Genomic DNA, 72,089 nt, shown 5'->3' on the forward strand with positions numbered 1-72,089 from the left:
TCTTCTTTTGGATTACCAATAAACTTCTTTGTAAAATTTAGTGGTGTTTGAACTAGGGTCTATATATATATACATACATATATATATTTAAAGTTATCTAAGTGTACCTTCAAATAATACCATGCCACTTCACATGTAGTACAGGCAAATCTATAACAAAGTCTTTCCCAATTCCTCCTTCTTATCCCTTAAAAATTATTGTCATTCATTGCATATATCCATTTTCTAGAGTCACCCAAATATTGTGATTTGGCCCAAGTATTGCCTTTAACAAGCAGTTACCATACAATGATTTAAAACAACAACAATGGGGCGCCTGGGTGGCTCAGTCGGTTGGGTGTCCGACTTCGGCTCAGGTCATGATCTCGCAGTCCATGAGTTCGAGCCCCGCGTCAGGCTCTGTGCTGACAACTCAGAGCCTGGAGCCTGTTTTGGATTCTGTGTCTCCCTCTCTCTCTGACCCTCCCCCATTCATGTTCTGTCTCTCTCTGTCTCAAAAACAAATAAACGTTAAAAAATTTTTAAAAAAATAAAAAAAATAAAACAACAACAAAAACAAATTTAGCTTCATTTTTTCCTTTTATTTTTCTATGCATTTCTGTATGTAGATTCTAGTTTTTGGCCTATTTATTTTTCTTTGGCTAAAGAACTTTTTAAAACATTTCTTGTGTAGAGGTGCCTGGGTGACTCAGTCAGTTAAGCATCCCACTCTTGATTTCAGCTCAGGTCCTGATCTCACGATCATGACCTCACAGTCATGAGATCAAGCCCTGTATCAGGCTTCCCCCGCTGGGTGTGGAGTCTGCTTAAGATTCTCTCTCTCCCCATCTCTCTGCCCCTCCCCACCTCAAAAAAAAAAAAAATCATTTCTATGTAGCAGGTCTGTAGCTGATAAATTCCCTTAATTTTTGTTTGTCTGAGAAAGTCTTTATTTCCACTTAATTTATGCAGAATAATTATGTGGGATATAAAATTCTAAGGAGGTTTTTCCAAAACATTATATATTTTCCTTTATTCTATTCATATTTTCATGGTTTCTGACAAGAAGTCAGCTGTAATTCTTATCTTTGTTCTTCTATAGTAAGGTATTCCTCCTCCCCACCTGGATGTTTTAAGATTTTCTCTTTGCCTTTGTTTCCCTACAGTTTAAATGTAGTATGAGGTATTGGGTTAAATTGTGCCCCTCCCCGAATTCATATTTTGAAGTCTTAACCTATAGTAGCTCAGGATGTGACCTTATTTGGGAAAAAAAAAAATCTTTCTAGAGCTAATCAAGTTCAAATGATGTCATTAGGATAGCCCTTAATCCAATATGACAAGCGTGTTAATAAGAAGAGGGAATTTGGTTTCAGACATCAAGAAAGGGAAGATAATTTAAAGACACAAAGAGAAGACAGCCATCCAAAAGCCAAAGAGAGCTCTGAAATACATCCCTCCCTCACGGCCCTCAGAACAAAATAGCCCCTGCCAACCTCTGCCACAGTTCCTTCAGAACTGTGAGAAATAAATTTCTGTTGTTTAAGTCACCAGTTTTTGGCACTTTTTATGGCAGCTTTAGCAAACTAATGTTAGAGCAGCTTTAACAAATTCATACGTATGCTTAACCTAAATATTTGTTTAGTTTTGTTTTGTTTTGTTTTGTTTTTTCTATTCATTCTGCTTGTTTTCTAGGCTTCGTGTGTCCATTGTTAACTCTGAAAAATGTGTAGCTATTTTTGCTTCAAATGTTAGTTATGATTTGTCCTCTCTCCTTCTTCTGCCATTCCAATTACACATATGTTAGTTACATCTTCTCTAATCACCCCACAGTTTTTGGATATTCTGTGGGTTTTGTTTGTCCTCTACATTTCATTTTGGAAAGTTTCTATTTTCAAGCTCAATGATTCTCTTCTCAGCTCTGCTAATGATTATTCAAAAGTGTTGCTCAAAATTTTGATTGAGTGAATGAATCAATGATTTAATGACAAATTTCAAAAAAAAATTATTTTACAGTAAAAAAACAATGCCTAGAAAGTATTAATCCATACAGTGTTGAATATCATCTGCTTAAAGTCGAAACTCAAATAAGGCCTCTATCTATATCACAAACTCAGTACATTGCTTTTTATTAACCCAGTTTGTAGGAGGAAATATGGCAGAAATGTAAATTAAAAAAAATTTTTGTAATGTTTATTTATTTTTGAGAGAATGACAGAGAGAGAGAGAGAGAGAGAGAGAGAGCACAAGCAGACAAGCAGGAGAGGGGCAGAGAGAGAAGGATACAGAATCCGAAGCAGGCTCCAGGCTCTGAGCTGTCAGCACCAAGCCCACGCAGGGCTCAAAACCACAAACAGTGATATCATGACCTAAGCCTAAGCTGGATGCATAACCAACTGAGCCACCCAGGTGCTTCTTTTAATTTATTTTTTATTTTTTTAAATGTATAATGAATAATTTAAAGAATGACTTTTTAACAAATGCCTTCATTTAAAATTTACTAAAGCTACCCACACTCTGTCTATTAATTCTGTTCCAACTAGTTCCTGGGCTTTTAGGATTTCTCAAATCAGGGAAGACTTCTTAAGCAGTGTGACAGCCCATCATTTGAAGCCCCTACAAGGAAGACAAGAGGAATCATTTCATTTTATTTCATTTCATTTATTTATTTTGAGACAGAGGGAGAGTGAGAGAGAGATTGAGAGAGAATCCCAAGCAGTCTCTATGCTATCAGTGCAGAGCCTGCCGTGGGGCTCGATCCCATGAACCGTGAAATCATGACTGGAGCCAAAATCAAGAGTCAGACACCTAACCCACTAAGCCACCCAGGTGCCCCATATGTCCTTCATGTATTTAGACACTTAATCCATCTATGAGAAATGCTTTCTTTGTGTTGGAGTTTGGAGAAAAGGCAAAACTGTAGCTTGGTGTGCTCAGCTAATATCCTGTGTCCTTCAAACGATCCTTTGCAGTTAGGAAGGAAGATTAATTCCCGAGTCATAATTAGATTCTGCAATTCCTTCACCATTCATCTTCACTATTTTTCAAATATGACAAGGATTCTTCAGCATCAAGTCCTTGGAATTTGCTGTTTCTCCTGCTTTGTATGATATTCTCTAGATAGAAGTATGGTTCACTCCTTCACTTTCTATTTAAAAGTGACTTATGAAAGGGGCGCCTGAGTGGCACAGTCAGTGAAGCGTCCAACTTTGACTCAGATCATAATCTCACAGTTCGTGAGTTTGAGCCCCACATTGGGCTTGATGATGTCAGCACAGAGCCAGTTCCCATCCTCTATCTCCCTCTCTCCCTGCCCCTCCCCTGCTCTCTCTCTCTCTCTCAAAATAAATACTTAAAAAAAGAGTGGAACTTATCAGAAAATATGTTGTAAGTTAGTCTGCATAAACTGTATCATACTTATACAAAATGATTAAATGCCTTAAGACTCTTTTCCCTATTATATTTTTCACTCATATGTTCATATTTCATTCATATCATATTTTTCATCATCACCTGACAGTACATGTTTATTTACTCTAAGGTATACAAAAGAAGGTTTCCATTTTGGATGAAAATTAACACTACGTCTATGACAACATTGTTTGGGGTATATTCACAAGCCAAGAGTGTATTCCACTTCCTTTTGTTTTTTGTTTGTTTGTTTACCAAGACTGCTGCTTCTGGCCAGGTTTTCTGTATCCGCTAAAGAAAAACAAACAAAACAAAACAAAAACAAAAGGAGTTTTATTCTACTTGTCTCTCGTTTATAAATAACTAACTTAGTTAATCCATAATTTAGAAATATGTTTGCAGATTCTGATTTCATAAGATCCACAAAAATACATGCATGTCGATTTTGTATGTGATTTCTGTAAATATAGATGTTTTTGCTAATATTCCTTGGTGGATGTTCCTTTGGTAGAGTTCACTTATGGATTCCAAATGAGCAACAGAATATTACATTGTCTTAGTTTGTCATTACTCACTTTTTAATTTTTTTTTGATTTTTTTTCTTAAGTATGGCTAGATATTATTTCCAAAATTATTTTTAAATTCTGTGCATGTTGCTATAACTTACTTTTCCAGACTCCTCACAGTTTAGTTTTATGTGTGTGTGCTTGAATACAATGTATATTTCCCTGAAGTCAGGTATAAATCCCAGGTCTTTTGATTGTTGTACCTGAATTTAAATGAATTGAAGTAAAAAAGAAACATGACTGAGATGTATATAACTTTTCAGTATAAATTTTCCTCTTTTACTAACAAGTGCCTATTTTAATATTTGGTATTTATACCCTGTTTGGCTGTTTGGATTATACTTTTTCTAATCCCCACAAATCAGTTCTTTCGATTGCCAGAGTGACACTTATTCTCTGAACATTGTCTTCATGAAGAATAAGTGTAAACTACATAGACTGTCTTCGGTTTGTATTTTACTGTTTCCTTTTCGTCTCTGCCACTAAAGGACATACTGACCTATCGACCTCGCTTGAAAAAAAAATATGCAGAAGCACAGGGAGCAATACAGACTTTGGAGCTTGAGTCCATGTTTACTGTATATCAGGACAATCATAAGGCAGGTATCCAACGGAATGCTTTAGAGACACAGGGGAAAAAACAACTCAAGTCAGAGTGTCAGAGAGCAGAAGAAGCTTATAGTCAAAAAGTAAATTGTTTACTAAATACTCTTACCAAGGATTTTAATTTTCAACACTGTTGTCCTTGACCTACAGAGCACGTAGCTGAGAATGTATGAAAAGCTTTGCTCTGATGCCGACCAGAGCAGAATAATGCCTCTAAAGTAATTTCAAAGTGAAAAGAAGAAAGCAATAAGCACAGTGGTTGGTAGATTGGAGACTGTGGGAATAGACGCTCAAAGGAAAGTCTTCTTATCCAAATGAAGAGAAATGAGAGAACAGCACTGCAGACAGACGTGCTCTGGTGTAGCCAGATCTGTTTTGACTCAGCTTATTTTCCCCATCACTGAGAAGGGGCAGCTGTGCCATCAATCATAGTCAGATCATTTTTTCTCTGTTAAATAGACAACTTGTCAGGTAGGTAACTAAATGTATGTTATGCTCCAACAATGTCACTTAGGAACAGAATCAACACTCTGAGCGTGACTTTCACAATACAACATTTCATTATGAAGACGGTAGCGGTTCCAAATAAAGCTCCGAGGGCAATTTCCCAACAGCCATTCAGTGAAGTCAATGTCGGTTGAACTTCAGCAGAATGGAAAATGTTACTTCAACAAAAAGTCAACCTGATTGAAATAGTTTCCCTAGTAGCTCATTTATTCATGCAGAATACTTATGAGAGGGGACTCTGCATTGTTTAGAGGATCAGAATTAAATCTATACTTTAAACCTAAAACTAAGCTATTAAACAAGCAAATTATATCTTAAAAGCAAATGGATTTTCAAATTAGTATTGAGTGCAAACTGTGTCATACCAGCAACATGTTTCCAGGAAGAGGTTCACATTAAAGTAGATGCTGCTGCCTAGAAATGTCTTGAGAAATGGCAATTTGATTTTATCACCAATTTTAGAAGCAGAGTACCTTCTACACTACAGTTCTCGGTGGCGCAGTTCTAAATTTCCTCAAATAACTTTTCTTGAATTAATTGGTGGTATCCTATAGCACTTGGGTATTCTTTATAGTCTTTGGAAACTGTCAATATTTCTAAGGCCTTCTTGATATCTATGGGAAAAATGACATTGTAGTATTGAATATTTTCCTAAAACATTTTGTCCTTTTGGAAGATATTATGCAAGGAAGTTAGAATCTCTAAAGAAAACTGTATGATATGTGCAAAGCATTCACCTATGTTTCAAAAATAACGGGTTGAAAGTCCTAGCATAATCATTAAATAGTAATAATGACCTAAGATACTTACTAATTAAGTGCTCCATCACTGTCATGGCAAACTGAATCTGACAGTGTCATTCAAAATTGTTACCTAAGCATCTAAGCAGCAAATAAGATTGAAACTGACATAAGGGACCTACAGTATTTAGACCTCTTGATCTCTAGGTCATATTCTTTCTCTCGCTCTACCACTCTCTCCAAAAAGAATGGGAGAAGAGACAAGAATTTGTGGAAAGGAATGTAATTAATACATACCCCTACAAGTATTACAATGTTCTGTCTATATATCCTTTTATCTACTTACCTGTTTATCATCTATTGTCCATCTAAAACTGTATTTCCTTTCTTCTATGTCTTAATTTGTAAGGGATTTTGCCAACAAATATTTCAATTAAAAACATCTACAGTACTATTTTGGTTTACACTTACGGTACTCCTAACCCTTATTTCTCAGTAATAATAATATATATTTAATGATGAGACAAACATACTTTACTTTATGCAGAATTATATTCTTTAATGTGTTTGTGAAATTTGAATGTTATTAATTGGAGCATATGCTGGGTGCGATAAAATAGTTCTTTAAAAATGTCTGTGATTTTTTAGTAAGAAGAAAAATGGTTTAATTTTGTGATCAATCCATACTTCCATAAAACTAGAATACTTAAATCATTGGTTTTAATATAGTGAGTTACTTAATTAGCCATAATCAAAGAAAAAGTATATATTGAGCTTCTGCTGCTAAAAATATAAGACACTTGGAAGAAAAATAAATATAAAACTAGAAAATATGAATACTGTTCTCAATATTATAATCTAGCTATGAAGAAAAAAGCAAACATATGAAAATAGTAGCAAGAATTAGTATTAAACCCATTTTTATTCACATCTTTTTAATAATCATTGAGACTCCAATTCTTTCTTTCACAATCTGCCCTCTTGTTTTCTTACTGCTAAAGATAAAGCTGGCCACTGTCTAAAATAATCTGTAAACTATTTAGCCTGGCATACAAAGCCTATCATACATTTGACTTTCTTTAACTGTCCCCTTGAGTGATTTTTTAATTCCTATTTTCACTTTTTAAAAGGTGTACTAAAGCATTTTTAATTCCTGGAACATATTTTGGCTTTAAAATGTCCTTGACTTTCAATGTCTCTTTATGTACTTCCCTGCTTATCCACTTGTTAATCTCTTTGCCGGGGAAACAGCTCTCTGGCTCCTCCAGGCAAACCTAGGCAGTCCTTCCTCATGGTCTTTCTGTGTCTTTCACATACCTCCTATCAGTACATTACACTATCATGTCCTTCTCTAGATAGTAGACTGGGAGTTGTTTGCAGGCAAAGACCATGTCTAACTTGTTCACTGCTCTTACACAGACATCTCATACATGGTAGACATTTAGTAAATATTGTTGAAATAATCACTGAAAAATTCTGGTGTGGTATAATTTTAATTTAAAAAGGCAGTTACAGATTTTTTTTTTTTAATTTCAGTAATATTATGCTGAAGTGCTAAGTACAGCGCATGGCAAGGTTAGTAATGCAGAGAACTGGTACTGTGAAAAGTTCAACTGATCATATCTGAAGAGTTTTTTGCGGGGGAATTATCTCTGTGATTCTATTATTATACCCTCCTTAATGCTCAATATAATTTAGGACAGGAGAGCCCCTGTGTCTCACAAGGGTTCTCACTTTATGCAAGCTGGAATACTGAGGTATAAAATTCTCACATCAAGTTATTTCTTTGTCTTGAGAAATATAATTGTTCAACAGACCGGAACACTCAGCAGCATGATTAGCATATTCTTTTAAAGCCAGAAACTGTACGAAGTTGAATAATAAGCAGAATATGGCTTGATGAGCATAGGGCCATTACAACATTTGAATCTTGATTTCCATCAAACTAAATGATGCTATACTCATCTAGGTAATAGAATTAGGAATGCCAAGGGACGACACTACCCAGCTATTGGCTGAGATGCGCACCCTGCCTTAACCTGGCCAGTGCTTAGATGGTCAATTTTTACATTTGTCTCTCTACATTAATGTCTAGCCAACCTCTCTTCTATTTATCTAGTCTTTCTTTGGTTAATTCAAACTAGTCAGGTTTTACTTATGCACCGTTCACTAAGATTGAGATGCTTGCTAACATCAAAATTAGTTCCATTGCTCTCTCTCAAGGCATAGGCAAGCCTGGAAGTTCAAAACCTGCCTTTACTCTGTGCCTTTCCTGTATCAACATTATTTTTAATTTCTTAAAGGGAAAGGAATTTCTAATAAAGTAATGCAGAAAACAAGAAGAGTAGCAAATGATGCATATAGTTATATTAAATGCACATATTTAAAATATCACATTATATACGTGTTCTCTTCTACATAAATAGTGGTAAAATTTGAGAGCAAACATGCATGTGTTTGACATATGTTGCATTGGATTATTAGTACACAAATGCCATTACAGAAATTTTTATTACTTCATGTTTTATTAAATAATATAATTAATATGGAGCTGCTACTTCATAAATGACCACACACTCTGATATGTAAGTGATTTGGCAAACCAAGATAGAAAAAAACTCAATGTGCTGAATGAATTATGAGCAGACAGAAAGGAGAAACAGACATTGAATGAGGGTTTGCAATGGGTGGGAAGGAAGACATCCTATTCTTCAAAAGCACTATGGCACTTCAAAAGTGCAGTAAAGGAAAAATGATTTTTAAATCAATACTTTGGTTTTAAATTAAAAAATAAAACCCTAATTGTTACATTAAATATAAACAATACAAAGGTATATAAAGAAGATGTAGAGACCAAAGGCAGGCTGCCCTAAAATGAGCCATTTTGGCAGGTAGATTTTTGTGAGCTTAAGGTAATCAAGACCCTGTGGGCTCAAGAGAAACTTTTGCCCCTCCCTTAACTACAAAGAAAACTGTATTTGTGGGGCGCCTCGGTGACTCAGTCGGTTGAGCATTGGACTTCGGCTCAGGTCATGACCTCACAGTTCATGAGTTCAAGCCCCACGTCAGGCTCTGTGCTGACAGCTCAGAGCCTGGAGCCTGCTTCAGATTCTGTGTCCCCCTTTCTCTCCACCCCACCCCTGCTTGTGCTGTGTCTCTGTCTTTCAAAAATGAATAAACATTTAAAAAATTTAAAAAAAAACCCGAAAACTCTACTTGGAAGGTCTTTACAGAATAAAGGTTATTACCAGAGATCAATTTTATCTGAGTAACCCATCTAATGCGGCAAGGCGACCATCTATTCACCAAGCATTACTCTTTGCCTTTCACCTGTGAATTGCATTCCTTCCCTTTGCAGTTCCTGACCCCTATCCCCTTCTCCTTTGTTCAGAATGAGATATATAGCATATTTTGCCTGAGTGTCTCTGCAATTTCCATGTCTATGTGGAGATATATGCTACTAGATTTAATTTTCTCCTCTTATTCTGCCTCATGTTCATTTGATTCTCAATTCAGCGACAAAGACCTTCGAAGGGACAGGAATTCTTTTTGCCTAACAAAAAATATCAATATTCTCTTCCCCCAAGCCTAATCCCATCCCATCAATCAATATCAATAGCTTGGTGTATATATTTATATTATTATCTTTAACTGTATCTAAATAGATATCCATGAAATAAGAAATATATATATGAGGAGAATGTATGATATATGCCATATGAATTATGATATATAGCATAACATAAAATGTGTAATAAAAACATATATTTTACTTATTTATATATTATATAATAATGAAGTATTAACTTTATATGTATTTTTATAGCTATGATTGCTAATTTTTCATTTATTCATTTTTGAGAGAGAGAGAAAGAGATAGTGTGTGAGTGGGGAGGGGCAGAGAGAGAGGGAGACACAGAACCTGAAGCAGGCTCCAGGCTCTGAACTGTCAACACAGAGCCCGACGCAGGGCTGAACTCATGAATGGCGAGATCATGACCTGAGCCAAAGTCGTACACTTAACTGACTGAGCCACCCAGGCGCCCCTATGATTGCTAATTTTAAATAACAAAATTAGAGTGACTTTAGAGTAAGTCTTTATGAAAAATATTTTATTTCCTCATGGATGTGTTAAAATTAGATAGAAGCAATACAAAGTAGAAATAAGTTTAGTATATGGAAGATGACAAAGCTTGATCTAATTCTTAATTAGGAAGTAAGAAAAAATACTAGTAATAATATGGATCACTGATTTATGAGGAGCATGAAGTTGTATTTGACTTCATTAGAGTCCACCCCCAGTGATACCTGGCATTGATATGCAATGGAGTAATGATCTGTTGCCCCTTTCTATCAAGTGAGAAACACAATTTTATATTCTAAAATAGTAACTTGTAGTCAGTGGGGATATATGTCAATTCATATTGTTTAATTGTACATATCAACAGATATCGATTTTCTGTTGCAACAGAAGTTCTTTCAATTATTGCTGATTTTATTACATAATATAGAAAAAGATTCTAATAGCAACATGCACTTGAGTTAAAGCGTTCTAATACTTTTTCTTTTTTCTTTATTTGCTCCCGTCTTCACATATGTAACCTCGTATTCTCTCTCAAACATTCTGGACATTTTTATTCAAATTTATACATTTTTGTATTATTTGTCTATTTTCAAAATTTCCAGCTGATTTTATTTTTGTTTGGCATATATAGTTCATACCTTCCAATTTTCTGCATGTGATTTCAAATGAGTTTTGCTGACATATGTATAAGACTTCCCAATTTAAAATTTCTGTCTAAGGTTCTCTTGGCCAATAGCAGTAAGTCAGTAGTGTTAGCACCAGAATCCTGAATAAGTTCTATGGTGCAATATGTAATCACATGCAATAACTTCAGTTAACTAAATTATCTTTATATTTTAAGAACATGATCTGTGTTTAAGGGAGCCAAAGAAAATGTTAAAAACTCCCTACAGATCCTATAACATTCTATGTCAATGATATCATCATAAACAACTTTGAGATAAACACTTACCTTTATGTTTGATATAGTTATCCTTGAAGCTAGTAATTATTTAGTTAGACAATGATTATTTAGTTAGTTATCACAGTATTTGGTTAGCTTTATCATAATTATTTCAGTATACCCCATTCTGTTATGTGTTATACCAAGTGATTTAACTTAGTGATTATTACATTTTCTCAATTTATGTCATTTTATATTAAAATTAATAACTCAATTCTTTAAATTATCCTTCTCTAAGTACACAAAAGTCTAAAAAAGTAAAAATTTCCAAAACGAAGTTAGTCATTATAACTTTTTTGCAAAAGGACAAAGATTTCAAAAATATTTAACTTGTTTAAATTAAATACATAATTTTATATTAATTTCCGTGAAACTTTAAAAATACATTTCATCTATATTTGACATTTAATTTCACATACTAAACATTTCCATGATATTTAGAATGTATTTAGTCTGTTATATAAGAAAATATATCACCCAAACAAATTGTATATGCACTCAAATAGAAAGTATGTTATGCCATTTTTTTTCTGTTAGCAATTACTTTTCCTGCAATTCAATTCACAAGTTGTTCAGAGCACATTTTCATGTCTCTGCCTTTCCATAACTGCTCCTTGATTTCTTGCTTAAAAGTTACAGTTTAGATTATGAAAAATTGGATGAGATAGGAGTGCTTCGGTGTAACAAATTGGTATCTAGGGCAAATCTAAAATGAAACACTATGGATAAGAGCCACCTTTGCATTCAGAAAACTCCCAGCCTGACCCAGGAAAACACAATAATAGCACCGTCCTTAAATATAGCCACATCATTCAGTTCTTCTATTGACCTTCTGATACCTGTGATGGAAAAAATAGGATAATATTTAGAAGAATAATCTCTGTAATATTTCAGGTACAGAAATCCCAGGCTCATAATATGGCATGACTTAGTTTTTGAAAAAAGCAGGTTACAATAAAATGTTACAAATATGACTAACACCTAACACATACTGGAGCCACTATTCATACTACACATTCCTTTATTATATCATATGTATTATGATATATCACATATTATTATATCATATATATAATAACTTTTAAAAAGTTATCAGTAAGGGTCACTGTGCATTTTTTTGCTCTCTTTTAAGAAAAATGTTTCAAAATTTACCTAAGTTCTTAACAATTTTTTAAGTTTGTTTTATTTATTTATTTATTTATTTGTTTGTTTATTAGAGAGAGGGAGGGACAAAGGGAGAGGGAGAAAGAGAACCTCAAGCAGGCTTAGCGCTATCAGCATGGAGCCCAACATGTGGCTTGAAGCCACAAACCATGAAATCATGACCAGAGCTGAAATCAAAAGCTGGAGGCGTAATTGACTGAGCCACCCAGGTGCCCCCTTAAATTCTCAACTTTAATCGTAGTCACACAAAGAAAATACTTTAGAAATATTTTTAGTTTATACCTGAATTAGTCCTGCCAATTCTAATTAATCCATTTGAACTAATAAAAAATATTCATCATATTTATGGCATAAAATTATGTTTCGGGGCACCTCCATGTCTCAGTAGGTTAAGCTTCTGACTCCTGACTTCAGCTCAGGTCATGATATCAGGGTTCTTGAGATCAGGGCATGCGTTGGGCTGTGTGCTGACAGTGCTAAGCCTGTTTGGGATTCTCTTCTCTCCCTTTTTCTCCCAAAACCAAATAATTAAATAGGCTTAAAAAATTATGCTTCAACATTCATAGGATTTCCAAAAAAAAGTATAACTCTTTAAAAAATAAGGCACCCCACTGAAGAAGAAATGAATATTGTGTGCTCAAATGACTACTAGCCCCAACAAAAGTGACTACAGGTACAGACACACCCACCTCTAGCTTTCAAGTTGAATGTCACTAACCTCACTTGAAAGGAAAAGTATCCAAATAATATGTTTGCATGCAAACATCTTTATCCTGCAGCCTTAACTGCAAGGGTGCCTTTGCCAAAAGCTAATTCTGTTCTATGGAAAAGAGAACATGTCCCCTATCATATTTTTCAGTTTGTTCTAACAAATTTTAAATCAATCCTCAAAGAATCACTAAGTTTGACTTATCAGTTGTTCAAACTTATGTTGGAAAAAGCTACTCTACCTCAAAACGTTTCTCTCTAAATGTAGAATTTTGTACTTTACAGACAGGATAAAGCACTTTACAAATAATTCCAAATTATGCTGTGTTTGCATGCTATTTAAATGAGACATTTCACAAAAGTAAAATGCTGCATTTGATTAGAAACTAACCTATCTAAGCCATTTATAAAAAATATCTGAGTTGAGAGAATAATATCTTCATTTTGGAGGAATATGTTAGACACATTTATAATATTAAACACATTTTTATTTCAATGTTAATGCAAAACTCTTTTCATGTTAAGGTTGTGGTCATTATAATGTATTTGATTATTTTAAGTGTGGTTTGCTGGAAAGTTTATCTTTCCTCCAAGTTTTTGTTTGTTCATGTGAATAAAAAATGCAGTTTGGCCTGAGATTCAAGTTCATGTGATATTGCCAGCTTCCAGTTGCAACATATTTCCTCAAAGATTTAGACCTTTGAGAAATTGTTAAGCATTTATTGTTCATTAGATTTTATTGAAGACATTTGCCATTTCTTTAATACTTTATTCGGGGTTTTAGTGATTATCTGTATTTCATATATGAGACATCAATTAAAATGTTCCAATATTATGTTTATTGATTGATATAAATAAAAAATGTACTCTATTCTTATACTGTAAAGCAGGACTCTAATAGAAGCTACTATTTTAATAACAAGTTTATAGGTAAACATATATCGATTCAGAGAGGTTAGAGTCAGAGTTTTTTGAGATGAGTAAACATGGTTTGAGAAGAGATGGTTGATTTCCTAAGCCGGAGTTCTTAGCCTCTAACCTAAACAACACCTACTAAGTGACCAGGAAGCTGCCAGGATTCTAAAATGCCTTCCCTCTCTATCACTTAAACTTATTTGAGACTCAATTTCATTCTTCTGTTCCATTCTTTCTCTCTCTTTCTCTTTCTTTTTAAAATAACATCGTCTGGGGCGCCTGGGTGGCGCAGTCGATTAAGCGTCCGACTTCAGCCAGGTCACGATCTCGCGGTCCGGGAGTTCGAGCCCCGCGTCAGGCTCTGGGCTGATGGCTCAGAGCCTGGAGCCTGTTTCCGATTCTGTGTCTCCCTCTCTCTCTGCCCCTCCCCCGTTCATGCTCTGTCTCTCTCTGTCCCAAAAATAAATAAACGTTGAAAAAAAATAAAATAAAATAACATCGTCTTCTCGCCAATTCCCAAGAGAGAATATAACTACTCTCTCTTTATATCTCTCTCTATATATACTCTATATATACCATAACTAACAAGTTTCCAGGTTGCAATAATCTATTATATACAGATAAACTCAAATATTCACCCAGCTTAACTTTATATACCCAAGGGTGAGGTCTCATTGAATCATTATTGTAGCTTTGCTCCTGTCTTGTTTTTTCAGGCTGCTATAACGAAACGCCATAAACTTGGTGGCTTGTAAACATCAAATATTTCTCACAGTTCTGGAGGCTGAGATTTCCAAAATCAAGTCACAGACAGATTTGGTGTCTTTTGAGGACCTGTTCCTAGATAGATGTCTTTGGCTGTGACCCCTGTGATGGAAGGCCAAGGGAGTTGTCTTGAGCCTCTTTTATAAGTCACGAACCCCATTCATGAGGACTCCCCATACCGCCATCTTGGGGTTTACATTTCAACATATGAATTTTGGAGGGACATAAACATTCTGAACAGCATTCTGCCCTGACTCCCCAAAATTGGTGTCCTTCTAGGATCCAACATATATGAATTCCATGTCAGTGACCCTAAAAGTCATAACTGATTCCAATGTCAATTCAACAGTCTAAAGTACAAAGTCTTATCTTTTAAAAAGTCTACTCCCAAGGCTCTACAAAGTTCTGCACCCATTGCTTTGAGTGACCCTGCACTTTAAGAAGGATCTATGCATCGGCCTCATGCTTGTTGTGGTTCTCTGAGGTGATCTTACCTCTGCTGTGGTTCTGTGCCTTAGTCCAAATCTCCCTCGGTCTAAAATAGCCTGCCAGAGGCTCTACTTGTCAGAGGTCATGAGGGAAGTCCTGCCTCTAGGGCTCTCCTGAGCATTGCCATAACCGGGGGTCTCTCTGCACTAGCCCCACAGGCTTGCCAGAACTCTTACACTCTGGGTCTCTGTTGGGAAGGGCATATCCAATAATCTCCAAAATGCCTTTGGAGTCATTTTTCCATTGCTTAGATGGATAGCTTTTAGCTCCCATTGATATGGCTGGTCTGTAAAAATCTGGTCAAATTGCCATACCCTCTGTTCTCTCCTGAACAGGTTTCCTCATTTGTTCCCCAATATATATGGGCTGAGAATTTTTCAAATCTTTAACTTCTGTTTTCTTTTGATTAACAATTTCATCTTTAAATTATTTCTCTCTTCTAGTCATTTTTACAAAAGGTCAAGAGAAGCCAAGTCACACTTTCAACATTTTGCTTAGAAATTTGTTCAGCCAAATGTCCAATTTCATTGCTCACAAATTCTACCTTCCACAAAACACTAGAACATGAATGCAATTTAGCCAAGTCTTTGCCACTTTATAACAAGGATCACCTTTCCTCCAGTTTCCAATAACATGTCCCTCATTTCCAGCTGAGACCTTAACAAAATGACCTTTACTGCCTAAATTTCTAGCAGTATTCTGTTTTCGACCTCTTAGTCATTCTCTAAGAAAATTGAAGCTCTCTCTTTATAGCACTCCTCTTTTATTTCTGAGGTTTACCAGAATCTTTTTTAACAGTTTATTCACACCAGTGTAGGCCTTTCTAGGGTGCACATCTGAACTCTTCTGACCTCTATCCATTAACCACTTCCAAAGCTGCTTCTACCTTTGTACATATTGGTTCCAGCAGCAACCCCACTTGTTGGTACCAACTTTCTATCTTGGATCATTCAAACAAAACACCAGAGACTGAACAGCTTCTCAACAACAGATATTTATCTCTCACAGTTCTGGAGACTGGGAAGTCTCATAACAAAGCCCCAGCAGATTCAGTGTCTGATGAAATCCTCCTTCCTCAGACAACATACCTTCTTGCTGAGTCCTAATGGCACATGACAGAAGAGGCAAGGGAGCTCTTTTGACCTTTTATAAGGTCATTGCTCCCATTCATGAGGGCTCTAACCTCATGACCTAAGCACCTCCCAAAGGCCCCACCTCTTAATGTCCTCACTTTGGAAGTTAGTTTTCTAAATATGAATTTTGGGTAATATGAACATCCAGACTATACAGCTTCCTCGACAATACTCTAACGGGTATATTCATTTTTGTGTCTGTGTTTTTGGAGAGAGGGAGGACAATCATATTGACTTAACAAAGCTGATGATAGCTAATCCTTATTCACTTTAGTGATACTATGGTGTTAAGTTTAAATGTCAAAAATGTTTGGGGGCACCTGGGTGAATCAGTCGGTTAAGCGTCTGACTCTGGATTTTGGCTGAGGTCATGATTTCACGGTTTGTGAGTTTGAGCCCTGCATTTGGCTCATGATGAAAGTGTGGAGCCTGCTTGGGATTCTGTCTCTCCTCTCTCTACCCCTCCCTTGCTTGCTGTCTCTCAAAATAAATAAATAAACTTAAAAAAATAGTTTGTTATATTTGTAAAAAGAGGAAAGAACAAAAATGAATATAATTACAATACCACAGTTCTAAGGCTTTTTATTTTTACTGATAAATAATTTATACATAATAAAATGTAATGATCTCAGGTGTTTGGTTTGATAAGTTTTGACAATAAGATGCACCCATGTGACTGAAACTCAATTAAAAATATACATTTCCACAACCCAGAAAAATTTTATTTGTGCACTTTCCAGTCAATTTTCCCCAGTCCCTGATACAAGCATTTTCTTATTTCTATCACCATAGACTTTCTGTTTTTATACTTCATATATGTGGAACCATACATTATATATTCATGTATCTGTTTCTTTTTGTTCAACATAATATTTTTGAGATTCATTCATACTATCCCATTTATGAATAGTTCACTTGTTTTTATTTTTGCATAGTATCCAGTTATATAAATATAATGCAAATTGTTTGTTTATTGTTTGTGGACACTTGGGTTGTTTCCAGGTTTTATCTACTATGAATAAAGTTGTCACAACCAGGGGCACCTGGGTGGCGCAGTCGGTTAAGCGTCTGACTTCAGCCAGGTCACGATCTTGCAGTCCGTGAGTTCGAGCCCCGCGTCGGGCTCTGGGCTGATGGCTCAGAGCTTGGAGCCTGTTTCCGATTCTGTGTCTCCCTCTCTCTCTGCCCCTCGCCCGTTCATGCTCTGTCTCTCTCTGTCCCAAAAATAAATAAACGTTGAAAAAAAAAATTAAAAAAAAAAAGTTGTCACAACCATTTTTGTGTAATTCTTTTTGTGGGCATAGATTTTTAGTACATTTGAATCAATGATATGATTCTATAGAGATCTAAGAGACATGAGTTGAAGGGAGAGAAAGTATTCATCTAAATATAAGAACAGCTTTTGGAAATAATCTAGAGTTATAAAAGGTAATAAAATATGTTATGATTCAGATATTTATGCATCATTAAAAAAATCAAATAGAAGCTGAATAAATATCTGAGAAATTGGAATGTGGTTTTGTACTGGTAGGTATTGGGCTAGCTACCTTCTTTGTATTCTCCCAGCTCTACTACCCAAAAATGGCAAGATTATGCTATTGTAGATTTAGTAGATTTAGTTCATTCAGCTGGTGTTCTAAAACAGGTCACTTCTCTAATACAAACCATATATTTTGTAGAAAAGTAAATTGCGACATAAAAATAGTAAAAAAAATATAACTTGAGTGTTGACCATATTGAGAGGAAATTTATACTTACATCATAGAGTTTGAGGGAAATAGTGATTGCTGCATAGAAATTATCATGTATTAGACTTTACACTGAGAATAAACTTTTGCAATGTTTGAACATCTTTTTTCCATAAAGAAATGGCATGATTTTTGAATGTTAAGTGAAACTCTGTTTTAGTAAATAGTGCGGTCTCATTTTTATTTATTTTTAAATTTATTTAATTTTTTTAGAGAGAATGAGAGACAGAGGGGCAGAAGGAGAGAGAGAGAGAATCCTAAACAGACTCCATGCTCAATGCAAAGCCTGACACAGGGCTTGATCCCAGAACTCCGGGATCATGACTTGAGCTGAAATCAATACTTGGACACTGAACTGACTGAGCCACTCACGAGCCCCCGCAGTCTCATTATTAGAGATTACCACAAATTTAACCTTGAAAGACTGCATTTTACAAGGTTCACAAATATCTACAATATGCAATTCCTTAGGGCATTTTAGCACACAACTGATATGCATATACAGACATTTATCAGTGTTTCATATTAAAAAAAAGAAACAAAGTCGTTCCCAATGGATCCTATAAAACACATAAATAAAAACTGATATCTATGAAGGTATTCAATCATGATTTGCTAAATTCAAAGTTTTTATTTTTTTCCCCACAGCACCAAATTGTAGAGTGTTATTTAACAAAGTGACTTTGGTCTGTGTGAATGTCCTTTCAAAATGTTCTAGTAATGTGGCTTAGCAGCAGGACTTTTGCCACCAACTCAAACTAAAGCAAAGAACTCTAAAAAAGTGCAGTTGTTATGTGAGAGAGTCCTCTGTAGGAAGTAGAAAGGAACAATGTGTTGAAATGTAAATTTCATTCAACTTCTTACAAATTCTGCTCTACAGGGATTTCCCTTTTCAAAGGAATCTTCTGTATTTACTACTTCACTTGTTAAACTGTAACTCCCTGGGCCAAGATTTGTAAATGATCAGAGAACTGTCACCACAGGGCTAATTCAGGCATGTTTCCACCCTCCTTACATTGTACCTCTTTCCACCTAATACTAATACTGTATTTGGAAAATGCTGTGTAAGAGGCAGTAAAAACATAGTTTTCAAAATATTTCTAATAGCTTGCTAATATAAAAAGTTAAAAACCAGAAACATTCTTAAGAAAGATAGAAGCCAAGGATACATCCCATTTTATGTCATTCTTTTCAGCCTCCACAGTCCAATCCAATATATTTATAAAAATAAGCTAGAATAAACATAGGGACCAATTTTGAATTTGAAAATAATTTAAAAGGCAAATTCTTAAGAACTATAACCTGTTCTCAGCTGCAATAATGATAGGGGATAATACACAGATTGATACTATAATTTTTATGAACCTCAGATATTTCTTTTGAACATCAGACACTGTAGATAATTTTATCCCCTGCCGGATATATTCACATATATAATGTTTATTAAATGTACTTGAGATTAGTGGATTTCTAAAAGTGTTTCTCAGAGACCTAAGGGCTCCATTGAATTGTATCAGAAGCTTCTAGGGTATGAGAGGAAGGAGGACTTTCTTCCTTTCCAATTCAATTATGCCTATCAAATCTGTTTTGATCTGATTCACTTACAGTATTTCCACATAAAAAGAGACTTGTATAATGAGTATATACATAAACACTGCAGACACGTATACACTCACATATATACACACACACAACAGTTGGGTATGAGTTTATCATTCATATTGTAGGGACTGAAGACAGGCCACCCCAAGAGGAGCAACTATGGCATGAAGAGTATTTTGAGCAGAAGGCAACTGAAATCCTGTATGCTCAAGAGAAACTTGTAACTACATATAAGGATATAAATCAGGGGTCTTTCCCAGAATAAGTGTTATTAGCAGAGATAAATTTTATCTGAGTCACCCATCTGTATGGCAGGGCAAAAATCTCATTACCAAATATCTACTCTTGTTCTTATCGTCCTGTGTATTACATTCCTTCTATTTGAAGTCCCAGACCTCTAACTCCTTCTCCTTAGTTCAGGATGACATATATACATCATTTTGCCTGACTGTCTTTGGAATTTCTATGTCTGTGTGGATTCCTTGTATATACAAAAGTAAATTTGATCTTGTCCTGTTAATCTGTTTAATGCTAGTTTGGTTCTTAGACTAGCTAGAAGGACCTTGAAGGGAACAAGACATTCTGCATCCCCAAAAATATCCCAACTATGATACGTGTGTACCAGCCAGTCACTCTGATATTTCATTATAAACCTAGGAAGGTCTCTAATTATAGGGAAAAACTCTCCATCTATATCAATATCCATATCTGTGTGTCTGGCTAAAAATGTAGCTTAGACTTAGATTATTAATTACAGAGCTCTACTTCTATTGTTGCTGTTGTTGTGATGAATATGCTTCCATTACTATCTATTACTGGCTCCTGCTGTGCCTCATGTGGGAGGCCGTGGAACATGTTGAGAAGCAGTGATGATTGGATTTATGGTATAAAGGTATCATGTTTTTGCCACTGCTCTGTTAACAGAATACAGTGTCAGTTGAATTCAGAAGCATGGAAAACCACTGCCAAACTACTTCGAAACTGCAGGCAGGAGATGGAGGTTGCTGGAATAGTGTAGCTGTATTACAAGTGATGGACAGAAGTCACATTATGTACATCTTTTCATAATAGGAAAAATTGACTGGCTTGAAAAAGTTGACTGGAAGGAAAATTTGACTGGATTTTCAGGAGATTAAATATGGCGTGTGGCAGCACTGGAATTCCTGAGAGATAAAATTGTATACTGAACATAGAACAATTAGGACTTGTAGGTATGATAGATGAGGAGTAGAAGGGTGAGTCAAAGTAAAGTCAAGACTGTCTTTGTGGATGGTGGTAACATTAACAGACTATGAAAACTGGTAAAACAGCTTTACAGGGTGAAGATTGTTTGCTTGTTTGTAATTAGTTGGTAAATCTTAGCTGGTAAATCTAGTAAGTTTGCATCAGTTAGCTATAGCTGTTTTTTTCTTTTTCTTTCTTTTTTAAATCCTGAACCTAGTGGCTTAAAAACATTTTTTTTTTTTTTTAATTACTATTGTAGGCTCATAAGTCCCTAGGTAGGGATCTGGTCATACTGGCCAGGCTCAGCTGATCTCACCTGGACTCAATCTTGCATTTTATGGGTCAGTTGGTGGTAGATTTTCTTATAGCAGTAGAATTGGCCGAAGCTTTCAAAAACAGCAAGTCTGACCAAGGAAATAGCAATAAGTAAAGAAAAAAGAAAAGCTGCAGTCAGAGTGCAAGGCAATATATATTTTTTGCATACTTGCTTATATGCCAGACCTAGGTATTTGAAATATATGAGACTCCAATTTTAATAAAGATACCGTTACAGGTTATATATGTAATATTCAAGAGTAATTTTCTTATTTAAATAAAGCTTTTGGGAAATAAACTAAATAAAAGTACATTATTTGAAATCCCTGGAAGGCTAAGATTTTGTTTAATTCTTAATTCTTTCCCATGGCTATATTTATATATATATATATATATATATAAATAAAATATTTAAAAAAAAAGCCATGAACACTCTTATTTTTTTTGTCCTCTGATAGAATTTATCTGAATTTAAAAAGTATAATATATAATGAGAATAAAAAGATGTAAGGATAAAGGCTTTGAATTTTTGACCGTCTCTCAAAAAAATAGAACAGTTTTCATCATTTGTTAGTAGAAAAGCAAGTCTCCAGTGTTTTCCTCTTCAATACATCCCCTACTAATATCTTCCCCCAGACATAGTGACTTCAAACAACTATTTACTAAGCTTGTGGTTCATAGGTTCCCCCCCATGAGTTTTATTGGGATATAATTGACGTGTAACATTGTATTAATTAAAAGTATACAACATAATGATTTGATATGCTTATATATTTAAAATAATGACCACAATAAGTTTAGTTAACATCTGTCACGTCATGTAGTTGTAATTATTTTTTCTTGTGATTTGAATTTTTAAGATCTCTCTTAGCAACTTTCAAGTTAATTAATAACAAAATTATTAACTATAGTCACCATGCTGTACATTACATCCCTGGAACTTATTCAACTTATAACTGGAAATTTGTTCACCTTCACCTATTTTCCCCACCCCACATCTCCTGACTCAGGCAACCACCAGTCTGATCATTGTTCTGTGGCTTGGTTCCTTAGATTCCATATACATGTGAGATCATATAGTATTAGTCTTTCTCTGTCTAATTTATTTCACTTAGCATATTGCCCACTCTTTGTCTTTGACTTTGACCATTTAATTATAATATGTCTCAGTATAGTCCTTTTTTAGCTCAACCTATTTGGGATCTGTTGACCCCCATGAATCTAGATGCCTATTTTTCTCCCCAGGTGTGGGAAGTTTTCAGCCATTGTTGCTTTAAATATATTTTCTGCCCTTTTTCTCTTCTTCTGAGATTCCCATAATGTCTCCTGTACTTGTGTCCCATAAATCCTGTATGCATTTTTTTATTCTTTTTATTTTTTCTTTTTTGCTTCCTTGACTGATTAATTTCAAATGACTGGTATTCGATTCACTGTTTCTTCTGCTTGGTCAAGTATGTTATTGAAGTTCTCTATGGAGGTCTTCAATTCAATCATTGTATTCTTCAATTCCAGGGTTTCTGTTTGTATTCTTATCATTTCTATTTTTTTGTTAAACTTCGCATTCTGTTGATGCATTGTTTTCCAAATTTTGTTCAGTTGTTTGTGTGTTCTTGTAATTCAGTACTTCTCTAAGAAGATTATTCTGAATTCTTTGTCAATTTATGGATCTCCATTTTATTAGGGTAAGTTATTGAAGTTTAATTTCTTTTGTCACATTTACCTGATTCTTCATGATTCTTGAAGGCTACGCACTACAAGTCATGGGCACACTACCTGTTTTTATGAACAAACTTTATTGAAACACAGCCATACCCATTGATATATGTGTATTTATGGCTGTTTTTAATGGCAGAATTAAGTAGTTGCAAGTGACAGAACCCAGATACCTGAAAACCTACTATGTTTACCATCTGGTTCTTTAGGGGAAAAAAATGTTGACTCCAACCTATAGACATGCTTCCCAGCTGCCTTTCCATCTCTACAGGTATATGCTGCTTCACCTTTCAGGAAAATGAGTCTGCTTTACTTTTTCTTAAACTTAGGCTGGTATTATGATTTTTTAATAAGTGAAATATGATGGAAATTATCATTTGACAGTGGACATTAAAAAAGGCTCATAGTTTCTGCTTTTACTCTCTTAGATTTCTGTCACATAAAGAATTCTACGTTATTCTGTTTCAGAGACAATTTGGAGTATACCTTAGGTACTTCAGCTAACAGCCAAGCCTATGTGATCTTTCAGATGAATGTGAACATGTGGGTGACCCCAGCCAGCCACATGTGGAGCAGAAAAATGGCCCAACACAGATAGACCAGCCAATCCAAAGAAATGTAGAAAATAGTAAGTCATTGTTTTAAGCCACTAAATATTGTGGTGGTTTGTTATTCACCAATATTTAACTGACAAATAAATTAATTTATAGAATTGGGGTGTTCCAATAACAAAATTCTACAGCACTGACTTTAGCTTTGGGTCTTGGCAACAAGCAGAGGGTAGAAGACAGTGAGTAGACTTTGAGAAAACTGGAAAAGCAGTGAGGTAAATGTGTCTGGGGGAAAGTGACCATTTTAGTTAGTACTTCCATAGTTTTATATCTACTAAAATCGTTCTAATGTTTCCGGAGATTTCCCACTGTAAATTAGCTATTTAAATCTTTTTCTGTCCTTAGTTCTTTTGCATTTTTGGAATGTTTAATTTAAATTGGTCAAAATAAAGAGATACCAATTTGCTTCAAAATTGGTGGTAATTTTTGTTTTCCAGAATATTGTTGGTTATGTTAGATTAGTACTTTTATATTTAAAACAGAAGTCTGGCTGATAAACTTTAAAATACCAGTGCTATGGTTTTAGATCTCAGTGCTATAGAACTTTTTCTTCATAATATCTTCTGTTTAGTAAAGCAGCTCATTTCTTAATGAAATTTTTTTTGACTCTGTAGATTCGATAAGATTACAAGACAATTTCTGGTCTTATTCTGGGAGACACTGGCAAATAATGGAAGAATCCCAGTAGGTGGGGTGGAAGGGTTGTCACTCTGTTGGCTGGCTTTTTTATTCCCAAGGGTGATGGGTTGCTCTTGCCTGAAGTCCTCTAAGGTCATGATTTTCAAATTCTAGTACTCGGATGAAGGGAGACCAATGAAAATATTCCAAATATATACAACAGCTTTATGTTTATTTTTTTTAATGTTAATTTATTTATTTTGAGAGAGATAAGAGAAAGAGAGGCAGAGAGAAAAGGAGAAAGAGAATTCCAAGAAGGCCCCATGGTGTCAGTGCAGAACTGGATGCAGGACTCAACCCCCAACTGTGAGATCCTGACCTGAGCCAAAATCAAAAGTCGGTCCTTTAACCCTCTGAGCCACCCAGGCATTCCTACATTTATTTCTTTAAATTAAGTGCTATAATTTGGTTTGTTCCAAAATATGTTTTCCTTATAAGTAATAGGGTGATTTTGTATTGTTACAACTTAGCTATGATGGAATTACATTTCTCAAAAGTTCCTCTTATGCATATTCTAGGTTAGCATGGACCACAAAAAATGTTTGTATGGAATTGAAATGATAAAGGTGAAGTAGGAACCATTACCGTTTTAAGGTTGATGCTGGATGCCAGGCACTTTTGTAACTTCACGCATTATCACAGAACTGCTGGCTTATCTTGGAGGCATAGGCAGCAGCTGGCCCATCATCTTTCCTGGCTCTCACAGATCTGCTTCAGTGTCTCTAGGCCCTAAGTCAGAAGCATAAGGAGCTCCAGGTACATAGTTCCAACTCTTTCTGCTGACCTCCATGTAGTCAAGGCTGGTGGCATAGAGAGAGTCATGTGGTTCCACTGTGTTCTCATGTGTTCCAGTTTGTCCTCACACTCTCCTCCCCCACATCCAAATTTTTATCCCTTCTAAAAAGACTCTACTGACTGACAGAGACATAGAGCCCAGCATGAGACCCAAATGTGATGGTCTTCAATAGAATTATTTAAGAACTTCCACTATTACCTAAAGTGTAATCTCTCCCTACAATATGTCCCTTCTACCGTATTACTTATAACCATTCTGCTTCCTTCATCAAGGGCAATGGTTAAGAGTGAGGACTTTAGGATTCAGTTTTCTGAGTTTGCATTTAAAGCTTAGCCTCTTACTGGTCTTGTGACCATCAGCAAATTCCTTAACCTCTTTCTGCCTCAGTTTTTGCATTGGAAAAATAAGGATGACAATATTATAACAACATGAGCATGTTGCATCAGTTACTATGTTTAAGTACTTAAAATGTAATTTATATTACTTATTATTATTTACTTTCCATTAAACTATGTTGTTTGAAGAAGGAGAGATAATGAATTCACTTTGTGCCCTTCATTCAATTTGTTTAGATCCTCCTAATGTTTATGTAATTATAAATATGTTACAATCCTCATTTCCATTCCAATGAATACTATTTCCTATAGTTTCATATTTAATTGAACATTTGGAGTAAAAGGATATAACCATTTGAGCTAACATAGCTATTTATCTCCAAATTGGAAAACCTACTATTTTTTCCAGAATCTAGCACATTGTGTAGCACACAGTAGGCATTCACCATGTTTTTCAATGACTAATAGACTATTCCATTTAAATTATTATAATAATTCATTCTCATATCTCCACTTTATGTTTAAGAAAAATTGTGCAAGTACTAAAAAATTCTTGTTCGAAAATAAAGTTTAATGATCATTTATTAGTGTCTCAAGTGATTGAACAAAAATTCACTGTATTTGTTTTCATCTTTATATCATTCTACCTATACCATTCTCTGTGCCTTTGAAAATTACTTGAGGCACACTTCAAATTCTGTAGCACAAACATGAAAGGCACAGGGGTTGTTGAATTACTGCTTCTGAAATCAAGACAAAGAATAATTATATCTTTATTTCTAGGTTAAAGGTATGTCTAGAAACTCAGTTGACTAAATTAAACATAAATTTCCAAAAGCTACCTGAAGGGGTGACTATAAGCTATTCCAAGCCATCAGGTCAGTTGGATAAGATTTCAGTTCTTTTTTTACTCAGAAACATGAATTTAACTACCGATATTTATTAATGTTGAATAGGAACATCTAATATATATTGCTGCCTCTCTTAGCTGTGTATAAAATGAGTTTCTTATCAGTTTATTTAGCAGCCTTCATTCATTATTTTGAGGAATACTTGTCCTCTACTGAGATAGTAATAATGCCCTGGCTGATTAATTACCAGTGCAGATGAGACAATGACTTAATATACTACACCCCAAAAGAGGAAACTTTAAGATTAGTGGCTTTGTGATTAGTTTATGCCACCTAATGGTTGGGACCCTAGCGTCGATCTTTCCCTTCTACCAATAGCACATAGGTTTTACATTGAGCCAAATTAATCTCTTCTATATTTTGGCTGTGGTAAAGGTATGATTAACCCACCTCTGATCACAGTGGAAGCCCTAGTGACTTGAGTCAAGTTCTTATTGATCAAGGTGTTATATTCTGGTTTAGGTTTATTTCCCAATGTAACCCAAAGAGACTGAGGTGACTGGCATGGTTATGCTACATGGTTGAAAACTCATAGCATATTTGTTTTTCCCTTTGTTTGTTTTCTTTCAATGAGAGGAAGAAGGAGTGAAAATAAAGTTGTCTTACCTGGCAAAGTGGAGTGGAGAGTATCACCTCTACACCGATTTGCCACTCTGGTGACACTACTGACCTCTGAATCACTTAGTCTGGAGCCAGCCCTCCTCTGTGCTCTTTATAAGATTCAATATTTTTGTTCTCAATTTTAGTTTGAAATATTCTGTACCTGGTTTGATCTTGTTTTACCAGTTTAGGAAATTTTCTTCTCCCTTGCCGTGGTAGGCATAATAATGGCCCCACATGGATATAACTTCCCAATCTCTGGTACCTGTAAATATCACCTTATAAAGAAAAATAGGTTTTGAATAAATTAAATTAAAGATCTTGAGATGGAGAGATTATCCTAGATTATCCAGGCAGGCCCTAATTGCAATTGCAATGTCCTATGACAGGCAGAGGGACGTTAGACAGACAGAAGATGAGACGATAAGGTGAAAACAAACGGACATAAATTGGAATGGTGCAACCGGAAGCCAAGATTGCCTGTAGTCAACAGAACCCGGAAGAGTAGGGAATCAATTCTCACCTAGAGACTTCAGAAGGGGTGCAACACTGCAGACACCTTGATTTGCCCCAGTGACACTGATTTGGATATCTGGCCTCTAGAACTGTGAGGCACGAAATTTCTGTTTGTGATAATTTGTTACAAAATGTGTAGTAATTTGGTAAGGCGGCAGAATACAATACACTTGCAAATAAATTATTTCTAATTAACATAGAGGCAAGAATCAAGCACAGATCTAACACCAAGCACTCTGTTCCACAATTTATCAAAGGAGATAGGATGAAGACACGAGACACAAATATTGTTCAAAACCATTCTCACATATATGTATGTTATAAACCTCTCTTTCACTCTCTTCCTTTCTTTTTCTCTTCTTTCTTTCTTTCTTTCTTTCTGCTTTTCTTTCTGCCTTTCTTTCTTTCTTTCTTTCTTTCTTTTTCTTCCTCCATTGTTTCGATAGAGAAAGAATATTTAAGGGCAAGACAGTTGTCTGCATTGGCATCATACTAATTTGGTTTTGTCTGTAAGATAGTTTGATGTGTTATTGCTATTGTGTGTCTCTCCAGGATTTCAATCTTCTGCTTTATTCTGTCCCATGTTTGTTTCTCAAGGTTCAAATTATCATTTTGACTTGCCTCAAAATTTGTAGTTTTCCAAATCCCTAAGAGATCAAAAGAGTGCTGTGTTTGTTTATAACTTAGTGTTGGTCTCTTCTGTATACCATTCTTGATGTTTCTGAATGTGCTTGAAACACACTCCAAGTTCTGCAGCACATATATGAACTTGAATACATTTACAAGGGAAAGAGAAGTAAAATTCAGTCCCACTTTGTTTCATTAAAATATATGCACACAAACTGATTTTGGATGAATTTTTACTAGCATTTTCAGCACCTATTGTATTTTTATAGAAAATTCTGATGTAGGGAGCTGACATAGTAAGTTTAAACAATTAATTTTTTGTGATGTTTTTTCTAGCTTATATGCCACATGAAAACACAGTGAAAACATGTAAACATTTCTTATTTTGTTTTGGGGAAAATAAAATGTCAAACTTCAAAAAATGAAAGTCCCTATGGTTATAAGATGTGTATTTTATGTTCCTATTATTTATTTTTTGACAGTAACTAAAATATGTTTCTTTTTTTCATTAATAATGACATTTTTACATTTTAGATATAATTTCTAAAATGTAGCACATAGTCATTTCAACCACACTGGCCATTTTTGAGTTTCTGAGTTTCTGTTTCTTGACCACGCCAACGATACCCTCCTGAGGTTCACTGCACCTGCTGTCCGCTTTATTTAAACATGTCCCCCAGCCTGTCCCTGGCTCCCTTCCTCGTGTATGAAAATGTCATTTTTACCACAAAGACCTTTTCTAAATAGCCTGTATATAATCTTCATTTCTATCTCCTTATTTATGCTTTATAATTCCTTTTCACTTACCACTTAACATAGCATATATTTGTTATTTTTTTCACAATGTGTCTGTTTGCCCTCCTTCCCACACCATTTTCTACTTGCCCACAGCATGCACATTGCCATATAGGGCAAACATAGTTGGCTGTTTTGTATACTTCTATATCCCTAAACCCTAAAACACAACTAGGACAATTTGGGGGCTCAATAATTTTTGTTGAATCAGTAAAATAATATATACTTGTAAAAATGTTTTATATTTCAGGGCACCTGGGTGGCTCAGTTGGTTGAGCATCTAACTCTTGATTTTGGCTTAGGTCATGATCCCAGGGTTGTGGGATGGAGCCCAATGGGCTCTGTGCTGAGGGTGGAACTTGTTTAAGTTCTCTCTTTCTTTCCCTCTTTCTCTCTCTCTTCCTTGGCAGAGGGAGGTGATTAGGTATCACCCTGCTCCCACTCTTGCTCTCTCTCTCAAATTAAAAAAAAAAAAAATTATATATATGTATGTATCTTTATACATAAGTTTATGCCAAAATATTTAAATATGAATATATATGTATATACTATACATACATATATATTTATATTTAACATATATTTAAATATTTATGTTTAAATATTTTGGCATAATATATTTATATTAAGTATTTATATTTAAATATTTTGGCATAAACTTATGTATAAAGATCAAGATAACAAATTTACTCACTTCTATCAACCTTGATCTTCATATCTTTTATTATAAGTGGTGTTGGAGCCTGTCAGATACCTGGTCAATGGCATCTACCTCCATCCCACCTCAGTGAAAGATACCAACATGAATTTTGTGTTTATCCTTCTGTGTATGTTTTCTTAAGTTTAATACATATTTCTACATCTAGAATAGTATGTATTGTACTCTCACGTATTTTTTCAATATTATAGACATAGCATCAGGGTGCATGTGTCATTTTTCTTCCCTGTACTTGCTTTTTCCCTTCAACGTTATTAGACTTTTTCAGATTGTTGTTGAAAATGGTAGTACCAGAGGGGGCTCAGTCGGTTGAACATCCAATGTCAGCTCAGGTCATGATCTCATGGCTCAATTCTGAGCCCCACATCGACCTCACTGCTGGCACTGCAGACCCTGCTTTGGATCCTATGTCTGCCTCTCTCTCTCTGACCCTTCTTTGCTCACTCTCTCTCTCTTAAAAATAAATGAACATTAATAAAAAAGAAAATGGTTGTACCAGCCTATAGCAGTATAAGTTCCTTTTGTTTCTTATTTTCTTGTTATTATCTGATTGTAATTTTGCCTATATAATAGATGTTAAATGGCAATTTGTTGCTTTTTTTTTTTTAATTTACATTTCTCTGATTACTGGTGAGGTAGACCTTTATGTTATTGTTTTATTTATATTATACTTTTTCTTCTAAGAAATAGCTCTAAATCAGCTCTACACTTTGGTCACTTTTTTTTCTTATTTTTAATAGATCTTTCATATTCTGAGTAATACCTTTTTGGTGGTAAGCATTTCAAACAGCTGTTCTGAAATTGTGTCTTGCCTTATAATTTTGTTTATGGTATCTTTTGTTATGCAGAATAATTTAATTTTTATTACAAATATATTTAATATATTTTGTTTGGTTTTTGGATTCTTCATGATGTGCCTATGCCTAAGAAATCCTTGCCTATTTTAGGGTGCCTGGGTGGCTCAGTCGGTTAAGCATCCGACTTCAGCTCAGGTCATGATCTCACAGTTTGTGAGTTCAAGCCCCGTGTTGGGCTCTGTGCTGACAGCTCAGAGCCTGGAGCCCGGTTCAGATTCTGTGTCTCCCTCTCTCTCTGCCCCTCCCCCAGTCATGCTCTGTCTCTGTCAAAAATAAATAAACATCCAAAAAAAATTAAAAGGTATCTGACTCATGAGTAGTGATAAGCCACTAATGTCTATTTTACCATTATATCCCATTTATTTTCTATCCATCTATCTGTCTATATTTTGATGTATATATTCCATTATGTCTATTTCTATGTCTATATATGTCTTAATGTATATGTGTATATATATATAAAGTGACATTTCCATTATATCCTTTTATGTGTCACTAATTTTATTTTCATAGAAAATGTATTCTACTTATGTTGCAAATAAAGCCTTTCTTGCATTTTTTAAATTTCCTTTATTTTAAATTTTGATTTCCCCAACCAAAAATAAAAAGAGCAGAAATTATACACTTATAAAGTCTTTAAATAAATAAAAATTTAGATTACAGTTAAAGTGTTGTTTTCTAATCTTATTTTTGGAATTGAGAATTTATCCAGCAAAAACACGAGTCTGCTGCTGAGCTTTCTGATGTTTATTAACATTGTTTTATGTGAATTGTTCCCAATTCAAACTATAAAAACTCAGGAAAATATCCAAATAGCCCTCAGTAGCTGTAAGAAAATTCTGTAAAAGCTAATAAAAATGTCCATATCCCATAGTATATATATTTTGTATCAAAGATGTCACGGCTCCTTCTCAGTGTTACCATCTGCTATTTCAGGATCTCATGATTGCCTCAAACAAGGATAAAGATTTCTTTCTATGAATGTACATTTTTACATTTAATATTCTTATAAAATAATTCTTATAAAATAATAGTTTATTGCTATACTCTGTTATTTTTTCCATTTTGAAAGGATGATTTGGCATTTTTTAAGCAAAATGTTTAAAAGATTTATACACATGTACACACACACACAGAGTCTTGGGTATATGTGATTTAATTTCTTTCATGTTTGCTGTCAAAATTCTGTAAGAGATTAGGGTGTAATCTCAGTAAAAATACCAAATTTATTTTCTGTAAATTTTTCCTTGCCCTGTTATGTGTTTTTACCACAGGATACTTATAGATATGTATCAAAGATATTGCAAATTGCTAGTTTTATCATTAATGCTTTGTCATAAAAACCTCTTGACAGCTACACTTTTTGCACAGTCTAATTTCTTGAATGTTATTTACTCATGTTACATTCTTTATGTTGATGTTTGATGAAAATATTCAGTAATTCAAAAAATAGGTACTAAACATTTACTTTGTGCTGGGCACTTTTTAGGTGTTTAGGATACATTAGTAAGCATAATGAAGATCTCTGCTTCATCAAATTTATTTATTCATATGAACTTGAATAAGAGGAGTTAGAAATAAAAACTAAAATAATAATTTATTGTATAGACTGTTAGAAATTTAAATGAATGCTATAAAGAAAAAAAATTAAAAAATGTAAAGGATGTAGTTTTCTTGGTACAGTCAAGAAAAAATAACATATTTGGATCATTTGGGGCGGTACTACCCAAAGTAGAATCCACAAGACAGAGTTAGTCCCTGGATTATTTGTTTCTAATTTGTATCAGTTATTTGTCACACCAATTCTGGATAACAGGCTATTCCAAAAGCAAATGGTTTAGGACAATAACTTATCATGTCTATAGTTCTGACCATCAAAGCCAGGTTTCATTTATCTTCTCTGGGTTTGCTTATGCATCTGTGATAAACTAGACAGTTGGCTAGCGTTTGACTGGCATAGAATGACCTCAACTGGGGAAGATTAGCTCTGCTAATGTTTCTCACATTTCCACAGTACTAAACGGGGAATGTTATTGTAGAAAAGGCAGAGGAAAAAGAAAGAGAAGTAACAAAAGTGTTAAAGTGTTTTCTTTCTCTTTTCTTTTTTTTTTCCAGACTTTGCCTGAATTAAATTTGTTCTTGTCCTGTTGGCCAAAATAAGTCATGTGACTGACACCAGAATCAAGGTATGATAATTTGGTTGCAACACCCACTTGCAAATTAAAATATATGACATAAAGAACTTGAACACAGGATCAGGACAGGATGTGATTGCTCTGATGCAAGTTAATGAGAAGTAAATGATTTACTTGAGCCACATGATCAAAATAATTATAAAGTTAATGTTATTAGTGTTAACATATAATGAACTAATTTAATTCTGTATCTGTAAATATTTGATAAATATTTGTTGGATGATAAACAACTAGATAGTAGATACTGTTTGAATTAAAATACATGTTACAATAAGATGCCTCTCTTTTAAAGAGAACTAAAACATTTGTTCTAAAATGCAAACACTTTTCTGCAAGAAAAAAAAAATGGTGGTGTAATAGTGTCCTAGGAGTGAAAGAATCCCAATGGAGTGGTGTTGAGAAGGAAGGAGGAACTGAAGGTAACCTTGAGAGATGGTGTATCACATCTTGCAGGTTCATCTATCTAGTACCTATTAATCTCACATTCTTTACTGTAAGAATCATGATGTGATTCAGAGTGAGCATGTTCTGGGGGAAAAAACAACAATAACAAAACCATAGTTTTCTTATCTCTCCAGGTGACTATTCATGACATTGTCTTACCAATGAGGTAGAAGTGGTTGTCTACAGCTCTAGGCTTTCAAGTAGGTTATTGATTTTTGGTTTAAAAAGTACGAACAATTGCATTTAGAGAAGCACCAATAACACTTAGTATATTAAATTTAACAAAAAAAAAACATTCAAGAGCGCTTCATGGAAAACTAGAAAACCTTACTGAGAGAAAATAAAATAAGATCTAACTAAATGGAGTAGATAGGACAAGTAATTGTTAAGACGCCCATACCACCAAAATGGATCTATTGACTCAGTGAAAAATCTGATAAATCTCAAGAAAAATATTGGTAGATATTAATAAATTCATACCAATATCTACATGGTACAATTAATAACCTAGATAAGCCAAATAATCTTGAGAAAAAGAACTCCCTGTCTTTAAGTTTTAGAGAAAACTTCAATAATCAGAACAATATATTATTGGTGAAATAATAGAAAAATATGTCAATGAGAGAGAACAGATTGTTCAGAAAGAGGCCCACATATTTGTGGTCAAATCATTTTGACAAAAATGCAAAGACTATTCAATGGGGAAAGAAGTCTTTGAAACAAATGGAGCTGAAATAACCAGATAAGTTTATGAAAACGTGCACTGAAGTCTCTACCTTACACAATTCACAATAAATACGTTATACCTAAACATAAAGCTATAGTAGAATAATTCTAGGAGATAATATAGTATATTTTTGCAACTTTAATGTAGCAAATATTTTATGAAGACACTTAAAGTATTAAACTTAAAAAAAAACATATGATGTATTGAAGTTCAATGGAATTCCCATATATCTGTGTGTATTAGATGGATACATTGACAGATAAATAGATATAAATAGATAGATGTAGCTCAATATGGACATGACAGGTATGTATATACAATATATTATTAACTTTAATGAATCAATAAGATAATAATAATAAGAAGAATGGCAAAAATTTTGGACAGATATGTCACAAAGAATATATACAAATAGCCAATATGCACATGAAAACTTGCTCAGTCCCATTAGTCATCAGGGAAATATGAATGAAAACCATAATGGTATACCATTACACTCAGAAAAGAATTACTAAAATTGCAAATATTGACATGATCAATACGAGGATCAATCAATCCAGAGGATGTAAGATAACTCAAACTCTCATATAATTTCTAATAAGACATTAGTAAATAGACCAGGAATATAAAGTGCTTCATAGTTGTCATTACGGGAAAATTTTAGAGAACCAGAAATCTAGTTACCAATGCTGTGCACTTTCAAAACATAAGTCATAGGGGCACCTGGGTGGCTAGTTCAGTTAAGCGTCCAACTCTTGATTTTGGCTCAGATCATGATCTCATGGTTTGTGAGAATCCCCACGTTGGGTTCTGTACTATAAGCACAGAGCCCACTTGGGATTCTTTTTCTCCCTCTCTCTTTATCCCTTTCCTGCTTGTGTGCACTCTCCCTCTCTCAAAATAAATACATAAACATTTTTTTAAATATTCAAAACCTAAGTCATAAAATCAATGACTTGCCCAATAGTGAAAATAAAGTCTAGTTCCTAACTATGGCCTACAGTGTCTCAGGCATATGAATCATTATCTGACTACTCACTTTTTCTGTCTCTCTTTCTATTCACTGTATTCTAGCCATACTGATCCCCATTTCCTTACACACGTTTCCCCCCCAGACTCAGGGTCTTCATATATCTTATATTTTCTACCTAATATTCTTTTTCCAGATCTCCATATGGCTCTCTGATTTCATTCATCTCTCTCCTTAAATTTCATCTTTACAGAAATAACTTTCCTGGCATCTGTTCTTTATAATTTGAAAGACTAATTATTCTACATATACATCATCACTACTCTTATCTGTTCTATAATTTGTTTTGTATTATCTGTCTTATCTCACTAAAATATGAGCTCTGTGAGATTTTAACTCTTTCATTTACTGTTGTATTTCTAATAGTCATTAGAGTAGTGCTTGGCACATAGTTGTCACTCATTAAGTGATACTGAACAAAGGGATGGGTGGTAATTTAGAGTTTGGCATCTGGGAAAATTTCTTGTCCACAACATATGGTTAAAACTTTATAACCATTTTTTTATTTTTTTTTTATTATTTTTCACATTTAATTTAAACACAAGATTTGTCTTTCTACATAATCTAATCCACAATATGGTCAAAATAAATTATTATGAGGTAGCATCTGGACCAGTTGTATTGATATTTTTTTTAAAAAATCATGAATATTCACATATTTTACCAAGGTTCTTAATTATCCTTAGCAGGTGTTTTCAATACACAAACCCTTCTCCATCACATATTTGGAATTTTATGGCTACCTCCACACTAATGAACATTTGGAAAAAATTGAATACTACAAAGCATGCATGGTTGTAACTCTTAGAACTTTGAGTTCAATTTGAGATCTAATTTTATTTAGAACTGCCAAAAAATAAATCGCTGCTGATTAAATTTAGACCAATAATTCAGAGACATATTACCTCCTAATTAGAAAAAGAAAAGTAAGAAAGGATGCCCATAAGAAATGATGTTTTCTTTATTCAGCGGAATTTGTAACATTGCTACCTATAGAATACTTTTGACTATTATGAACTTGGCAGCTGATACAAATATACATGATATAGATATCTTGGTTGTAAGGAATAGAAGGTAACTTATGCTAATGAACATAAAAATTGACTAAAGGGATATCAAGTATCTGCAGACATTTGGGAGGAAATGAAAAGAAAGCCCAAGAATGGGATCCTGTGTTTTGAAATAGCAATGTGTGAGAAGATCATAGTGAAACTGAGGCATTGAGCCTCTAAATTTTGTTGAGTCTTCTTTATCAGTGGAAGGGTTCTCCCAACCCCTTGCCTCCCTATCTCAAGAAGCAGCCTCCCCACCCCTGCTGGTATTGGCCTCTCCACCCACCATGGTACCTTCTTTTCCAATGCTGTCTGAGGGGATTAATATTGTATTGCCTAAAAAAAAAAACTGTAATGATTTTTCCTGAGACAGCTGCTGTGCAAAACAATGCTGATTCTCCTTAGAACCCAGCCTTACCATTCCCCTTTGCTAGAAGTAGAACCAAGCCCCTGCAGGCCCCTAAAGTTGAGGTGCATCCAAAATGTGACCCATGAGTTACAATTCAAAAGAACTACCTGAGGGGGCGCCTGGATGGTTCAGTTGGTTAGGCATCTAATTCTGGATTTCAGCTTAGGTCATGATCTTCCAGTTCATGAGTTGGAGCCCCACATAGGGCGCTGTACTGACAGTATAAAGCTGACTTGGAATTCTCTCTCTCTCACTCTCTCTCTGCCCCTCCCCTGCTCATTCTCTCTCTCTCTCTCTCTCTCTCTCTCTCTCTCTCTCTCTCTCTGAAAATAAATAAACATTAAAAGCAAAGATGTACCTGAGGTTTTCTTTTTAATAAATCAAGGAAACATATGTGGGGATGGATAATAATGATATGGGATAGTGGTGTAAGGAATACAAAGTTGGACAGGCCAGATTTAATAATAGAGGTTCACTGAACAGAGATTCAGCATTTGATTTTTTGGTTGGCTGAAACCTGGATTAAAAGGTGGTCCACAGTGAATGAGTTAGAAATATCACAGCTGTCTTGGATTAATGTAGAAGAAGAGATCCAAAGGCTTAGAGAGTTTGAAATATCAGAGCATATTTGTCATTTCAGACATACTCACACATACTATGAGGGTCCAGAATGCATGCTTTTCACCGGTATTATCAGGATACGCTTATGAGAGGAGTCCTGACGTCCTTGCATAGCGCTGTGATTATTCTTCTGTTTAGGTCCAACCACAGAGTGGGAACTGCAGTTCCTGAATTAGGAAACCAGGATGCAGTGGCAGTAATTAGATGCTTGGGTGGTAGGGCAAAGTGATGGCACTCAGCTACCAGAGCTAAAGTGAGTATAGTTTTGGTGACAGCATGCTGAGTCAAACACCACAGAATAGTCTGATTCACGCAGATCTCGGCATTGGCTGCTCGGTTCTGGTGCGCCTAGGATTTGTTCCATCTGAGTCATCCTACAACCAGAGATGACGCACAATGCGTAGCGAGCGTCTTTGGTCTTTGGAGGCACCTATTTCTCTTTTGGGTGTTACTCCAACCCATTTATCAAGAGACCAGAAAAGCTGCTGGTTTTGAGCAGGGTGCAGAACAAGACAAGGCTGTGCAGTAGGTTCCAGACTGCTGTGTAGGGTGCCTGCCACTTGGACCAGGTGATCCAGCAAACTCAGTGGTGACTGAAGTATAAAAATGACAATAGGGATGCTGTTTCGAGCCTTTGGTAAGGCCCTAACGGTGAATAACAGTGCAGACCCTTAGGATTTGAGAGCAAAGATCTGCTATCCTCCACAGATAGCTACCATCTTTCTGAGAAGCAGTTTCTTGCCTGCTACTAGGCCTCTCTAGAGACCAAACACTTAGCCACGGGCCACCATGGGATCTGAGCTGCCCATCATGAACTGGGTGTTACATGAGCCACCAAACCGTAAAGGTGGCTGTGCATAGCATCATTCCGCCAACCAATGTAAATGGTATATATGTGGCAGAGCCTAGGCAGGCCCTAACGGCACAAGTGCGTCACATAAAGAAGTAGCCCAAATGTCCATGGTCCCCACTCCTGCTATGCTGTTTTCTCTCTTCCAGCCTGGACCTGTGGTCTCCTGGAGAATTCCTTAAGATCAGTTGGCAGGGGAAGGGAAGACTCAGACTTGGTTTAGAGATGGTTCCATATGATAGGCAGTACCTGAAAGCGGCCAGCTGTAGTACTACAGCTCTTTTCTGGGATATCCTTGAAGGACAATGGTGAAGGGATGTTCTCCCAATAGCTGGAACTTCTAGTAGTGCACTTGTGTTTTCACTTTATAATATGCACTTATACACTGATGAATACTGAGCTCCCGTAGCTCTTCTCCAGTACCTCCCTGGTGCATATTGAGTAAGTCTTCCAGATGGATACGGTATTAGGTGTCTGAATGCTGAAGCATTTCATTAGCCTATCTCACATCAGCACAGCACTCAACATGCTCTCCATTAGGGTGGCATTCAGGGCTTCCAGCCTGACCTTGTGGCTGTTCTGCAAGGAATTCAGGATAAGGTTGGTAAGGCCACATCTCTTGGGATATTCTGCATTGCAGCTAGAGGAAGAGGTTCACTTAACATAACAATAAAGCTGTGTGCTTTCTAACTTTCCCTGGTATAACCTCACAATATGCTTTCATTTTAAATTATAAAATGCCATGCTGTGCATTTTAACTTTACTTTTAAAAGCGAAAAATGAATGAAATTACTTATATAAAGATATGTTGGATTTAATGACAGCTGTGCCAAGCAAATAAATTACAGGAACCAGAGGATATTTCTCCTCAAAAACAGTAGTCGTTTCATACCACACATAGATACAAGTTCATTAAAAGCCACTTAGTGATGAATTAGAAACTCACCAATATTTTTAGTCAGTTTTATTATCATTAAATGTAGGTCTTATTATTTTTTACTTTGGAATATTTGCTTAATGTACCACAATTGATATCTGTGAAATAATAAACAAGTATTTACAGAGAGATTTCCTGGGAGAAAGAAGGCTGGGGATTATCAAGATGTGAAAAAAATGCAGCTGAAGGTTTTAGCCCCACAGCACAACTCACAAGACAACTCTCCGAATCACACCGGGAGTGATTACCTAAGGGAAACAATTCAGGAACCCCTTCACTGCATCTAATTTCATCAATGCCCACATTCTTACTGGGAAAAGTGTGCTTGACGCTAGTATTTATCTGAGTAAAAAGTAGCTTTATTTCTTGCTGTTCAGATAACTTTCTTAATACTCTTAGAGAGAAAGATTTAGAAGACAAGATCTACAATCAGAAGAGACTTCAGATAAAGCATATGCTTCTGAAAGCTGAAAGCATCAAGCAAAATATTTCTATAAAGAGAACAATATTGAATGCTTTATAAATACAAATGAATCACTTTAGTATGTACACTTTTTCCTTTTATTTAAAGTCATAAGAGTGATGTTGTTGTGTTAAGATTTTTTTTTTAAATTAATGTGAGTCACGTACATGTTAAAATCACATCTGGCAAGGTATAATCCAGTAGCAAAATGCAGACATTATTCTCAATAACATTGATTACATTTAATGCTATTGTTCAGAAAATTTTGTTTTTTTTTAATAAAATGATCATTTTAAATCATTTAACTTTTTATTGAGACAGAGTGAGAGACAGAGAAAGAGAGAGAGAATGAGCAGGGGAGGGGCAGTGAGAAGCAGGGACTGAGGATCCGAAGCAGGGTCTGTGCTTACAGCAGAGAGCCTGATGTGGGCCTCGAACTCACAAACTGAGATCATGACCAGAGCTGGAGTTGGGATACTTAACCAACTGAGCCACCCAGGTGCCTATTAAATCATTTAACTTTTTAAAAAACAATTTGCTGTGATCCATCTAAATCTGTGTTTGCTTGCTCTAAACATGATGCAACGAAAATAAAGCTACTAATCAAAGGAAAGAAGTTTCAGCCATGACATAATGTTTATTTCTTTTTTAAAATTCGTTTTAAATTTAAATTTTATTTTTTTAATTTACATCTAAATTAGTTAGCATATAGTGCAACAATGATTTCAGGAGTAGATTCCTTAATGCCCCTTACCTATTTAGCCCATCCCCCCCAACAACTCCTCCAGTAACCCTTTGTTTGTTCTCCATATTTAAGAGTCTCTTATGTTGTGTCCCCCTCTCTGTTTTTATATTATTTTTCGCTTCCCTTCCCTTATGTTCATTTGTTCTGTCTTAAAGTCCTCATATGAGTAAAGTCATATGATGTTTGTCTTTCTCTGACTAATTTCACTTAGCATAATACCCTCTAGTTCCATCCACGTATTTGCAAAAGGCAAGATTTAAGTCTTTTTGATTGCCGAGTAATACTTCATTGTATATATATACCATATCTTCTTTATCCATTCATCTACCAATGGATATTTGGGCTTTTTCCATACTTTGGCTATTGTTGATAGTGCTGCTATAAACATTGGGGTGCACGTGCCCCTTCGAAACAGCATATCTGTATCCCTTGGATAAATACCTAGTAGTGCAATTGCTGGGTCATAGGGTAGTTCTATTTTTAATTTTTAGAGGAACGTCCATACTGTTTTCCAGAGTGGCTGCCCCTATTTGCATTCCCACCAGCAATGCAAAAGAGATCCTCTTTCTCCACATCCTCGCCAACATCTGTTGTTGCCTGAGTAGTTAAAGTTAGCCATTCTGACAGGTGTGAGGTGGTATCTCATTCTGGTTTTGATTTGTGTTTCCCTGATGTTGAGTGATGTTGAGCATTTTTTTCATGTGTTGGTTGGCCATCTGGATGTCTTCTTTGGAGAAGTGTCTATTCACGTCTTTTGCCCATTTCTTCACTGGATTATTTGGTTTTTGGGTGTTGAGTTTGATAAGTTCTTTATAGATTTTGGATAATAACTCTTTATATGATAGGTCATTTGCAAATATCTTCTCCCATTCCGTTGGCTGCCTTTTAGTTTTGCTGATTGTTTCCTTCACTGTGCAGAAGCTTTTTTATTTTGATGAGGTCCCAATAGTTCATTTTTGCTTTTGTTTCCCTTGCCTCTGGAGATGTGTTGAGTAAGAAGTTGCTGCCGCCAAGGTCAAAGAAGTTTTTCCCTGCTTTCTCCTTGAGGATTTTGATGGTGTCCTGTCTTACATTTAGGTCTTTCATCCATTTTGACTTAATTTTTGTGTACGGTGTAAGAAAGTGGTGTAAGAAAGTGGTCTTCTGCATGTCATTGTCCAGTTTTCCCAGCACCACTTGCTGAAGAGACTGTCTTTATTCCATTGAATATTTTTTCCTGCTTTGTCAAAGATTAGTTGGCCATACATTCGTGGGTCCATTTTTGGGTTCTCTATTCTGTCCCATTGATGTGAGTGTCTGTTTTTGTGCCAGTACCATATTGTCTTGATCATTACAGCTTTGTAGTATAGCTTGAAGTCTGGGATAGTGAGGCCTCCAGCTTTGGTTTTCTTTTTCAAGATTGCTTTGGCTATCCGGGGTCTTTTCTAGTTCCATACAATTTTTAGGATTATTTGTTCTAGCTCTGTGAAGAATGCTGGTGTTATTTTGATAAGGATCGCATTGAATATGTAGATTGCTTTGGATAGTATCAACATTTTAACAATATTTGCTCTTCCTATCCAGGAGCATGGAATATTTCACCATTTTTTTGTGTGTCTTCTTCAATTTCTTTGATAAGCTTTCTATAGTTTTCAGTGTATAGATTTTTCACCTCTTTGGTTAGATTTATTCCTAGGTATTTTATGGTTTTTGGTGCAATTGTAAATGGGATCGATTCCTTGATTTCTCTTTCCGTTGATTCATTGTTGGTGTATAGGAATGCAACCGATTTCTGTGCATTGATTTTCTATCCTGCAACTTTGCTGAATTCATGAATCAGTTCTAGCAGTTTTTTTGTGGAATCTTTTGGGTTTTCCATACAGAGTATCATGTCATCTGCAAAGAGTGAAAGTTGGACCTCCTTCCGGCTGATTTGGGTGACAGTTATTTCTTTGTGTTGTCTGATTGCAGAGGCTAAGACTTCCAATATTATGTTGAATAACAGTGCGAGAGTGGACATCCCTGTCTTGTTCCTGACCTTAGGGGGAAAGCTCTCAGTTTTTCCCCATTGAGGATGATATTAGCATTGGATCTTTTGTATATGGCTTTGATGATCTTGATGTATGATCCTTCTATCCCTACTTTCTTGAGAGTTTTTATCAAGGAAGGATGCTGTATTTTGTCAAATGATTTCTCTGCTTCTATTGAGAGGATCATATGGTTCTTGTCCTTTATTTTATTGATGTGATGAATCACACTGATTGTTTTGTGGATATTGAACCAGCCCTGAATCCCATTTTGTCGTGGTGAAAACAAAAATTTATTGTATTGTTGGAGACAGTTGGCTAATATCTTGAGGATTTTTGCATCCATGTTCATCAGGGAAATTGGTCTATAGTTCTCCTTTTTAGTGGGGCCTCTGTCTCCTTTTGGAATCAAAGTAATGCTGGCTTCATAGAAAGAGTTTGGAAGTTTTCCTTCTATTTCTATTTTTTTGGAACAGCTTCAGGAGAATAGGTGTTAACTCTTCCTTAAATGTTTGGTAGAATTCCCCTGGAAAGCCATCTGGCCCTGGACTCTTGTTTTTTGGGAGATTTTTGATTACACACTTGATTTCTTTACTGGTTATGGTTCTGTTCACATTTTATATTTCTTCCTGTTTCAGTTTTGGTAGCGTATATGTTTCTAGTAATTTGTCCATTTCTTCCAGATTGCCTTTTTTATTGGCATATAATTGCTCATAATATTCTCTTATCATTGGTTTTATTTCTGCTGTGTTGTTTGTGATCTCTCCTCTTTCTTTCTTATTTTATTTATTTGGGTCCTTTCCTTTTTCTTTTTGATCAAATGGGCTAGGGGTTTATCAATTTGGTAATTCTTTCAAAGAACTAGCTTCTGGTTTCACTGATCTGTTCTACTGGTTTTTTGGTTTCGATAGCACTAATTTCTGCTCTAATCTTTATTAATTCCTGTCTTCTGCTGTTTTGGGGTTTTATTTGCTGTTCTTTTTCCAGCTCTTTAAGGTGTAAGGTTAGGTTGTGTATCTGTGACGTTTCTTCCTTCTTTAGGAAGGCCTGGATTGCTATATACTTTCCTCTTATGACTGCCTTTGATGCATCCCACAGGTTTTGGGTTGTGGTGTTGTCATTTTCATTGGCTTCCATATACTTTTTAATTTCTTCTTTAACTTCTTGGTTAGCCCATTAATTCTTTAATAGGATGTTCTTTAGTCTCCAAGTATTTGTTACCTTTCCAAATTTTTTCTTGTTGTTGATTTCGAGTTTCATAGCATTGTGGTCTGGAAATATGCATGGTATGATGTCAATCTTTTTGTACTTGTTCATGGCTGATTCGTGTCCTAGTATGTGGTCTATTCTGGAGAACTTTCCATGTGCACTGGACAGGAATGTATATTCTGCTGCTTTAGGATGAAATGTTCTGAATATATCTGTTAAGTCCATCTGGTCCAGTGTATCATTCAAAGCCATTGTTTCCTTGTTGACTTTTTGATTATATGATCTGTCTATTGCTGTAGTGGGGTGTTGAAGTCCCGTACTATTATGGTATTACTATCAATGAGTCTCTTTATGTTTGTGATTAATTGATTTATATATTTGGATGCTTTCACATTTGGTGCATAAATATTTACAATTGTTAGGTCTTCTTGGTGGATAGACCCCTTGATTATGATATAATGTCCTTCTGCATCTCTTGATACAGACTTTATTTTAAAGTGTAGATTGTCTGATATAAGTATGGCTACTCCAGCTTTCTTTTGTTGGCCATTAGCATGATAGATGGTTCTCCATCCCCTTATTTTAAATCTGAAGGTGTCTTTAGGTCTAAAGTGGGTCTCTTGTAAACAGAATATAGATGGATCTTGTTTTCTTATCCATTCTGTTACCCTCTGTCTTTTGACTGGAGCATTGAGTCCATTGATGTTAAGAGTGAGTACTGAGAGATCGAATTTATTGCCATTATATTGCTTGTAGACTTGGAGTTTCTGGTGGTGTTCTCTGGTCCTGTCTAGTCTTTTTTGCTTTTGGTCTTTATTTATTCATTACTTTTTTTCATCTTTTCTCCCCTCAGAGTGTCCCCCTCAAAATTTTTTGCAGGGCTGGTTTAGTGGTCACAGACTCCTTTAATTTTTGTTTGGGAAACTTTTTATCTCTCCTTCTATTTGGAATGACAACCTTGATGGATAAAGAATTCTGGCTGAATATTTTTCTGAATTCAGCACACTGAATATATCCCTCCACTCCTTTCTGGCTTGCCAAGTTTCTGTGGATAGGTCTGCTGGAAACCTGATCTGTCTTCCCTTGTAGGTTAGGGACTTTTTTTTCCCTTGCTGCTTTCATGATTCTCTCCTTGCCTGAGTATTTTGTGAATTTGACTATGATATGCCTTGTTGATGGCCAGTTTTTGTTGAATCTAATGGGGGTCCTCTGTACTTCCTGGATTTTGATGTCTGTGTCTTTCCCCAGGTTAGGAATGTTTTCCACTATGATTTGCTCACATAACCCTTCTACCCCAATTTCTCTCTCTTCCTCTTCTGGGACCCCTATAATTCTGATGTTTTTCCTTTTCATTGAGTCACTGATTTCTCTAATTCTTGAATCAGGCTCTTTTGCCTTAATCTCCCTCATTTTTTCTGCTTCATTATTATCCATAAGTTTGTCCTCTATATCACTGATTCTCTTCTGCCTCATCCATCCTTGCCGCTGTGGCATTCTTTCGAGATTGCAGCTCAGTTATAGCATTTTTTAAAATTTCATCCTGACTAGCTTTTACTTCTTTTATCTCTGCAGAAAGGGATTCTAATCTATTTTCGACTCCAGCTAATGTTCTTATTATTGTGATTCTAAATTCTGGTTCAGACATCTTGCTTGTATCTGTATTGGTTAACTCCTTCGCTGTCATTTCTTCCTGATCTTTCTTTTGGGTGAATTCCTTCGTTTTGTCATCTTTAAGGGAGAAAAGGAATTAATGGGGTAAAAAAATTAAGAGTAAAAAACATATTAAAGTTAAAAAAAATAAAAACAAACACACAAAATCGAATAAATGATCCTGGATCCTAGGTGTGTTTTGGTCTGGGTGTTGAAGGGTCCTTGATGGATTAGAGAAAAAAGGGGAAAGAAAAATCGTTTGTAAATTTGAAAAAATGAATACAGTGAATAGACTAAATTGAAATGATGGAAGTAAAATAGAATTTGAAAAAAAATTACACCAAAGTAAAACATATAGTAGAAAAAAACAAATATATTTTTTAATAAAAATTGAAAATAAAAATGAATTTTTTGTCTCTGTATTCAAGAAAAATAAAAGAAATGAAAAAAGAAAAAAGGAAAAAAAAGAAAGAAAATTGAATAGATGGACCATTGAACAGGCTGAAACACGACTGAAATTACATTGTTTTCCCCCGGAAGTCTAACTATGAAGCACTTTATAGTCCTAAACTAAGCAGGTGGAGAGACTGGTGTTCCTGAAGAGGGAGGTTGGCCCAGTTGGGCGGGGCTCAGTGTAATGGCTCCGTTCCCCAGTAGATGGCGCTGCTAGCCTACTGGGGTGGATTACTGCGGCACTCATAGGTGTGTATGCGAATGCGCAGGAGCGGTCAAAATGTCGTCACCCACATATCCAGTCTCTAGTATCGAACCTCTGTTCTTCCAGATCAGCAGTTGTGCACCTGTCCTTTGTCTTTGGCTTCCGTCCATTCCCCGTTTTTACACAGTCCGTGACCAGGCCCCAAGCAGCACCTCCCTCCTGAGTTTTGTCTCAGATGTGGCTGTTTTTCCCAACCCCTTACTTCTGAGGGACTGCGGCTTTGATCTGTTCTGCCCCTTCTGCAGGAGGTTCTCACTGAGCAATGGCCGGGTGCTGGCCACACCCAGGAAAGTTAGTGGGACCATGCTGCTGCCACCTATGCCCAGAGACCGTGGCCGGGTGCCAGCCCGCCCCTGGAAAAGGTCACACGATCCTGTAGCAGCAGCGTTTCAGGGATTATGGAAAATCACAACACACATCTGGCACCAGGCTTCACCCTTAACGACCTTGTTCTAGCACCAGCGAATGTGGTTGTTCCCCCCAGGTCCACGGGGCCTTGCCTTTGGGGGACCCACACAGCCTCTACCAGGTGTCCTCCCAGCAGGGGAACCGCCTCTCCCATGTGGCCTGAAAAACCCCGGACTCCACTCTGCTCCTGGGAATTCGCCCTTCTCACCAGAGCACCACCAGGTATTGAGCTGCGGCATTTCAGACTCTGCACTCCCCCTGTTTATAGATTTATAATGGAATATAAACCCTCTCCTTTCTCCTTTCTCCCTTTTTAGTTCAGTCCCTGCGGCTGTTTACACTTTTCCACTTTCTCTCCAGCTGCTTTGGGGGGGGTGGTACTTTTCCCATATTTCCCCCCCAACCCCGTCTCTGTCCTCTCTCCACTTGCAAAAGCGGCTCTCTGCCCTCCGCAGCTTCTCTATCCCCCAGTTCACCTCTCCGCGCCGCATACCTGCTGAGTTCTGTGGTTCAGGTTGTGCAGATTGTTGTGTTAATCCTCAGATCAGTTTTCTAGGTGTGCAGGATGGTTTAGTGTTGGTCTGGCTGTATTTCATGGACGCGAGACACACAAAAAACTTCCATGCTGTTCTGCCATCTTTCGACCTAATGTTTCAAATCAGCTATATTTGCAATAACACAAAAATTATTCCATCAACTAAAGTGTTTCGATTTACCTGTGAACACAACATTTTTGTCTAAGAACTTATGTTTAAATTTTATACATAAAAACACTTGCTGTTCTTGTTGACATAAGCTGCAATATGAGATAATTTTACATTTTCAAATAACTAACATTTACAAATTTGTAAAAATTGAATTGATGGATTATTTTATTCATCCTTTGTTAATCATTTTTCCTCAAATTTTATTTTTAGTCTACTGTTTTATAAGGATAAACACTCTTATGTAAAATACAATAAATACTTGCTTCCTTGTATAAGTAGATGTTAAGTATATGTATATACATACATTTGTGCATATGGATGTCACATAATACATCAAAGTGCTGTCTGGTTTGCTGAGAACTTGTGCCTCATATTTTGTGTGCTTTTACGACACAGTCTCATATTTGGAGAAGCACACATGCAAATGTTGGTGATGTAGTGATGTTTGCAATAATAGATCATCTTGAATGTGTTAAAATCTATACATAATCCAAAGATCTAATTGGTTATTCTTTATAATATTCTCCATAATCTTCTTCTAAATATAATTTCAATTTATTTGGCATATTTAGAGTTTTCCTTGGCGATTTTATTGTAGATTCTAAGAAATATAAAATTGCATTTTAAAGTATAGCTATTCGCATAATATATCCTTTCTAATCACGAATGTGCTACATCTAAAGATTCGGATAGTCACATGTATCTATTCAGATATTATATGTTGAATTAACTCTAATTTTCTAATTAGGTCTTTTGGCTTTTCTAGCTCCTATATTGATTTTCATATTGTGCTTTATTTTAATGAGCATTCCTCCTTTTTTCTGCTAGACATGCTTTAGCACGGGAAAGCATAAACGTTTGGTTTATTAACACCTTTTATTACGATGTATTAGTGGACTGTACTTCTGTGACATAAAACCTGCTTATATAAAATGGTTAAACTATATTTAAGGTGGTCCAGGTGGTCAATAGTACCAGAGGGTCAGATATAGCCTTTGAAAAATATTTTTAGGAAAATTCAGAAGGCATTATTTAAAATATACTACTAATCTAGTACAAGTATTTGTATATTCAGAAATACTTGATGTAGTGAGTGCCTAGGTTCTTTATTCTTAACATCCAGTTAGAAATAGCCTCTTGAATATGAGTGGCACATTACAATGCAGGCAACTTCTGTATAGTTTTACAACAATAATTCGCCCAAAGCATTATTTTGTTGAGGGTTTAAAAGCACCAGGAAAATAACCCCAACCTTGAGTGACCAGGTCTGATTCCTCCCTTAAATTAATTGTGTTGTTTTCCTGAATTCAGCAAGGCAGTATCATCTACTCAGTAAAGTCAAAAGGGACCTATTTATTTATTTATTTATTTTCTATTTCCTCAGCATCAAATCTGGCTGAATCCATCTTGTATATATTCCTTCAACCCCTCATTTTTTTTTCTTTGCCCATTGTCACTCTGTCATAGCTTATATCCTTGGGGTATATTACATTTTGGGTTATATCAATTTTGTACAAATTAAAAAAAATTGATTATTATGATCAACACATATGGGACCCCTGATATTTACTTTTGCTTACCTCCTATGTGACCTCCACACTGAGACCCAAGTGACAGGCACAAAATCAATCTGCATTTGTCATCATTCTTCTTAAAATCCTCTTAGGACGTGGCACAAGTCCTCTCCTATTTTTCTACCATTCTCTCTCCTCTCTCTGTCACATTTTTACTTCACTGTTACCAAACTACAGAAGTTTTCAACACATACATCCTTTATTCGTTGCCTCAATTTTTTTCTGTTCCCTGTGTCTGAAGACCTTTTAACCTCTTTACTGGCTCTCTCACCCTTTTTTTTTTTTTTTAATAAAGTTTATTTATTTATTTTTTTGGAGGGAGGGGCACAGAGAGAGGGAGAGAGAGAGAATCGCAAGCAGGCTGTGCTTTGTCAGAGCCTGACATAGGGCTTGAACTCAGGAACCTTGAGATCATGACCAGAGTCAAGGTCAAGTGTCCAATGCTTAACCTACTGAGCCAGCCAGGTGGCCTGAGGGCTTTCTCAGCCTTATTCCTCAATACTCAATTGAGTGCTAAGAGCCTTCTTTGGCAACCCTGACCTATCTTTGACTTCCCAGCCTGCAATAAGTGTCTCTTCTCCATTATCACAGTGCACTGGCTTGTCTCCTTTATTCTACATAGCATGCAAATGTCTGTGTTCTCATGCTTTGCCTGTTTCATGTTGTCCTATAAGCTGACTTTGGAATGCCAATGCTCTTTATACCCCAAAGTGCCTGAAGCAGAGTCAGATGTCACAGTTTCACAATTAGGTTGAAAAGAGCTTTCCCCTCATTTCTGTTTTCTCCCCTCATGCTATTCTTTCCCTTCATTTTTACCACATGTTAATACCATTCGGAGGTCTTTTTCAATCCATAATGTCTGACCTGAAATATGTTTATTTATTTTCAAAGATGTATCAATATGTGCAATGAAATTGTGTGCAGAAAAACAGAGACCATATATATAATATTTTTGCTCCTTCAGAAGAAAGTGCTAAAAATTAAAGTTGCAATTATGTACCACGTATAAATTTTTGTCTAGGATTAAAGTAGATCATAAAAATATTAAAATTGTGTCTAAATGACAGTTAACTGATAATCCTTAAATGGAGTTAAAATCTATCAATTGTTGGGTATATTGGAAGATGATGTGGCACTGAACCAAGTTTCTGGTGTTGAGTACAATATTATCAAATGAAGAAAATTATCTCATTTAAATTCAGGTGTGGTAGTAAATTCAGGTATGATAGTAAATTATATTCTCTTTTTAGCACAAACATGTTTATTCTGTTAAATCATGAGTGACAAATCATTGAAATAAATTAAATCTAGGTAAAAGGGTGGATAATTTGGCTTTCTTTTTCTCAGGGAACAATAATGTAAAAGTCTCCCTAGTAGCATTGTATGTATTTTTTTTTCTCCTCAAAGATTGCAGTTACGTTTGTCCCAGAGAAATAAAGAATATGTTCATACATAAACCTGTACGCAGATGTTTAAAGCAGTTTTGTTTATAATAGCCAAAAACAAGAAACACTGAGATGTCCTTCAATGGGTAAATGACTTTGCAGACTGTGGTGGCCCATTCCTGCCATGGAATACTACCCAATAATAAAAAGCAACAGGCTGTTGACACATGCAACAACCTAAAGGTTGCTCAGTGAAAAAGTCAATTCTGCGCAGTGAACAAGTCAGTCCTGAAAGGTTATATATTGGATAATTCCACCTATATAACCTTTTTGAAATGACAAAATTGCAGAAATGGAGAATAGATTAGTGGTTGTCAGAGGAGGTGGAATAATGGGAAAATGGGTGTGGTTATAAAAGGACAACATGAAGGATCCTTTGATGATGGGAAAGCTCTATATCTCCAAGTCAATATCTTTATTTTGGCATTCATATTACACTATGCCTAGTCCTGCAAGATATTAAAGGATACATGGAATCTCTCTGTGTTCTTACAATTACATGAGAACCTATAATTATATCGAGATAAATTTTAATTTAAGAAAGGTAATTTTGTTGATGATTAAAGAATAATAAGGAGGGCACCTGGGTGGCTCACTCGGTTAAGTGTCTGACTTTGGCTCAGGTCATGATCTCACAGTTCATGATTTCAAGTCCAGTGTTGGGCTTCCTGCCAACAGCTCAGAGCCTGGAGCCTGCTTTGGATTCTGTGTCTCTCTCTCTTTCTCCTCCTTACCCACTCATAGTCTGTCTCTTTCTCTCTCTCAAAAATAAATAAACATAAGAAACAACAACAACAAAAATGATAAGGAGAACTTTCCAACCTTTCTAATTCTATGTTCCTTAAGATGGGTAGTAAAAACTTTGATTATAATATGTGTTTTGAATCCCAAAGCACAGACAGATGTGATTAGGAAGACTAGTTTAAATCTTATGCTAATATTTGTAGATATTACTTTGTAGATATTTTTGTAGTTTGTAGATAACAAAATATTCTAGGCAGTTACTTAATTTTTCATTTTTTTAAAACGTTTATTTATTTTTGACACAGAGAGAGAGAGAGACAGAGAGACAGAGAGACAGAGCATGAGTGGGGGAGGGGCACAAAGATAGGGAGACACACAACCTGAAGCAGGCTCCAGGCTCTGAGCTGTCAGCACAGAGCCTGTCGAGGGCCTCCAACTCCTGAACCGTGATATCACGACCTGAGCCAAAGTTGGACGCTTAAGTGACTAAGCCACCCAGGCACTCCATTTTTAAAATGATATAATAAAAAGTTAGCCACATATAAGCAAGTTATTCCATTAAGTATTGTAATAATTGAACATTTATATGATCTCAAAGTGTTTAAACTTTTTCTCTTTTTCATTTTTTCCCAAAACAATGCAAGTATTTGTTACTTTACACTACCTTGGAAACAAAAGGCACAGAAGGACATGAAACCAAATAAGTTAGTGTTATTAATATAAAATTCTAACTAGGGGCGCCTGGGTGGCTCAGTCGGTTAAGTGTCTGACTTGGGCTCAGGTCATGACCTCACGGTTCATGGGTTCGAGCCCCATATCGGACTCTGTGCTGACAGCTCAGAGCCTGGAGCTGCTTCGGATTCTGTGTCTCCCTCTCTCTCTGCCTCTCCCCCACCTGTCTCTTTCTCTCTCTCAAAAAAAATAAACATTAAAAAAATGAAATAAAATAAAATTCTAACTAGACAAGGTATTAACTCTTTACCAATGTTTCATAAAAGGCAAAAAAAATTCATTAAAAAAATATCGTTTGTTAGACACTTGTTGGCAACAACATAATATCTGAAAAATAAGTTGCTAATCAACAAAGACAATGGAGTATGTGTCAAGTGACCTGATATGAACTATATGCTATGGAAAATGGGGGAGTGGGGAGAAAGGAGGGGGTGTGCACAAATAATTACTGTTAACTCCAAACCAAATACCTAAGACGAGATTGTTTCTTTTAAATCTCTGATGTAGTCTAACAGTTAAATGAGTGAGATATAGCTCCAATTCAATCATATTAGTTAACTTACCATGTTGATTGTTCATATTTGAAATCAGATTTAAAAATTAGGTGTTTTGGGGCACCTGGGTGGCTCAGTCGGTTAAGTGTCTTACTTCGGCTCAGGTCATGATCTCATGGTCCGTGAGTTTGAGCCCCACATCGGGCTCTGTGCTGACAGTGCAGAGCCTGGAGCCTGTTTCAGATTCTGTGTCTCCCTCTCTCTGACCCTCCCTCACTCATGCTCTGTCTCTCTCTGTCTCTAAAATAAACAAACGTTAAAAAAATTTAAAATTAGGTGTTTTGATGACTTTTCAATCTGTTAACTGAAATGTTATATTAAAATATTTGAGAAGAAATTTTTCATGTTAAAACAGTGTAATTGCATCAGAAACTCCAAATTCCCTGATCTAGTTTGTTATTTTTATTTGAAATAAGTATTACTTGAGTTATTCATACCTTTATTTATTCTTTTTCATATATTTCCATCTAATAATACCACATATACAACAATAATCACTAATATAATCCACTTACCAGAAGTTTACTAAATGTTAAACACTAATGTAGACAGCAAAATTATATAAATTATGTCTATTTTTCAACTTAGTAAAGCTTATTTTTCTTTACAAATGAGAAACTAGTGATTTTCGTGTCAGAGTTGTGCCTCTAGTGAGAAACAAACTAGACTAATATAACTGTAAATTATTTTCCCTTTCCACTCTACTGTGGAAATATTCTAATGTATTGTGTACAGTTGAGAATATGAACTGTGTGATTTATATATATTAAACAAACATTCTTGGGGATATTTCTTAGTAAGAATATGTAATTTTTAATGAGGAAGTAAACAAAATCAGAAGGCAATAAGAAAATACATTATCAACAGAATTAATGTTATGTTTTCTAAAGTCTTTCATTTAATGATTTCATCAATAGTGGTAATGTTAATAAAAGAAAACGACTCTTATTCGCTCTGGTCTCCTGTTCTGCAATTAGAACATTGACTCTTGGAGTGATGAGAACACAAGCTGCATGATTAGGGAAACACCAGCTTTTACCCCTGGATGCCAATTTATCAACTATGGTAGCTGAGTGAACAGGCCCTGCCCAGATAGAACTGACAGTTCAAGCCTTGCAATTGCAGCTTGGTGGTATGGATATCTCCAGGTAGAATTATCCACTGTGGCATTCCTAGATACACCAGCTTGACCTCTTGTTGTGATCAAATGTTGGAGAAGTGGTGGGATTCAAGACTTAAAATTGTTCAATCCTTGCATTTAAACAGGAGTAATCATTTTAATCAATGAACCATAGCTCATTTCTTCTGAATTTTAGAGAAAGCCAGTTCCTTTTCCAGGATGGTAGGCATTTTTAGGTCTTAGGCAAGTCAATATTTACCTTTCATTAGGAAGGTTGTTTAATTTTGGAAGACTGACTCTCTCAGCTGCCTTTGGTGGTTAAATGTAGTAGTACAAATAAAAGGTTCCAAAGATATTCTCTATAATGTTAATTACTGCTATATACATAAATATGTTATAATAATTATTAGAATATGTATAAAATAAAAAACATAGATGATCCTAATTAACAAATGAAATTAAAAAATGAATGAGATTCAAAAAGTGTAAGTGAATTGTCCACAGAGAAGTTAATGACCTAAGTACCAAGTCTCTAATTTTCTAAATCTAAAATAGTTTCTTATTTTTTTAGCCTACATGAAAAATGTATTTTGAACTTTATGTATGAAAAGTAGCAGTTTTAAATATAAAGTGAACATATATACTTTTTTATTTAATAACGGATTTCTGACATAAGATGTATTTTTATAATATATTGCAAAATATTTTATAAAATATGTAAAAGTTTTCCTCATAATTAGATTATACTAAAATTTAGAAATTAACTCTTCAAAAGTACAAGCTCAAGAAGTATATAAGTTGAGCAATGATGCTGAAAATATCATGTTTAATGTGATTATAAACATAAAGAAAAAGAACATTACCTGCCTATGGCAATGCTTATTATTCTTCACTTTTATTTGATAACGAGCTAAATGTCATGGGAACCATAAATCATTACTTCTTATTATGTGGAAAAGGATACTGTAGTAGATGACATTTCTTACATGGGAATTTTCTTTTAAATAGATGTTATGTTTTTTCTCTCATTTAGTTATAGGAAATATTGAATATAACAAATTTCAGGGGAGGAGGGAAGGAAGTAGCATTGTATAATAATTAAATGCACAGATTTGGAAATTATACTCCTCAGGCAGGAATACAATATCCAAAATTAGTTACATTTGAAGATACTGATCATCAGTTTTCCTAAAATGTTACAATTCATGTTTCCAACAGTGTGTAGATGTAGTTATTCCATATGTTCTCCAATTCTTGATATCTTCAGCTTATAAAAACTAGCTATTCTGGGGCACCTGGGTGGCTCGGTCGGTAAAGCGTCCAGCTTCAGCTCAGGTCATGCTCTCATGGTCCGTGAGTTCGAGCTCCGTGTCGGGCTCTGTGCTGACAGCTCAGAGCCTGGAGCCTGTTTCCGATTCTGTGTCTCCCTCTCTCTCTGCCCCTCCCCTGTTCATGCTCTGTCTCTCTCTGTCACAAAAATAAATAAACATTAAAAAAAAATTAAAAACTAGCTATTCTAGGGAGGGTATATATATATATACACACAAACACACACACATACATATATATATATATATATATATATATATATATATATATATATATACATATATATGTATGTATAGCTATGCCTCCTTGTGGATTTATTTTATTTTAAGTGTTTTTGTTTGTCTGTTTGTTTGTTTTGCTTAAAGTAAGTTCTACACCCAAGCGGGGATAGAACTCACAACCCTAAGATCAAGAGTTGCATGCTCTATGGACTGAGCCAGCCAGGCACCCTTGTGGGTTTATTTTATTACTTTATTTTATTTTACTTTATTTAATTTTAACTTTTTAAGTTTATTTATTTATTTTTGAGAGAGAGATTGATAGAGAGAGAGAGAGCACAAGCAGGTGAGGGGCAGAGAGAAGAAGAGACAGAATCCCAAGCAGGCTCCGGGCAATCAACTCAGAGCCTGATGCAGGACTTGAACTCATGAACTGTGAGATCATGACCTGAGTTGAGATCGTCGGATGCTTAACCAACTGAGCCACCCAGGCAACCCCTCTGTGGGTTTGATTTAGACTTCCCTATGAATTATGATGTTTAGCACCTTTTCATTGCTTTCTAGTCATTTGAAAATTTATATTGTTGTCTGCACTACTATTTTTCCTTGCCCTCCTCCTCCTCCTCCTCCTCCTTATTATTATTATTATTATTATTATTATTATTACTAACAATTATCTGTTAAAGCCTAATAAATCAAAAACCACCAGGAAAAAGCCTGAAGCCTGTCAAAGTCATATTTACTGACCTGATACAGCAAGGGAGGCAACTTCAAGGGAAACAAAAATGCCACTCCACAAGAGAGATTAGGGAAGCATATTTTCTAATGTTTGGCTTCTTACTACATGACTCTTAAAGTCTAAGGGAAGCAAGAGTCAGTAGTGGATTGGTCCACATCTCTGAGGTGGGCTTAGAAGTAGGGATCCGCTATGGGTTGGGCGCTCCTGCAAGGCAAAGTCAGTTCAGTGATTAGGTATCACCAGTAATAGATAGGACTGGCAAAGTGGCTGTAAGGTGTCATTGATAAGAAAGCAAAAGTCTTTAAAAAAAAGAGGTCATTATGCTATTTCACAGTTGCTTCATGACCTTGAATAAACAACAGTTGTAGTTAATTTTGCAGCTGGCTTTATCTGTGTCTGTTCTCCTGGTGTGATTAATGGCAGGGATACTTCTCTTTTACAGCCCCTAAGTTGATTTTCACTCTTCTAGTCCCAGACAGGTTTTTACTTTTGCACTATGTATTTTTGATACAAATCTTTGTTATTTTATGCGATGAGACTATCATTTCCCATTCTTTGGTTTTTCCTTTTCTTCTCTTAATGATGCCTTCTGATAAACAGGGGTCCTTAATTTCAATGAAGTGAAATTCATTAATTTTTAGTTCAGAGGTAGTGTTGGTTTATCCTATTTAAGAAATGCTTGCCTGGGCAAAGTTCGTGAAGGTATTTTCCTATATTACCTCTATTAGCTCTAAAAGATAATTTGTTAATTTCCCTTTTATGTCAAGTCTACAATTCATCTGGCATTGATTTTTGAATACGATGTAAGGTACTACTCTAGATAATGAGATTCAGCATTTTTCCCCTCCTTGCATATAAACAGTCATATTGCCCAATAACTTTTATTGGGAGGTTATTCTTTTTTCCTGAGTTACAATGCCTTTTTTCCCCATAAATGTGGTGGCAATATATTAGGTTGGGTCTGTTTCTATACTAAAATATTTTTCATAGATCTATTTAGCTATCATCCTTCTACTGTTATTGTACCATTCTATTTACTGTAGCAATATAATGAATCTTGGGACTGGCTAATGTAACTGCTTTAACATTATTCTTATTGTCAATTGTATCTTTAATTTATCTTGTTTGATAGTTTGCAACACACACACACACACACACACACACACAGAAATCACAAAAGACAGGATGATGACAGAAATTGCATTGGATCTATATGAATCTAGATATCAGTTGAAGGATATCTCTTAATTTTGAAATGTCAGTCTTTCAAACTTTGAGGTGGCATAGCTCTTTTTATTTGTCTTTACTTTTAATTTCTCTTAATAGTATCTTGTAGCTCTATTTATAGATATTGCATACATTTTTTAATGTTTATTGCTAGGTTTTAACATTTTTTTCATAATTGAAAGATAAATGATATCATCCATTTTCTAATTGTTTGTTGATGGTATACAGTAATGCATTTACTTATTGCACATTGGTCTTTATCTAGGTAACTTGCTAAGTTGACTTATTAATTTGAGAAGATCTTTATTAGTATTTTAATATTTTTTACAATCCAGTCATATCCATGAAAAAGACAGTCTATATTTTCTTCATCTTTCAGCTCTATACTCCCTTATCTTCTATTTCACTTCAACAGAAGTGAGGGTAATGGACATTCTTTTCTTTTTTTCCCCAGTCTCAAATGGAACTTTCAATATTTAATAAGTATGTTTTCTCTAAGTTTGTTGTACCCAATACTTATTAATTTAAGACATTCCCTTCTATATTTATTTTACTAAAATTTTTGCCTTAAAATTATTTTAAATATCAAATTTTTATTAACATCCTTATGTTTTTCTGGTTTTATCAATGAAATGTTATCAACCAAGTTTTTTCCAATTGTTTTTATTGTGGTAAGATGCATGCAACATGAAGTCTACCATCTAAACTATTTTTAAGTGTACAGTTCAGTGTGGTATTAAATATATTCATAATGTTGTCTTACCATCACAGCCAACCATTTCCAGAGCTCTTTTCATTTTATGAAACCGCAACTCTATCCTCATTAAATCGTATCTTTCCATTCTCCCATTTCTCCAGCCCCTGGCAACGGCCATGAATGCTGCTATAAACATAGATGCACAGATATTTCTGGAGAACCAGCTTTCATGTCTTCTGAGTACTTACCAACATGTGGAATTACTGGATCTTATGGTAATTACAGTTGTAATTACTTTTTGAGAAACCACCATACTGTTTTCCATGGGGGTTGTATTATTTTACATTCCCACCAATAGTACATGAGAGTTCCAATGTTTCCACATCCTCACCAACACTTATCTTCTGTTTTTTTGTTTTGTTTTTTTGTTTTTTTTTTTTTTTTTTTTTGTTTTTTTTTGGGGTTTTTTTTTTTTTTTTTTTTTTTTTGCCTTTTACAATAGCCAACCAACTGGAAGTAGGATGAACACTGCTTCTCAAGTTTCCTTGAGCTTTCCGGATTTATTTCATTCTTGAGTCTTATTAATTCAACATTCTTTTGTAATTTGTGAGAGATCTAGTATTGTTCAAATATATTTACTTTTCATTTTTATAGGTAAGATAGATTTTTGTTATTTGCAGTTAAAATAATGCTAACATCTCTACACATTATTTCTTACCTTCCTCCTCACAATGACGTGTCTTCACTGTCGGGATGTCGTCACCTCTAACCCTGCAAACAATGCCAGTTTATTCTGCAGTGGTATTTCATGATTGCATGTCCCTATACAGACAGCTATAGTTATTTCAGGGAGAACAATCCCAATTCTCACCACTAAGTTCAGACAAGAATATTCCATGCTTTCATACTCTTCCTTGCCCAACCATTGTTGTCACGAGCACAAAGATTCTGCTATATGTCAAGGTTGGATAAGCTCTCGGTAGCAACTATTTGCCTCTATCCAAACTTATTATTCTTCTCAGATCCTTGACTCCTTTCCTTAACTTAGAATTACCAGTATACATCATTCCTTTCTATTGTTAATTATATTTCAAAAGACTTGCTGCCCACCTTTGATACTATGTCTGAGTGGAGACCTTGCAGTTCTAAGCCAACATTTAATCCCAGGACACAGAATTTGATATATTTTCTTTCTACTCAAAAGACTGGACTTTCATGCAGATTGATCCCACCTCATGCCTTCAAATCTTTGCAAGCCAGGAATTTCAGGGAGCGGAAATCTTTAAAAAGTCATATACAAGTTTACTGTGTCAGCTCTCTTATTACTATTTGCCCAAGCACTTTAAATTAGCCTATAGAATTCACAGAGGTCAACTTCTCTTGATTAAAACTAGCCAGAAACAAAAACATACAAGGAAATCAAACCATTTTCTTCTTCAATTATTCTTAGAACCTACACTCCTGGAAGTATATTGCTCACTGGGTTTCCAAAGTCATGGACTGCCATGTTTAATCCCTGAGTCTTAAATGAGAATAGACGGGAAGAAAATAAACTTTTCAGTTATTTTCCACACTGCATCCTCTTTCTTTCCTGCCCTAAACTTCAGCCCAGTGAATTCTGAACCAAGTTTTATTGCATCTCGGTCATGTGGCGGACACTCCTGCTGGGGTTAATTGATGATTATCCCCCACCATAAATTTAATTGCAACTCCTGAAATGATAATATGCATTCATAGTGCAATAATTAGTTCTAAGTTAATTTTACCTTTACTGGGAATTGATAGGTGAGAAGACCCAATTTTTTAAAAAAAATTAATATGCATTATAATTTATAATTTATATATAATTAACATTATAAATAAAGCCAAACATTTTCCATTGTGGCTTTATTATTTTTCATTAAAACAACAACTATTTATTGCATATCTATTATTTTTAGAAATTATCCTGGTGAGAAATGTAAAATCACATATGCTATCTCATAATTCATAGTTTTGTGAAAATAAATTTGTAGTCTAATGGAGGATAAGTATGAAAAAAATACTCCGAACCCTTGTACATTTAATTTGCTACATTTTTCAATGTAACAAAAATTTACTAAAATTAATTTATAACTATTAAAATTTAGGGACCATACTGTAAATCAGGGATAATCTGGAATGGTAAGAGGTCTTGCAAAGAAAACTACACATTCTTTATAAACCAATGGCTGAACCACTAATGATAACAAAATTATTATTACTGGCAGAAAAAAATGAGTTAACGTTAATGCTTTAAAACCCCTGACCTGGTTAATTCTACAAAACCAAGTCAGTTACTTCACTGATTTATTATTACATAAATAGAGTATGAATTATTAAAACTACTTATAGGCCTTTACTCATGCATTATTTGCCAATGAAGTCACAGAGTATACACAAATTATTTTGCTAATCAATTATCAGTTATGTTAATAAGATTCAAATGTATATACATAATTTACACAAATAAAATTAAGTTTATTTGGTAGGTTGCACATATGGATTCTAAAATATTAACCTATGGATTTATAATTTTAAACAAATTGATCATAAAAATGCTGAAAACTTTTGTATCCTGAGATAAAAATGAGACCAAAGAAATACATCGCTTAAACGTTTTTAAACTTGTATTATAAATGTACTTTTAAAGTTCTTTTCTATTTCTTTTAGAAGCGAAACATCAATAACATAGTCATTTTCACATTTAAGGTCCACGTAGGCTTTTTGCCTCTTACTTTACAGTGCAAAGTCAGAGGTGTCAGAAGGGCCACCCTCACTTCCTGCTGTGGCTCTTGAGCCAATGGCAATTATTTTCACTCTAGGTTAACAGGGCACCAACATCCAGCACATATTTTGACAGCTGAAACTTTGCCATTTAAAGGTTAGAATCTCTCTTTTTTTTTTTTGAGAGAAAAACAGAGAAGCACTTCTATCTTATAAGACATTTTCTAACTCTCCAAAATATGTGAGAATATCATTAAATTATAAAACCTTCAATTTAAGGTATCACAATTTTTTGTTTTATTTCATGATACACCTAATAATTAGTATATATCCATTGTCAAAATTGAATATAAGAAAAATGATAAAGGAGGGGTACCTGGGTGGCTCAGTCGATTGGGGGTCTGACTTCAGCTCAGGTTATGATCTCACAGTTTGTGGGTTCAAGCCCCGTGTTGGACTATGTTTTGAAAGTGCAGGGCCTGGAGCCTACTTTTAGTTCATTTTCTCTCTTTCTCCCTGCCCCTCCCCAGCTCTATCTCTCAAAAATAAATAAAAGTTAAAAATTGTTTTTTTTAAATGATAAGGGTCACTTGGGTGGCTCAGTCATGATCTCAGTTTCCTGGGTTTGAGCCCCGTCGAGCTCTGCACTGATAGCTTAGAGCCTGGAGCCTGCTTTGGACTCTGTGTCTCCCTCTTTCTCTCTGTCCCCCTAGCCCCCATTTGTGCTCTCTCTCTCTCTCTCTCTCTCTCTCTCTCTCTCTCAAAAATAAATAAACTTAAAGAAGGAAAAGAAAATGATAAAAAAATAACAGAAAATTTAAAACAGAAGTTCAAAACACTATATTACATGTTACTCAAAATCATCAATACTTAGGGAAAAATGAAAATAAATTTAATACTGAGGTATTTTATCCTTGTTGGACTGGCAAAAATTAAAATTCGAATGATATTAAGTACCTTAAGGATTTGGGTATATAAAATCATTTATGCATCTCACGTAAGAGGAAGCTCTTTAGAACTCATGACTTCAAAATGTTAATTAGCTTGATTGTAGTAATCATTACACAAGGTAAAATTATAGCAAAACACCACATTGTACACATTAAATATATACAATTTTAAATTTGTCAATTACACCTCATTAAAGATGAAAGAAAATAAGGTACCTGGAACTGAGTAATGTGACTAACTTAACTCTTGCTAATTGAGATGTCGAAAAAAATGCAAAAGAAGAAAAGGAAAAGGAATTGATAAAGAAATATTAAATTATAGGGGCACTTGGGTAACTCAGTCAGGTAAGTGTCTGACTTCGGTTTATGTCATGATCTCACGGTTTGTGAGTTTGAGCCCCACGTCTGGCTCTGTGCTGGCAGCTCAGAGCCGGGACCCTGCTTTGGATTCTGTGTCTCCCTCTCTGCCCCTGCCCCACTCGTGTTCTGTCTTTTTCTGTCTCTCAAAAATGAATAAACGTTAAAAAAATGAAAAAAAGAAACACTAAATTATAGATAAGATATTAGGCAGCATATGAGACCATACTACCAAGAGAAAAAGAAGAAAATATTACTCAATAACAATTTCCTTCCAACATACAGTTTTGGACATCTCTCTATATAGCTCTCTCCTATCCCCATCTCTCTCTCTCTATCATCTATCTAGTTCTACCTATAGTGATGTATTTTATAGCCTTATACAGATTCATATATACATGACTTCAAAATAGTGTTTTCCCGTGTCACAGTAGACTTAATAAAATTGTCTCTTTTTAAATTTTTTTAATGTTTATTCATTTTTTAATAGAGACAGAGTGTGAGTGGGAGAGGGGCAGAGAGAGAGGGAGACACAGAATCCGAAACAAGTTCCAGACTCTGAACTGACACCACAAAGCCCGACGTGGGGCTCGAACTGATGGACTGCGAGATCATGACCTGAGCTGAAGTCGGACCCTCAACTGACTGAGCCACCCAGGGGCCCCAAAATTGTCTCTTTTTTAATCAGCGGGTTGTCCTGGTGATATTTAGGAGAGTAGACAGTCAGTAATTTTGTAGTCCTTGTGAAATGCAAAAAAAAAAAAAAAAAAAAAAAAAAAACCCTTGCCACCATGCAGAAACAGTTTAATCTTCTGTGGACCCTTGACCTAAACATGAGCATCTGCCTGATTTCAGTGTTGTGGCAAATGTCACAATAGATCTGAGCTCTGATTTCTTTCATTGGTCTTCCAAATGCTGAGATTATTTTGTCTCTTGCATATGATAAACCTCCTTTAGGATTTAATGGTCTGGCTAGATTTGAAAACTTATATCCTTAATGAAAAGCTACTTTGTTGTTAAATTACTAACACTGTGATCATCCCACAGGAACAGATGGACCCTCACCCAAAATTTGCTTCAGATATTAAAACTGAATGCCACACACGCACACACACACACACACACACACACACACACACACACACACCAAGATAGCAGAAAAAGTTTATTGTTTACATAATAATACTTTCTAGGGAGAACAAACTGACTTCCTAAACTGGTTTAAAGATAGCTTGAGAGGGAAGGAAAGGAGCCTGACTTAGGTTTTAGTGTAATTAGGGGATGGGGCTGGGTTCTGTCTGTGGGCAGGGCTTGCATGGTTTAAATCCCCCACTAGTGCCAAAGATGAGAGCACAGCAGGAGAAGAGAAAAGAGAAGGGTAAGGTTTAGAAGTCATTAGCTATCAGATATTGAAAACTGGAGTCTGACTCTATGACAAAAACTGTTTTTCTATCTGATCTTTTCAGTTTTTAATGTGAGTCTCTTGGGTGAAGTTCCTAAAGAAATAGACAGGTGGAGTGTTGGATAAGTCCTCTTTCATAGGATAAACATTGCCTTGGGATACTTACTGAAACCTTTGCAGCAGGATTCTTGCACAGAGAGTCATGACACGGAGGCTTTTCTTTCCAGGAAGCAAGTTTATTCATGCTGGAACTGCTCAGTTGGGTTCTTACCCAAAGAACTGAACCTTGAACGCCACGTGGCCTAGTTTTGTATAGATTTTCTATTTCTTTGTCTCCCATATATGGTAACACACAAACATGCAGTCTGATTAAGTGGTCTCATGTTACAAGGTCTAGGGAGTGATGTTGTCACCTAAGGTATAGCCAGGTTGCCTTAATGTTTCTGTTTGTTTGTTTGTTTGTTTTGTTTTTCATTCCTTAGGGAGGAGACCCTACCACACCTTATGAGAGAAGTCAGGGAATCTTCCAATTCTATGACTGGAAGAGTGATACAGGACCAGTAGGAATCTCCATAAAGAGACTCAGTTTCTAAAGACTCTTGAACCAAGGAACATATAAACATATCTTTACAAAAAATAATTTTGAAACTGACTTCCTATTTATATCAAATATCTTTTTTTCTACCCCACACAACAAAGTCAGGCCATGTAGCTTCATCTATTTTTAAACTACTATCCAGATTTGTTTGAAAAGCCTATTCTAGAGGGTCCATACTGAAGAATAAATCATTGTATTGGCTTATATTGAACAGCTTCATAATTGAAATGAAGCCCATTTTATTTATAAGAAACCCAAACTTTGAGGATTTGGTGAGTTCCCAGTGCTGGTGCTACATGTTGATGACAATTTTCCTAAAAGAGAAAACTCAGTAGGAAAAAATATTGAGAATTATAAACACTTTGTAGGGGTGCCTGGGTGGCTCAGTCAGTTGAGCAACTGACTCTTGGTTTCGACTCAGGTCATGATCCCACAGTTCATGAGTTCGAGCCCTTCGTTGGGCTCAGTGCTGCTGAGGTGTGGAACCTGCTTGGTATTCTCTCTCTCTCTCTGCTCCTCCCCTGCTCTCTCTCTGTCTCTCTGTCTCTCGAAATAAATAAGTAAACTTAAAAAAAAATAAACACTTGTAAAGCATGTGTACTCGTTATCATGTTGGTCTGGATTGCATGGGTTTCGGAAGATGGAAGAGTGCTATCACCCAAACAATTTTTCCCTGCTCTGCTTTTTTCGAAAGCTTTGTGGAATGCAAAAGTATAGCACATGTCGTCTTTGTGTTTTGTCACTGTCTTTCATATTTACTTATGACTTTTTTCTTTCTTTTTTTTTCACAAAGTATACTTGCATTTATTTTTCCACTTAAGTCTTTCCGTTTGTTTCAGTAAGTATTACTATTGCTCTGAACTTCTCACCAGACTGATAATTTTGACCTAAGAAAGACCATAGCATTTCTAACTCCTTCACCAACAAAACCTTCCTATGTGTTTACTTATGCCCTCTGACTGGCATGGGCATGAATTGCCCCAGGCCTCTCAACCAAATTCTGCCACTCAGGTATGAATAAAAGATAATAAACTGGTTCAGGAGAATGCATGTAACTCAAGGGTGAGCCTTCTGGGCTGACAAGCAGAGTACAAAGTCCATTGCTTTTCCTTTGTCTCTTTCTATCAATAACTCATGGCAAGGGGAATTTATTAATTTGTCCAGGAATGAGAGGACCTGTTTAAAAAAAAAAACTGCAAATATCCAATGGTTCAAAGTTCATCTATCTAACATTTCAGTTTTGTTCATTCTGGCACTTATTAATATGCTACTCTGGCTTGATCTAAATATCTTACCCAGTGATTTTAAGATGACCTTTAAGGAGTAGAACTGTGTATGCTGGAAAATTATAGCAGAAAATACTTTTGCTTCTCTTCAAGCTTCAAAAAAATAAATTAATAAGGAAAAAAAAATGCCTGACTTTGTAGAAATGTAGTGTTTCATTGCAAGAAGCCTGCAGGTATGTAATCTACCCTAGTAAGAATTCTTGAACTGAGTCTGTGAATTGTATAGACACACAGAAAGATAAGCTTAAGACATACAAAGTCTGAAAAGACAGAAACCTGTTTTCCCTTTATTCTTTGGCAAGGTAGATATGAGATTTGTTTGTAACAAGCAAAGGACATTTGCGTTTTACATGTAATACTTTGAAATTAAAAAAAACATCAATATTTATCCCATCCATATAAAAATTAAATAAATATCAAAAACAAAAACATAGGAGAACTTTCTTCAGTCATATTGGCTCTGTTCAAGATAATCTACATCTAAAAGAGATTCTCTAATCCTTCTTTTCACTGGGAATGGAAAATGTCTTAGTTCTGCAATTGGAGAAAGAGAACTGTTAGCTTGTGATTGGACACATGGGTCCCACAAGCAACACATCTCGTGAACTTTGCCAGATGCTAATGGGTTCTCCTTATTATAAGTCCTCTGGCCCAGACACCTGCTTCTTTCATGTACTGACAGTGTAACTCTGAACTATGTGCTATCTGTCTAAATTGGATACCTTTACCAAAGATAATTTAGAATTACAGGTGCAACTTCAGGGAACTTTTGATATGAGGGCATTGTTCATTTGAATGGATTAGTGGTGAAAATTATCACAAACATCCATTTTTTTATTAGCATAATAAAGTTACTAAAAGACTTTCATAAAAGACTCCTATCCAACTCCAGTAAAAATGTAAAAACTTTACAACTATTTCTCCTTTAAATTACTCCAGATCATAACCTGAAACTAATGCTCTTTCTCTCTCTCTTACTTGCAATCTGTCTTAAGCTATCCCACTGAATTCTGTTCCATTTTTTACCCAGGACAATACAAAGAAAGACTTAAATTAAAAAAAATCAAATATTTGGGCCATTGGGTGGCTTAGTCAGTTAGGAGTCTGACTCTTGGTTTCGGCTCAGGTCATGATTTCACAGTTTGGTGAGTTTGGGCGCCTGGGTTGGACAGTGTTGAGCCTGCTTGGGATTCTCTGTCTTCCCCTCTCTCTGCCCCTCCCCCAGTCGTGCTGTCTCTCTCTCAAAATACATAAATAAATAAACTTAAAAAAATTGCAACTAGGGGCACCTGGGGGGTTCACTTGGTTAAGCATCTGACTTCATCTCAGGTCATGATTTTGTGGTTCATGAGTTCGAGCCCCGCATCAGGCTCTGTGCCGACAGCTCAGAGCCTGGAGCCTGCTTCAGATTCTGTGTTTCCCCATCACTCTGCCCCTCCCCTGCTCATGCTCTCTGTCTCTTGCAAAAATAAATAAACATTATGGGACGTCTGTGTGGTTCATTCGCTTGAGTATCTGACTTCGGCTCATGTCATGATCTCGTGGTTCAAGACTTTGAGCCCTGTGTTGGGGCTCTGCACTGATAGCTGAGAGTCTGGAACCTGCTTTGTGGATTCTGTGTCTCGCTCTCTCTCTGCCCCTCTCCTGCTCATACTTTGTCCCTCTCTCTATCAAAAATAAAGAAAACATTAAATTAAAAAAATTAAATAAACATTAAAAACAATAATAAATTAATTTAAAAGTGCAAATATTTAGTATATTCAACTTCAAAAGATTTTTTGATGATACCTTAAATAAATTAAAAGAGCAAAATACATTGGAAAAATATCTGTGCATGATAATGATAGGGTTTGGTCCTATGGGTATCATTTAAGGAGAACTAATTCAATAAAGTAAAGGAAAATAGTTACCTATTGCTGTGTTGCAAGTTACCAGAAAACATCGTGGATTTAAAAAAATCAGCTGTTTAGGATTTCTGTGGCTCAGAAATTTAGGAGCATTTGAGAATGTGGTTCTGGCTCAGGGTATATCACTTGTTTACAAGCAAGATATTAATAAGACTGATCTTCTTCCAAATGGCTCACTCACATAGTTGTTGGCAAAAGGCCTCAGATCCTCACTGGCTATTAGCAGGTGCCTTAGTTATTTGCTGATTGAACCTATCTATAGACTACTTGACTATCCTCGTGACATGACAACAGACTTCTCCAGCATAAGCAATCCCAGATAGAAGCCCCAGTTTCTGAAGTCACACATCATGACTTCCACATTCCTGTATTTGTCTGAAGTCAGTCACTGAATTCAATCATACTTATCATACTTAAGATGAAAGGAATTAGGAATTGCTGTTTGATGTTGGGAGAATATAAAGAATTGTGGATTTATTTTCAAACTACCACAACAATAGTTAATTCATAGTTCTGGCAGGGAGGTATTGATATACACATGCTAATATAGAATAAAGAGAAGAACATAACCAGAACTCTCTGCTAACCCATTCCGGTGGGTTTTGGTTCTCCTTCTCCTTGGTCTTTTACTCCATCATCACTTCTCCAAGCTTTCTCAGTCCATAGAAGTTCCTAATGATACTTACTGCAGTTTTATATATTATAATTCCTTCTCTCTTTGGTGGCATCTCTTAGTCTGGGTTTAGGAATGGCTGTCAGAAATCCATGTTTATTAACTATCTTGTGCACAATGACACTTGTTTTTTCTATTGTAAATATACTAAGATAGTGATACAGCACAAAATATTCTTTTTTTGTATTATAAACATTTATTTATAACATTTGTTTTCTCTATTAACTCTAAATTTTGGTTCTGTGAAATTTCATTTAATAGACTACACCCTAAATGATTATTTTTTTAAATTTTTTTTAATGTTTATTTATTTTTGAGACAGAGAGAGACAGAGCATGAACGGGGGAGTGTCAGACAGAGAGGGAGACACAGAATCTGAAACAGGCTCCAGGCTCTGAGCTGTCAGCACAGAGCCCGACACGGGGCTTGAACTCACGGACCACGAGATCATGACCGGAGCCGAAGTCAGAGGCTTAACAGACTGAGCCACCCAGGCGCCCTGATTATTTTTTTTTTTTAAGTAAGCTCTACACCCAATGTGGGACTTGAACCCATGACTCTGATATCAAGAGTCACATGCTCTACCGACTAAGCCAGCCAGGCACTCTTCAATGAATATTTCTTGACTAATAATAATATTTCCTTAAAACAAATATAATATATGGTCCATCAACATTTTTGAATGATAGTAATATTTATCCAATGACCAATTTATTGTTTTCCAACCAAGGCTTAATAAAATGTTTTCAATACACTGAATAAGTAAGAGCACCTAGAATTTCTGAAACCCAAAGCCTAGAAATTTTGCTGCTATCTTAAAGCATTAAAATATATTAATGACTAACAGATGAGTCTAGAAATATCAGGCAGTTGTGATGTGTTTGAAGAATATGTTAATGGCTGTTCAACATTGTGAGAGATATTTTATTTTTTGGTACAATGAATATCTTAGTTGCAAGGAGTCAGTGTTAGTGATAACACTTGAAATGTCAAATGTATCTTACTTTTCATTGTTTAAAGATGTCTCTCAATAATGGGTGTTTCCAGATCACTTGTTTTACATCTTAGCCTCTGCAGTGACTAATTTCAGCATATTCAAACTACAGCACAGCATTTCTCCTGCTTATACGGTTAGAAGAAAATTAAAATGGAATTTTATGGGTTCATTTCGTGTTTAAAACACATTTGATTTGAATACTCAGTAGGAAGCATATTTAGTATTTTATCTCTCATATCTCACATTTTCCAGGTTCTTGATATTACATCCAAATTGTGACACAACCAAGTAATCCAATTGTCAAAATTTTTGTAGTAGAGTTCATGAACTAAGTGTTAGTAAAGCATTTCCTTTCTAGTACACACTCAAGAAGTCTCCAAGAAGTATTCCAAAAGTCTGCTTGGTAATAATATTTTATTGTCATTTTTAATGCCAAGTTCATGCACATTTTTTACTACATTGCTAAATTATATATTCCAGTTCAGTCAGAGGTTTAAACATTATATATTCCAGATTGTGATTCACACTGTGCTGCAAACAGCATTATGCCTGGTGCAGCTGTCATAATGGAAGTATTATAAAGTGTTGTACAGATATAAAATGTAAACTTAAACTCTGCAAAATTCACACAAATTAAGGATGAGCAAGGAGAAAGTTAGTATTAAAAGTTTTGCTATAAGATAGTCTTTCTACATATATATTAGATATACCAAGTAAATTTGTAAATACATTCATCAGTCTATTGCCATTCATTACTAAATGACAAACATTGACCAAATACTCAAATTCTTCACATACAAAAATTAATAGAACAGTCAAATTCCTCCCCATATGCTGCTTATATGGTAGTGGAAGGAACCAGATCTTAAATAAGTAAACATGTAAATATATAACATGCCAAATAATGAAACAGTCTATGAATGGTAAAAAAAACTGAGAAAGAATGATAGGGGTTTCTGAAGATGGGCTAGGGAGAGTATTTTATTTTGTATAATATCAATTTTGTATCTTACATGATAGTCAAATAAGATTTGTCAAATAAACTTTTCTAAAATATAAATCTGTAAAAAATACATCCAATGACCTTAAAAGTCCTTCATAATGCTGACACAGTTCTATGTCTTCATGAGAATCTTCCATTGGCTATCCTTTTCACAGTCTGCCCCAGCCATAATAGCTTCCACACTGGTCCTTGAGGACACTATACCTGCCTCCATCTTAGGAAGCACCTGCTGTGACTTCTACCTGGAACATTCTGCTTATATCTGCTTATATCTGCTTATATCTGCTTATGTCATTAGTTCTTCAGGTATCTGCTCAAAATAGCCTCATATAAGATTTATATTTTAGAAAAGTTTTAGATTACAAAATAATTGAAAAGATACTATAGTTTCCATATACCTATCCCTGACTGATGTCTCCAACTCTAATCCATTACTACCATAGGAATCATTGTAGCCTTCTGCTCTTGCTTTTATGTAAATCCTACTCCAACAGAGTAGGCTGGCTCTGTTATTTTGCTTCATTTTTTAACTCTAGTATCTCTCTCTCTCTCTCTCTCTCTCTCTCTCTCTCTCTGTATATCAGAATTGTTAACTATTACCCTCATGGAAAGAACTTAATCAGCTAGAGTAAAGTAATTTTATAACGTTCCTTTTGCCTTTAGGATTACATATACCCCTCATTTCCAAAGTTAGTTATTTCAGCAGCTTCCCCCCACACCCCACCCCTGCCACATCTCACTGAGGATGTTTCATACATTTGTAAATATAGTGACAGCCTCTTGTCATAGTCTGAATTTCTTCCTGGGATCTCCCAACCTCCTAAAATATATATATTTTAATTTGTATATGTTTAATAAAATAATACTATGTTTCCAACATTATAATATAGTACAGAATAGTTTCACTCCCCTAATAATCTGTTTTTCCCTATTCACTCCTATTCTCCTCCCCCCACATCCTAAGCAGTCACCGATACGTTTTTACCCTTTCTAAAGTGTTGCCTTTTCCAAAGTATCAAGTAATTGGAATTACCTATAATTATGCATTTTCTGTTTCTGCATGTTTTTTTTTCTTTTTGTGTGTGGGTTATAGCTCATTTCCTTTTATTACTGGATAATATTACATTGTATGGATATATCACTATTTATGCATTCATCCATTGAGAGATATTTTGGTTGCTTCCAGGTTTTGTCAATTGTGAATAAAACTGCTAAATATTTTCTTCTAGTTTTCTATGTGGAAACCGGAAGTTTTAAAAGCCAGTTGGAAACATACCTAGTTGCAAGACTGATGTGACTATGTTTATCTTTTTAACAAACTGCCAAAAATGTCTTCCAAACTGGCTGAACAACTTTGCATTTTCATGAATGAAATGAATGAAAGTTCCTGATACTGCCCTAAATCACCAGCATTTAGTATTGCAAGTTTTGATAGATTTTAGTCATTCAAATGTGTATATTGGCATCTCATTGGCATTTTAATTTCTGATTCCTTACTGACAAATGATAATGTATTTTTACATAGTTATTTGCCATCTGTATATCTTTTTTTTTTCTTTTTGATGTGGCATTTGTTCAGATATTTTGCCCATTTTTTAACTGGGTCGTTTGTTTTCTAAATGTTGAATTTTAAATACTCTTAGTATATTTTAGATACAATCCTTTATCAGATAGGTGTTGTACAAATATATTTTCTAAGTCTGTGGCTTAATTTTGGCTCTAAACTGTGTTTATTACTGTTAATACAGTCCAATTTATCATTTTTTTCCATGAGTTGTGCTTTTGGTACATCTAGAAATACATTGCCAAATTTTGGTGTTTCTAAAAATACAATTGCCGAAGGTCATGTAGATTTTCTCCTCTGTTTTCTTCTAGTAGTTTTACAATGCTGTTTTTTTTTCTACTTAAGGTCATGATCCTTTTTGAAATAATTTTTGTGAAAGGTTTAAAGTTTGTGCCTCAATTCATTTATTCTCAAATGAACTGTTAACTTTTCTAGCACTATTTTTGGTAAAGACTATTATTGCTCCATTGAATTATCTTTGTTCCCTTTTAAATGATGAGTTGACTATATTTTTGTGGTTTATTTCTACAGCATTCTGCACTGCACTGTTGCAAATGGTATTTTTAATTGTCGAATTTCAAATATTTATTGCTAGTATAAAGTAACACAAACGAATTTTGTGTAGTGACCTGTTATCCCATGACCTTGCTAAATGTATTTTTACAGGTGTTTTTCTTTTTTTTTTTTTTGTAGATTTTTAAAGGATTCTCTACACATGCAATCATGTTGTTTGTGAATAGAGACAGCTTTATTCCCTTCTTTTAATCTGTATTGTTTTTATTTACTTGCCTTATTGTAGTAGTTAAGACTTCCAGTATAATGTTGTTGAACAGAAGTAATGAGAGGGATATTCTCACCTTGTTACTGACATTAGGGAGATGGCATTCAGTCTCTCACCATTAAGTATGATATCAGCAATATTATGATAGGAGAATATAAGATAAAATAGGCAGAGAGGAAAAGGACAGGACCTGAGGTCCCTGGGTGAGGAAAAGAGCATATTTTGGAACAATGCTGGGACCCTCTGACCACAGCAAGCCCCCTCAGGCTTAAGGTCCCTCTTAAGAATATAACAGATACCACCTACTCCCTCTCAGGTTCCCCTCAGGAATTTGATAATCAAAATACCTAGCTGAACCATAAAACTTATGTTATAGGTGGGACAGTATGACCAGTCTGACTCCTCACACAACGGAGTCAAGCCACTCAGGAATGGACAACCCAGCACCTAGAGTGATCCAGCCAGTAGGACCTGAGAAGGAACAAGGGAGAAGGGGTGGGGGTGGTGACCAGAACCTTATAAAACAAGGACCCTTACCTATAGTCTCAGGCATTCACTTTCGAATGCCCGCCTCTGTAAAGAGAGCTTTCCTACTATTCCTACTTTCTGATATTACACTCTAATAAACTTTTGCCTGCTGCACATTTTATTCTGTGTCCACCTCTTCACTCTTCGAAGTGGCGAGACAGCGAATCCTGAGTATTGAGGTAATAAAATCCTAACTTTTTTTTCTATACATTAAAAATATATTGTCTAGGGGCACCTGGGTGGCTCAGTCGGTTAAGCGACCGACTTCAGCTCAGGTCATGATCTCACGGTTCATGGGTTCGAGCTCCCTGTCAGGTTCTGTGCTGACAGCTCAGAACCTGGAGCCTGCTTCGGATTTCGGATTCTGTGTCTCCCTCTCTCCCTGCCCCTCCCCCGCTCATGCTCTGTCTCTCTCTGTCTTTCGGAAATAAATAAATATTTATATTTATATATTATATATATTATATTTTTATATAATTTATATATTATATCTATTATATAATATAGATATTAAATATTGATATTAATTAATATTAAATATTAAATAATATAAATTATATATTATATAATATTTACAATATATATAAATATATATTCCAGATGAGTTAAAGATAGATATAGGAAAACCAATTTTTAAAACATTAAGTTTTCCATAGAATATATTATAATCTATTATAATCTCAATGCAGGAAATG

The sequence above is a fragment of the Herpailurus yagouaroundi genome, unplaced genomic scaffold, assembly GCF_014898765.1.
Source record: "Herpailurus yagouaroundi ecotype Mexico unplaced genomic scaffold, PumYag 209, whole genome shotgun sequence".
Classification (NCBI taxonomy): domain Eukaryota; kingdom Metazoa; phylum Chordata; class Mammalia; order Carnivora; family Felidae; genus Herpailurus; species Herpailurus yagouaroundi.